The sequence below is a fragment of the Cherax quadricarinatus genome, chromosome 22 (genome assembly GCF_038502225.1).
Source record: "Cherax quadricarinatus isolate ZL_2023a chromosome 22, ASM3850222v1, whole genome shotgun sequence".
Lineage (NCBI taxonomy): Eukaryota > Metazoa > Arthropoda > Malacostraca > Decapoda > Parastacidae > Cherax > Cherax quadricarinatus.
The window spans coordinates 34,477,192-34,549,280 of NC_091313.1; the positions used below are offsets into that span (position 1 = coordinate 34,477,192).

A 72,089-nucleotide genomic window follows, 5' to 3' on the forward strand; every position below is an offset into this window, starting at 1 on the left:
CTTCTTCATATCACGTGCAAAGCTCTTTCCAAGATACCCATTATCACCATAAAGTTATTGGGAAGAGATTTTGAAGGCTCTCTCACTCAAAAATCGATTAGCCTTGAAGGTGTCTGCCAATTTTGGTGCCTCCAGAACTGAAGTCAAAGGGAGATTCTCCAGTAAAACCCTCTCCTCCCGACCAACCGAATCGGGGAAATTAACTAAAGTAATTACACCTTAATTCCTTAAGGTGTACCTCGTAGCCTCCAACAGGTGTAGCTGGTAGTCATATTTCATAGTCTGAGGTAAGCAAGTGTAATCTGACAACATAAATGGCATTTAGATATTTTTAAGGTGAATGGAAGTTTTATACTAAGGTAGTGTTTTTCAGAAAAGATGAAGATAAGCTTTACTGGGATAAATATAAAACAAATGCATGTTTTCCAGTCTTTTATTAACATGGTAAGTATTTATGTATAGTTTCAGGAATACAATGTTGACATTTCGAGGATACAATGGTAACAATTTAAGAATATAATGGTAACAATTCAAAAATACAATGGTAACATTTTAAGAATACAATGGCAACATCTCAAGAATACAATGGTAACAATTCAAGAATACAATGGTAATAATTCAAGAATACAATGATAGCATTAGAAGAATACATATTAATCACTTATGCACACTGGTGACATTTCAAGAATGTATGTTATAGCAAACAGAAAAAGTAAACAAATGATGCAAGATGCAAACAACTTTCCCCGATGCAGTTCAACTCCCCCTGTGATAGTTTACCATTTGATAACGTACTCGATGACATACACAACACATCATAGTTCAATCTTCTGCATCTTGGGGTAAAATCAGGGCGTTTGTATCCTGTGGAACTACTGGTATCTAACAGGTACCTTTTGTTAGGTAAGACACATATGCAACAGTTAGGTATCTTTATTATGAAACGTTTCGCCTACACAGTAGGCTTCTTCAGTCAAGTACAGAAAAGTTGATAGAAGCAGAAGACTGAAGAAGCCTACTGTGTAGGCGAAACGTTTCATAATAAAGATACCTAACTGTTGCATATGTGTCTTACCTAACAACCTGTCGGTATTTTATACCATTCAGGTACCTTTTATCATCAAAGCCAAGCACCTTTTTAGTCTTAAATATGAATATTTCCCCTTCACATTACTAATCGATTTACACTAGTTTCCTTATCTGGATTACACAAATCATTCTTATAGGCATTATGAGTTAACTAAGGCATGTAATGGGATGGGATTTCTTTTGCTCTACTGGTATTTTCTGTCTCACCGTCCAGTTTTACATATATTTTTGCCTTCATAACAATTATCTCACTAATATTATAAAGTGTCATTCCAGATTTTGATAATCCTAACTCTCCTTTCCTGCAATTATCATGCAATAGATGATCTAGGTGCTAATTAGAAAAATCTATGTATTACAACAATGGTTCCCACTTTAAGTCAGTGTGAAAATTCCTTCATTTTATGCTTGATATGTAAGAATCTGAGTGCACAACAAACCAGCATCATCCTCATAGTGAGGCTTTGACACATTATACCCAAAGTAATACAATTTATTTTTGGCAGTCCCGAGAAATAGGAAACCAAGATAAACAGACTCGTTATTCAATAATTTTGGTGTGGTAAATGAACAAATTACTCTGTCTTAACCCATATGTGTAATGGACCTTCGGCACTTTAGGGAAAGCCTTTCCGTTTTCCAAATATCTGTATGTGTCACCATACCTTGCAATATTGAGTAGCAATTTACCATAAATGTCATTATTATTCAACTTAAAAGCTATGGTGTTTCCATCTCAAGCAAGACTGACCAGTAGATGTGTGTGTTTAGCCTGCTAGTGTGAATCTGACTTCAGTCAGTGAGGTAAACATAACATCAACTCAGCTGGAGTTGATGTATGCTCGTTGATTGACGTATAAACCTGAGAGTTCTGATAAATAATTTTGAAAACCGACAAGTTGTCGGTTTTCGAAACCATTTATGACATCTGTCAGACACTGCAACATTACGGGATCTTGATACGAGGAATTTTTCAATGTTTGTTCAACCTATGGACGATGACCTACTTATACTAGTGGATGGTCCCACTGTGACTCATGAAATCGTAATGACACGATTGCAAACAAACCATACCACGGGCGGGATTTGAACCAGCGGTCAGAGTCTCAAAACTCCATCCCGTCGCGTTAGCCACTGGACCAGCTAGCCACAATAAGATTCATCCAACTAGTTATATTTCTACACCATAGGAAGGTTAGCACAGGCACCACTGTGACCACAAATGCAAGTTTTTACAGACGAATCTCTAGCTAGCGTGGCCGTGACGAACTCTAGCTCAAGTCCCTTCACTGCCGTCAACATGACTGTGATCCCGCCTCCTCCTGCTTCTACTCACCTGACTACGGTATATAAGCCACTTCTCCGACCATATGTTGTGTATGGGCAGACGTCCTGAGGTGATGTTGCGAGGTAATGTAGGCAGACGTCTGGGTGATGTAGCGAGCTGACGTCAGGAAGAATGGGCAGACGTCCTGGGTGATTTCGCGAGGTGACGTTGGCAACATGTTGACGTCAGGCAATGGTGACGTCAGGGATGACGTCAGGCAACAGACAACACGTGGCTTGGACATCTGGCTTTATCAGGGATGGACAACACGTGGCTTTGGGCATCATGACATGATTATCCACTGACCTGGTAAATCATGTGGCTTGTTGATCCACACAGCTTGGAGATCCACAAGGCTCGGAGATCCACGTGGCTTGCTCATCCACACGGCCTCGAGTGACTTCAGGCGCTCAGATATACAGCTCTGACCAGGAATTCTTCACACGGAATTTACAGAGAAACAGTAAAGAGAGAGAATGGCATTGAGCAGTGGTGGTGGAGTGGGTGGTAGCGTGGCATATGGTGAGGATATGAGGTGAGGATATGTGGTGTACTTGCATCCAGTATGCGAAAACACCACATAACACACCTCTGACTCGCTGAAAAAGCCATGCTCAGTTGAAACAGCAGCAGCATCCTGCGGGTGATGACTGAGAACAGCGTGGGATGCCGGAGTCGAAGGTGACGCCATAAAGATTTCTCGAGGAAATTCAGCGAGATGGAGCCTGCATCCTCTCTGTACCTGTGTCTGGATGCTGAGAGTGGCAGACACGACATCAGGATGCTGCGAGTCGATGAAATAGTCAACATCTTCATACTTCCTTCCTTCCTCAGAGCAAACAGCACTGCTGCAAACAGCACTGCTGCAAACAACACTGCTGCAAACACCGCTGTCACCGATATTACAAGATATGCAACATAACACAGGAACAGCATCTCAGAACACAGAACAGCATCCCTCCACACAGAACAGCATCCCAGAACACAAAACAGCATCCCAGAACACAAAACAGCATCCCAGAACACAGAACAGCATCCCAAAACACAGAAACACCATCCTGGAACACAGAAGAGCATCCCAGAACACAGGAATAACCTCCTAGAACATAGGAACAGCTTCCCAGAACACAGAACATCATCACAAAACACAGGAACAGCATCACGGAACACAGGAACAGCATCCAAGAAGAGAGAAATAGCATCCCAGAACACAAGAACAGCATACCAAATCTCAGAAACAGCATCCCTTATCACAGGAATAGCATTCCAGAACACAGAACAGCATCCCAGAACACAGAACAGTATCCCATATTACAGGAACGGCATCCCAGAACACAGGAACAGCATCCCAGAACACAGATCAGCATCCCAAACCAGAGAAACAGCATGCCAGAACACAGGAACAGCATGCCAGAACACAGGAACAGCATGATAGACCACTGGAACAGTATCCCGGGAGATGTTACATGTCCCAAGGTCATGGCTGAATCTGCACGTGAAGTCAGGATGATTTTCACTTTCTCTACATAGATAATATTTACTTATTCCCAATTAGCTCTTAAGTTACATAAAATTAGAAATTTTGAACGAGAAAGAAAATGCCTACTAGACATCAGTTTTTGAGAAATATTTGTGAAGGCGAAGAATGTTAAAAACAAATTACTGAAATACTGTTTGGCATCAGTTGACTAGTCATACGATCATTGTTATGAGTGAGTGTAGTGGTTGTGGCCAGTGTATTGAGTGTTCCACACCAACACAGTGTATTAGTACCTCCAGTGTACTGAGTGTTCCACACCAACACAGTGTATTAGTACCTCCAGTGTACTGAGTGTTCCACACCAACACAGTGTATTAGTACCTCCAGTGTACTGAGTGTTCCACACCAACACAGTGTATTAGTACCTCCAGTGTACTGAGTGTTCCACACCAACACAGTGTATTAGTACCTCCAGTGTACTGAGTGTTTCACACCAACACAGTGTATTAGTACCTCCAGTGTACTGAGTGTTCCACACTAACACAGTGTATTAGTACCTCCAGTGTACTGTGTTCCACACCAACACAGTGTATTAGTACCTCCAGTGTATTGAGTGTTCCACACCAACACAGTGTATTAGTACCTCCAGTGTACTGAGTGTTCCACACCAACACAGTGTATTAGTACCTCCAGTGTACTGTGTTCCACACCAACACAGTGTATTAGTACCTCCAGTGTATTGAGTGTTCCACACCAACACAGTGTATTAGTACCTCCACTGTACTGTGTTCCACACCAACACAGTGTATTAGTACCTCCAGTGTACTGAGTGTTCCACACCAACACAGTGTATTAGTACCTCCAGTGTACTGAGTGTTCCACACCAACACAGTGTATTAGTACCTCCAGTGTACTGTGTGTTCCACACCAACACAGTGTATTAGTACCTCCAGTGTACTGAGTGTTCCACACCAACACAGTGTATTAGTACCTCCAGTGTACTGTGTTCCACACCAACACAGTGTATTAGTACCTCCAGTGTACTGAGTGTTCCACACCAACACAGTGTATTAGTACCTCCAGTGTACTGAGTGTTCCACACCAACACAGTGTATTAGTACCTCCAGTGTACTGAGTGTTCCACACCAACACAGTGTATTAGTACCTCCAGTGTACTGAGTGTTCCACACCAACACAGTGTATTAGTACCTCCAGTGTACTGAGTGTTCCACACCAACACAGTGTATTAGTACCTCCAGTGTACTGAGTGTTCCACACCAACACAGTGTATTAGTACCTCCAGTGTACTGAGTGTTCCACACCAACACAGTATATTAGTACCTCCAGTGTACTGAGTGTTCCACACCAACACAGTGTATTAGTACCTCCAGTGTACTGAGTGTTCCACACCAACACAGTGTATTAGTACCTCCAGTGTACTGAGTGTTCCACACCAACACAGTGTATTAGTACCTCCAGTGTACTGAGTGTTCCACACCAACACAGTGTATTAGTACCTCCAGTGTACTGAGTGTTCCACACCAACACAGTGTATTAGTACCTCCAGTGTACTGAGTGTTCCACACCAACACAGTGTATTAGTACCTCCAGTGTACTGAGTGTTTCTCTCAAATACGGTGAGGAATAATACTGCACCACTGTTACACTTTCTGAGTGTTTGCGTCACTGCTTGAGTGTTTGTAAAAAGAGTGAATTTAAAGTTGTCGTTATATATATATATATATATATATATATATATATATATATATATATATATATATATATATATATATATATATATATATATGTCGTGCCGAATATGTAAAACTGGTCAATTAGCAAGAACTCGTTTAAAATTAAGTCCTTTCTAAAATTTTCTCTTATACGTTTAAAGATATATTTTTTTCATTAATGATAATGTAAAAATTTATAATTTTGCACCAAAAGAATCTTAGAAAACTTACCTAACCTTATAATAACAAGAATAATTTATTTTAGCCTAACCTAACTAAATATACTTTAGATTTATTTACAATAATTTAATACTAAACAAACACAATGAAATATATTTTTCTCGTTAGGTTCAGAATGATTTTGGCGAAATTATTGCATACACAAATTTTCACTTGTCCTATATGGCAAGATGAACGTTGCTATTTAAGCCAAGATCGCAAGTTCTGCCTATTCGGCACGACATATATGCATATATATATATATATATATATATATATATATATATATATATATATATATATATATATATATATATATATATATATATATATATATAAATATATTCAAGATAGTAGGTTGGTAGACAGCAACCGCCCAGGGAGGTACTACCGTCCTACCAAGTGACTGTAAAACGAAAACCTGTAATTGTTTTACATGATGGTAGGATTGCTGGTGTCCTTTTTTCTGTCTCATAAACATGCAAGATTTCAGGTACGTCTTGCTACTTCTACTTACATTTAGGTCACACTGCACGTACAAGTACAAGCATATACATACACACCCCTCTGGGTTTTCTTCTGTTTCTTTCTAGTTCTTATTCTTGTTTATTTCCTCTTATCTCCATGGGGAAGTGGAACAGAATTCTTCCTCCGTAAGCCATGCGTGTTGTAAGAGGAGACTAAGGTGCCGGGAGCAAGGGGCTAGTAACCCCTTCTCTTGTATAAATTACTAAATTTAAAAAGAGAAACTTTCGTTTTTCATTTTGGGCCACCCTGCCTTGGTGGGATACGGCCGGTTTGTTAATATATATATATATATATATATATATATATATATATATATATATATATATATATATATATATATATATATATATATATATATTTTTATTTATTTATTTTATTATCACACTGGCTGATTCCCACCAAGGCAGGGTGGCCCGAAAAAGAAAAACTTTCACCATCATTCACTCCATCACTGTCTTGCCAGAAGGGTGCTTTACACTACAGTTTTTAAACTGCAACATTAACACCCCTCCTTCAGAGTGCAGGCACTGTACTTCCCATCTCCAGGACTCAAGTCCGGCCTGCCGGTTTCCCTGAACCCCTTCATAAATGTTACTTTGCTCACACTCCAACAGCACGTCAAGTATTAAAAACCATTTGTCTCCATTCACTCCTATCAAACACGCTCATGCATACCTGCTGGAAGTCCAAGCCCCTCGCACACAAAACCTCCTTTACCCCCTCTCTCCAACCTTTCCTAGGCCGACCCCTACCCCGCCTTCCTTCTACTACAGACTGATACACTCTTGAAGTCATTCTGTTTCGCTCCATTCTCTCTACATGTCCGAACCACCTCAACAACCCTTCCTCAGCCCTCTGGACAACAGATTTGGTAATCCCGCACCTCCTCCTAACTTCCAAACTACGAATTCTCTGCATTATATTCACACCACACATTGCCCTCAGACATGACATCTCCACTGCCTCCAGCCTTCTCCTCACTGCAACATTCATCACCCATGCTTCACACCCATATAAGAGCGTTGGTAAAACTATACTCTCATACATTCCCCTCTTTGCCTCCAAGGACAAAGTTCTTTGTCTCCACAGACTCCTAAGTGCACCACTCACTCTTTTTCCCTCATCAATTCTATGATTCACCTCATCTTTCATAGACCCATCCGCTGACACGTCCACTCCCAAATATCTGAATACATTCACCTCCATACTCTCTCCCTCCAATCTGATATTCAATCTTTCATCACCTAATCTTTTTGTTATCCTCATAACCTTACTCTTTCCAGTATTCACCTTTAATTTTCTTCTTTTGCACACCCTACCAAATTCATCCACCAATCTCTGCAACTTCTCTTCAGAATCTCCCAAGAGCACAGTGTCATCAGCAAAGAGCAGCTGTGACAACTCCCACTTTGTGTGTGATTCTTTATCTTTTAACTCCACGCCTCTTGTCAAGACCCTCGCATTTACTTCTCTTACAACCCCATCTATAAATATATTAAACAACCACGGTGACATCACACATCCTTGTCTAAGGCCTACTTTTACTGGGAAATAATTTCCCTCTTTCCTACATACTCTAACTTGAGCCTCACTATATCCTCGTAAAAACTCTTCGCTGCTTTCAGTAACCTACCTCCTACACTATATACTTGCAACATCTGCCACATTGCCCCCCTATCCACCCTGTCATACGCCTTTTCCAAATCCATAAATGCCACAAAGACCTCTTTAGCCTTATCTAAATACTGTTCACTTATATGTTTCACTGTAAATACCTTGTCCACACACCCCCTACCTTTCCTAAAGCCTCCTTGTTCATCTGCTATCCTATTCTCCGTCTTACTCTTAATTCTTTCAATTATAACTCTACCATACACTTTACCAGGTATACTCAGCAGACTTATCCCCCTATAATTTTTGCACTCTCTTTTATCCCCTTTGCCTTTATACAAAGGAACTATGCATGCTCTCTGCCAATCCCTAGGTACCTTACCCTCTTCCATACATTTATTAAATAATTGCACCAACCACTCCAAAACTATATCCCCACCTGCTTTTAACATTTCTATCTTTATCCCATCAATCCCGGCTGCCTTACCCCCTTTCATTTTACCTACTGCCTCACGAACTTCCCCCACACTCACAACTGGCTCTTCCTCACTCCTACAAGATGTTATTCCTCCTTGCCCTATACACGAAATCACAGCTTCCCTATCTTCATCAACATTTAACAATTCCTCAAAATATTCCCTCCATCTTCCCAATACCTCTAACTCTCCATTTAATAACTCTCCTCTCCTATTTTTAACTGACAAATCCATTTGTTCTCTAGGCTTTCTTAACTTGTTAATCTCACTCCAAAACTTTTTCTTATTTTCAACAAAATTTGTTGATAACATCTCACCCACTCTCTCATTTGCTCTCTTTTTACATTGCTTCACCACTCTCTTAACCTCTCTCTTTTTCTCCATATACTCTTCCCTCCTTGCATCACTTCTACTTTGTAAAAACTTCTCATATGCTAACTTTTTCTCCCTTACTACTCTCTTTACATCATCATTCCACCAATCGCTCCTCTTCCCTCCCGCACCCACTTTCCTGTAACCACAAACTTCTGCTGAACACTCTAACACTACATTTTTAAACCTACCCCATACCTCTTCGACCCCATTGCCTATGCTCTCATTAGCCCATCTATCCTCCAATAGCTGTTTATATCTTACCCTAACTGCCTCCTCTTTTAGTTTATAAACCTTCACCTCTCTCTTCCCTGATGCTTCTATTCTCCTTGTATCCCATCTACCTTTTACTCTCAGTGTAGCTACAACTAGAAAGTGATCTGATACATCTGTGGCCCCTCTATAAACATGTACATCCTGAAGTCTACTCAACAGTCTTCTATCTACCAATACATAATCCAACAAACTACTGTCATTTCGCCCTACATCATATCTTGTATACTTATTTATCCTCTTTTTCTTAAAATATGTATTACCTATAACTAAACCCCTTTCTATACAAAGTTCAATCAAAGGGCTCCCATTATCATTTACACCTGGCACCCCAAACTTACCTACCACACCCTCTCTAAAAGTTTCTCCTACTTTAGCATTCAGGTCCCCTACCACAATTAATCTCTCACTTGGTTCAAAGGCTCCTATACATTCACTTAACATCTCCCAAAATCTCTCTCTCTCCTCTGCATTCCTCTCTTCTCCAGGTGCATACACGCTTATTATGACCCACTTCTCGCATCCAACCTTTACTTTAATCCACATAATTCTTGAATTTACACATTCATATTCTCTTTTCTCCTTCCATAACTGATCATTTAACATTACTGCTACCCCTTCCTTTGCTCTTACTCTCTCAGATACTCCAGATTTAATCCCATTTATTTCCCCCCACTGAAACTCTCCTACCCCCTTCAGCTTTGTTTCGCTTAGGGCCAGGACATCCAACTTCTTTTCATTCATAACATCAGCAATCATCTGTTTCTTGTCATCCGCACTACATATATATATATATATATATATATATATATATATATATATATATATATATATATATATATATATATATATATATATATATATATATATATATATATATATATTATATATATATATATATATATATATATATATATATATATATATATATATATATATATATATATATATATCATATCATAAATATTCGCGCAGAGGCAACCATGATGCTTCAACCAAACCAGGTTAGTTTTAGGGTCTCTCAAGGAAGTGAAGCAGCGGTTCATGCAACAAGGGCGTATATCAACAACCTGCCTGAGGACAATGCAGTGGTAAAATTAGACTTGAAGAATGCATTTAATCTCCTGGAAAGAGATGTGGTATTAGCAGCGGTGGAAGAACATTTCCCTGGTCTCTTCCCTTTTGTTTCTGCTGGATATTGCAAGGAATCAATGCTCTTGTTTGGAGAGTATGAAATCACATCATCAGAGGGTGTCCAGCAAGGGAATCCTCTTGCACCATTTCTCTTCTGTATAGCAGTTAGGGAAATCACAGTCAGACTGACCAGTGAGCTAAACATCTGGTTCCTGGATGATGGCACACTAGCAGGTACAAAGGAGTCCCTCCTACATGACCTTACACAGGTAATGACACGGGGACAGGAAATGGGTCTCATCCTGAATCCGTCCAACTGTGAAATCATTTCAGTCAGTCAGCAAGTGATAAATGCAGTGAGATCAAAACTACCAGGAGCAGCAGTCATTGCCCCCACAAACAGTGTCTTGCTAGGAGCACCTCTGGGAAGCAATGCCATTGACATAATTCTCAGGAAGAAATTGGAAGAGTTAAGGAGAATTGAACAACGAATAGGCAATCTGGACACCTACGATGCCTTGTACCTTCTCACAAAGTGCTTGAGTCTGCCCAGGTTGACATATTTCCTAAGATGTGCACCTTCATATGATAACCCTATACTGCACGAATATGACAGTATTCTGAGGCAGATTTTTACTCTAGAAGACGGGCAGTGGAACCAGGCTACACTTCAAGTCAGACTAGGAGGTACTGGTGTTCGCAAGTCATCACAGATTGCGCTACCTGCTTTTCTGTCCTCATGAGTGGCATCCAGAGGGCTTGTAGCAGCAATTCTCCCTGAACATCTTAGGGACAAGATTGGAGTCCAGGACCAAAAGTTCATTGACGGAGCCATGATCTGGGATAATCTGACGGGCTCTGAACCCAGACCTGCTCTCCCCAACAACTACAAACAGTCGCACTGGGATGGTCCAATAGTGGAAAATATAGCCTCAACAATTCTTCAGAGTGTATCAGGGAAGGATAGAGCCCACCTCCTGGCAGTGAGAGCTCCTCATGCAGGGGACTTTCTGTTGGCTGTTCCCAACTCCAGCCTTGGCACACTCCTCGACCCACAGACCATCCGCATTGGTGTTGCCTTTCGCCTTGCTGCCCCTATTCTCGCCGAACACAGCTGTATTTGTGGCAGTGAAGCAGCAAACCGATTCGGGTACCATGGTATTGTGTGCCGTAAATCCGAGGGAAAGATCCCAAGACATGAGGAGGTTAATAACATTATCAAGAGGAGGCTCACAACAGCCGGATGCCCAGCAGTAAGGGAGCCACCCCAACTATGCAGAACTGATGGCAGCCAGAAGCATCCAGATGGTATCACACTTCAAGCCTGGACAGACGGTAAGCAGGTGGTGTGGGACTTCACAAGTGCATTTACCCTGGCTGATACCTATCTCCAATACACCAGGGAGGAAGGAGGGGCAGCTGCCAGCTTCAGGGAGTCCCAAAAGTCTAGAAAATATAGAGAACTTGCCCATCATTATATGTTTGTTCCCATAGGCTCAGAGACCCTTGGCTCATGGGGAAAGAGTACATCTAAGTTCCTTAAGGAGCTACGCAGAAGACTTATCAGGGTAACTAGGGATCCCAGGGCAGCTAGTTTTCTGTTCTAGCGACTCAGCACTGCTGTTTAGAGGGGTAATGCCTGCTGTATTTTGCGCGCGCGCCCCAGTTCTGAAGAGCTGGATGAGATTTTCGCATTATAATCAGTGACAATCATGTAACAATATGTACTAGACATGTATCTCTCACATATCATGTACTGTATATGCAATCTTTATATCAACAATGTATCTCTTAAACCTTTTGTACCATATTATGTAATAAAATATACCTTTGGTAAAAAAGAATGAAAAGATGGGGTGGTAGGGGAAGTGGAATATTCAAACTGCTTCAGGAAGAAATCCAAATATTCTTCCTTGAAGCCTTTTTATCCACTTCTCCGAGGCTGTGGGTCCCACAATTTACACCAGAGGTGAACCCCATCCTTTATTGAATAATATATATATATATATATATATATATATATATATATATATATATATATATATATATATATATATATATATATATATAATATATATATATATATATATATATATATATATATATATATATATATATATAAATAACAATGCTGCACTAGCCAAGGACTCGAACCCATGCTGCTTTGGCCTGCCTCATGGTGGGCGAAAACACATGACGCCCTAATCCACTGGACCATACGATCCTTAAGAGTAGCGCATTCAGCGGAACTGGATGTTGTACTCGCTACCCAAGGACACACGATGGTATGGATGACTCCAGGCTAATTTCATTCTAGTCCCTTGTCCTTGGGTAGCGAGTACAACATCCAGTTCCGCAGGATGCGCTACTCTTAAGGATCGTATGGTCCAGTGGATTAGGGCGTCATGTGTTTTCGCCCACCATGAGACAGGCCAAAGCAGCATGAGTTCAAGTCCTTGGCTAGTGCAATGTTGTTATTGATCAATACCACTCGTTCGTGGTCACAATAATATATATATATATATATATATATATATATATATATATATATATATATATATATATATTCAACAAACCGGCCGTATCCCACCAAGGCGGGGTGGCCCAAAAACAAAAACGAAAGTTTCTCTTTTTAATTTTAGTAATTTATACAGGAGAAGGGGTTACTAGCCCCTTGCTCCCGGCATTTTAGTCGCCTCTTACAACACGCATGGCTTACGGATTAAGAATTCTGTTCCACTTTCCCATGGAGGTAAGAGGAAATAAACAAGAACAAGAACTAGTAAGAAAATAGAAGAAAACCCAGAGGGGTGTGTATATATATGCTTGTACATGCATGTGTAAGTAGAAATAGCAAGACGTACCTGAAATCTTGCATGTTTATGAGACAGAAAAAAGACACCAACAATCCTACCATCATGTAAAACAATTACAGGTTTTTGTTTTACACACACTTGGCAGGACGGTAGTACCTCCCTGGGCGGTTGCTGTCTACCAACCTACTACCTATATATATATATATATATATATATATATATATATATATATATATATATATATATATATATATATATATATATATATATATATATATATATATATATATATATATATATATATATGCAAAACAACCACTCTGAAAGAAAGAGAAATTCCAGAGTGGTTATTTTGCATATTTTGAAATCACCTGTTTACTGTGATCTTATTGCATATATATATATATATATATATATATATATATATATATATATATATATATATATATATATATATATAACTTTAACTTGACTTAAGAAATCGTAATGACACGATTGCAAATAAACCATACCCCCGGCCGGGATTGAACCCGCGGTCATAGAGTCTCAAAACTCCAGCCCGTCGCGCTAACCACTAGACCAGCTAGCCACAATAAGATTCATCCAACTAGGTATATTTCTACACCATAGGAAGGTTAGCACAGGCACCTCTGTGACCACAAATGCAAGTTTTTACAGACGAATCTCCAGCTAGCGTGGCCGTGACGAACTCTAGCTCAAGTCCCTTAAGTCATGTTGACGGCAGTGAAGGGACTTGAGCTAGAGTTCGTCACGGCCACGCTAGCTGGAGATTCGTCTGTAAAAACTTGCATTTGTCGTCACAGAGGTGCCTGTGCTAACCTTCCTATGGTGTAGAAATATACCTAGTTGGATGAATCTTATTGTGGCTAGCTGGTCTAGTGGTTAGCGCGACGGGCTGGAGTTTTGAGACTCTATGACCGCGGGTTCAATCCCGGCCGGGGGTATGGTTTATTTGCATTCGTGTCATTACGATTTCTTAAGTCATGTTGACGGCAGTGAAGGGACTTGAGCTAGAGTTCGTCACGGCCACGCTAGCTGGAGATTCGTCTGTAAAAACTTGCATTTGTGGTCACAGAGGTGCCTGTGCTAACCTTCCTATGGTGTAGAAATATACCTAGTTGGATGAATCTTATTGTGGCTAGCTGGTCTAGTGGTTAGCGCGACGGGCTGGAGTTTTGAGACTCTATGACCGCGGGTTCAATCCCGGCCTGGGGTATGGTTTATTTGCAATCGTGTCATTACGATTTCTTAAGTCATGTTGACGGCAGTGAAGGGACTTGAGCTAGAGTTCGTCACGGCCACGCTAGCTGGAGATTCGTCTGTAAAAACTTGCATTTGTGGTCACAGAGGTGCCTGTGCTAACCTTCCTATGGTGTAGAAATATACCTAGTTGGATGAATCTTATTGTGGCTAGCTGGTCTAGTGGTTAGCGCGACGGGCTGGAGTTTTGAGACTCTATGACCGCGGGTTCAATCCCGGCCTGGGGTATGGTTTATTTGCAATCGTGTCATTACGATTTCTTAAGTCATGTTGACGGCAGTGAAGGGACTTGAGCTAGAGTTCGTCACGGCCACGCTAGCTGGAGATTCGTCTGTAAAAACTTGCATTTGTGGTCACAGAGGTGCCTGTGCTAACCTTCCTATGGTGTAGAAATATACCTAGTTGGATGAATCTTATTGTGGCTAGCTGGTCTAGTGGTTAGCGCGACGGGCTGGAGTTTTGAGACTCTATGACCGCGGGTTCAATCCCGGCCGGGGGTATGGTTTATATAACTTTAGTTGAATCAATGTTGCATTCTTCAGCCCCTGACTTGATCAGTGTTGCAGTCTTCTACACCTGAGCGATCAATGCTACATTCTTCTACACCTGAAGTGATCATTCTTGCATTTCTCAGTAAATGCGATAATCAGTATTACATCAGTCAATTCCTGGAGTGATCAGTGTTGCCTCCATCAACACGTTAGGTGATTAGTTTTGCATATTTCAACAGGAGTGGTCAATATTACGTGTTACAGTACCTAGAGTGATCAATGTTGCATCAGTCAAAGCCTAAAATGATCAGTGTTGCATTTTATACTATCTGGAATGATCATTGTTTTAGTACCAGTAGTGATCAATATTGCATCCTTAAGCATCTGGAGGGATCGATGTGTTCTTAAATTATTTGAGTAATTAATGTGACATCCTTCCAGTGGCCCTAAAGAGATCAATGTTATTCACTATAGTACTGAGAATGATAATTTTTACAGTGCCGAGGGTATATTCTGCGTAAACTTATAACAACGTCAAGTGGTAAATGTACAGTTGTAGAGAAATGTTTGTTGGCACAACGTTTCGCCCCAGGGGTGGGCTATATCGAGAACAATTAAAGAATTACTGAGTATTTTGTATATCAGTTGTGGATGATCAGGTGTTGGTATACTAAGGACTTGCACTGCTAGGGCGTTACTGGCGCATGTTAGATTTCTTGTGTCACGATAAAGTCGTATGGGCGTCACAAAATAACCATCAAACAATTTTGTTTTAATTTGATATTGTTTTTTCAATGTAGATTACTCCCAACATCTACGTTTAAAGTTATTGTTTTCTTAAAACTAACCTGAGTGTTTTCTACGACGTGATGTGGGAGTCAGAGTTGAACATAAATATTGTTCACTATTTTTCAGATGCTGAACTTGAACCTCGTTGTCTAATCTAGAGATGTTGAATATAAGCCTTGTTCTTTATTCTTTTAATGTTGAACGTTAACCTTGTTGTGTAATCTACGGATTTTGAACATATGCCTTGTTGTCTGTTCTTCAGATGTTGAATTAAAGCCTTGTTGGCCAGTCGACAGTTGTCGAACCCTGGGTATGGTAGCACACTTGTAGTCTTCCTCGCCGTGGATATGGTAGCAGACTTGTAATCTCTCACCCTGGGTGCGGTAGCACACTTGTACTCTCCCTCACACGTGTCCGTGGCTTCGGTAGTATACTAGTAGTCCATACCCCCGGCCGGGATTGAACCCGCGGTCATAGAGTCTCAAAACTCCAGCCCGTCGCGCTAACCACTAGACCAGCTAGCCACAATAAGATTCATCCAACTAGGTATATTTCTACACCATAGGAAAGTTAGCACAGGCACCTCTGTGACCACAAATGCAAGTTTTTACAGACGAATCTCCAGCTAGCGTGGCCGTGACGAACTCTAGCTCAAGTCCCTTCACTGCCTTCATCGTGTCATTACGATTTCTTAAGTCAAGTTATACTAGTAGTCTCTGACACTCTTGGGATTGTAGTAAATTCTCTCAGTAGCCCCTCTGGCTACTGAGAGAATTTACTATTGCTAGGTGTCATGTCTTAACACAGAGGTGGATGCAACAGTCAGTATTTCCTATGAAATGTGTTGAATCGTTTCATTTTTTGTTCTGTTATCTGCCTTATCTCAACACGGAACTTTGTCCCATTGTTTTTCTTCCTAGTCTGGTTCACGCTGTACACATCACGCACTTTACTCTTGGAAAATCTCATATCGTCAACAATCGTCATATTAAAGAAACAAAGTACATTCAGTATATACGAGGTACAAGGCACATTCACTATCTACGAGGTACAAGGCACATTCACTATCTACGAGGTACAAGGCACATTCACTATCTACGAGGTACAAGGCACATTCACTATCTACGAGGTACAAGGCACATTCACTATCTACAAGGTACAAGGCACATTCACTATCTACGAGGTACAAGGCACATTCACTATCTACAAGGTACAAGGCACATTCACTATCTACGAGGTACAAGGCACATTCACTATCTACGAGGTACAAGGCACATTCACTATCTACGAGGTACAAGGCACATTCACTATCTACGAGGTACAAGGCACATTCACTATCTACGAGGTACAAGGCACATTCACTATCTACGAGGTACAAGGCACATTCACAATCTATAAAGTACAAGGCACATTCACTATCTATGAAGTACAAGGCACATTCACTATCTACGAGGTACAAGGCACATTCACTGTCTACAAGGTACAAGGCACATTCATTATCTACAAGGTACAAGGCACATTCACTATCTACAAGGTACAAGGCACATTCACTATCTACAAGGTACAAGGCACAATCACTATCTACAAGGTACAAGGCACATTCACTATCTACAAGGTACAAGGCACATTCACTATCTACAAGGTACAAGGCACATTCACTATCTACGAGGTACAAGGCACATTCACTATTTACAAGGTACAATGCACATTCACTATCTACGATGTACAAGGCACATTCACTATCTACAAGGTACAAGGCACATTCACTATCTACAAGGTACAAGGCACAATCACTACAAGGTACAAGGCACATTCACTATCTACAAGGTACAAGGCACATTCACTATCTACAAGGTACAAGGCACATTCACTATCTACGAGGTACAAGGCACATTCACTATCTACGAGGTACAAGGCACATTCATTATCTACGAGGTACAAGGAACATTCACTATCTACAAGGTACAAGGCACATTCACTATCTACAAGGTACAAGGCACATTCACTATCTACGAGGTACAAGGCACATTCACTATCTACAAGGTACAAGGCACATTCACTATCTACGAGGTACAAGGCACATTCACTATCTACGAGGTACAAGGAACATTCACTATCTACAAGGTACAAGGCACATTCACTATCTACAAGGTACAAGGCACATTCACTATCTACGAGGTATAAGGCACATTCACTATCTACAAGGTACAAGGCACATTCACTATCTACGAGGTACAAGGCACATTCACTATCTACGAGGTACAAGGCACATTCACTATCTACGAGGTACAAGGCACATTCACAATCTATAAAGTACAAGGCACATTCACTATCTATGAAGTACAAGGCACATTCACTATCTACGAGGTACAAGGCACATTCACTATCTACAAGGTACAAGGCACATTCATTATCTACAAGGTACAAGGCACATTCACTATCTACAAGGTACAAGGCACATTCATTATCTACAAGGTACAAGGCACAATCACTATCTACAAGGTACAAGGCACATTCACTATCTACAAGGTACAAGGCATATTCACTATCTACAAGGTACAAGGCACATTCACTATCTACGAGGTACAAGGCGCATTCACTATCTACAAGGTACAATGCACATTCACTATCTACGATGTACAAGGCACATTCACTATCTACAAGGTACAAGGCACATTCACTATCTACAAGGTACAAGGCACAATCACTATCTACAAGGTACAAGGCACATTCACTATCTACAAGGTACAAGGCACATTCACTATCTACAAGGTACAAGGCACATTCACTATCTACGAGGTACAAGGCACATTCACTATCTACAAGGTACAATGCACATTCACTATCTACGATGTACAAGGCACATTCACTATCTACAAGATACATGGCACATTCACTATCTCAAAGGTACAAGGCACATTCACTATCTACGAGGTACAAGGCACATTCACTATCTACGAGGTACAAGGCACATTCACTATCTACGAGGTACAAGGCACATTCACTATCTACAAGGTACAAGGCACATTCACTATCTACGAGGTACAAGGCACATTCACTATCTACGAGGTACAAGGCACATTCACTATCTACGAGGTACAAGGTACATTCACTATCTACGAGGTACAAGGCACATTCACTATCTACAAGGTACAAGGCACATTCACTATCTACAAGGTACAAGGCACATTCACTATCTACGAGGTACAAGGCACATTCACTATCTACAAGGTACAAGGCACATTCACTATCTACGAGGTACAAGGCACATTCACTATCTACAAGGTACAAGGCACATTCACTATCTACGAGGTACAAAGCACATTCACTATCTACGAGGTACAAGGCGCATTCACTATCTACAAGGTACAAGGCACATTCACTATCTACGAGGTACAAGGCACATTCACTATCTACGAGGTACAAGGCACATTCACTATCTACGAGGTACAAGGCACATTCACTATCTACGAGGTACAAGGCACATTCACTATCTACAAGGTACAAGGCACATTCACTATCTACGAGGTACAAGGCACATTCACTATCTACGAGGTACAAGGCACATTCACTATCTACGAGGTACAGGGCACATTCACTATCTACAAGGTACAAGGCACATTCACTATCTACGAGGTACAAGGCACATTCACTATCTACGAGGTACAAGGCACATTCACTATCTACGAGGTACAAGGCACATTCACTATCTACGAGGTACAAGGCACATTCACTATCTACGAGGTACAAGGCACATTAACTATCTACGAGGTACAAGGCACATTCACTATCTACAAGGTACAAGGCACATTCACTATGTACGAGGTACAAGGCACATTCACTATCTACAAGGTACAAGGCACATTCACTATCTACAAGGTACAAGGCACATTCACTATCTACGAGGTACAAGGCACATTCACTATCTACGAGGTACAAGGCACATTCACTATCTACAAGGTACAAGGCACATTCACTATCTACAAGGTACAAGGCACATTCACTATCTACGAGGTACAAGGCACATTCACTGTCTACGAGGTACAAGGCACATTCACTATCTACGAGGTACAAGGCACATTCACTATCTACGAGGTACAAGGCACATTCACTATCTACGAGGTACAAGGCACATTCACTATCTACGAGGTACAAGGCACATTCACTATCTACGAGGTACAAGGCACATTCACTATCTACGAGGTACAAGGCACATTCACTATCTACAAGGTACAAGGCACATTCACTATCTACAAGGTACAAGGCACATTCACTATCTACGAGGTACAAGGCACATTCACTATCTACGAGGTACAAGGCACATTCACTATCTACGAGGTACAAGGCACATTCACAATCTATAAAGTACAAGGCACATTCACTATCTATGAAGTACAAGGCACATTCACTATCTACAAGGTACAAGGCACATTCATTATCTACGAGGTACAAGGCACATTCACAATCTATAAAGTACAAGGCACATTCACTATCTACGAGGTACAAGGCACATTCACTATCTACAAGTTACAAGGCACATTCACTATCTACAAGGTACAAGGCACATTCATTATCTACAAGGTACAAGGCACATTCACTATCTACAAGGTGCAAGGCACATTCACTATCTACAAGGTACAAGGCACATTCACAATCTACAAGGTACAAGGCACATTCACTATCTACAAGCCTCACGAAATCGTAATGACACGATTGCAAACAAACCATACCACGGGTGGGGTTTGACACTCCCTGACGGCGGGTTCAAACCCCACCCGTGGTATGGTTTACTATCTACGAGGTACAAGGTACATTCATTATCTTTGACACTATCTTAGCGCTGCTCGAAATTCAAGCATTATCTGTGGTAAGATACTTGACCAGAGAAGTTAGTTGTTACCGACCAGGCCTCACCACGAGGACACAATCACGAGGATTGGCCGGACCTCACCACGAGGACACAGTCACGAGGATTGGCCGGATCTCACCACAAGGACACAGTCTCGAGGGCTCGCGAGACCTCAACACGAGGACACAGTCTCAAGGGTTACCCAGACTTCACCGCGAGGACACAGTCTCGAGGGCTGGCGAGACCTCACCACGAGGACACAGTCTCGAGGGCTGGCGAAACCTCACCACGAGGACACGGTCTCGAGGGTTGGCCAGACTTCACCACGAGGACACAGTCTCGAGGATTGGACACAGATACACTCCCAGTAGAATTACCAACTTTTGTTTACGTAAATGAGTTAAGAATATAAGAATAAAATAATCCTCATAAACCATACCCCCGGCCGGGATTGAACCCGCGGTCATAGAGTCTCAAAACTCCAGCCCGTCGCGTTAGCCACTAGACCAGCTAGCCACAATAAGATTCATCCAACTAGGTATATTTCTACACCATAGGAAGGTTAGCACAGGCACCTCTGTGACCACAAATGCAAGTTTTTACAGACGAATCTCCAGCTAGCATGGCCGTGACGAACTCTAGCTCAAGTCCCTTCACTGCCGTCAACATGACTTAAGAAATCGTAATGACACGATTGCAAATAAACCATACCCCCGGCCGGGATTGAACCCGCGGTCATAGAGTCTCAAAACTCCAGCCCGTCGCGTTAGCCACTAGACCAGCTAGCCACAATAAGATTCATCCAACTAGGTATAGAGTTCGTCACGGCCATGCTAGCTGGAGATTCGTCTGTAAAAACTTGCATTTGTGGTCACAGTGGTGCCTGTGCTAACCTTCCTATGGTGTAGAAATATACCTAGTTGGATGAATCTTATTGTGGCTAGCTGGTCTAGTGGCTAACACGACGGGCTGGAGTTTTGAGACTCTATGACCGCGGGTTCAATCCCGGCCGGGGGTATGGTTTATTTGCAATCGTGTCATTACGATTTCTTAAGTCATAATCCTCATGAACGGTAACCAACTAAAGTTAGAAAGTCGTTTTCTCTGTCTCACAACCGACGATCCTCACTCATGTGTTCCTCTAACTTGTTATAAATCTACGAAGGGAATTTGCTTCAATGGTGATATTTGGTAATTTGTTTCACCTGTCAGCAAATATAATGATGATCAAGTACACTGTTACAATGGCACACACACACACACACACACACACACACACACACACACACACACACACACACACACACACACACACACACACACACACACACACACACACACAAGCACATACACACACACACACACACACACGGGTTCCAAACAGGTGCTGCATACTCCAGTATGGGCCTGACATACACGGTGTACAGTGTCTTGAATGATTCCGATACCTTAGTAAGGAATCATTCAAGACACTGTACACCGTGTATGTCAGGCCCATACTGGAGTATGCAGCACCTGTTTGGAACCCGCACTTGATAAAGCACGTCAAGAACCTAGAGAAAGTACAAAGGTTTGCGACAAGGTTAGTTCCAGAGCTAAGGGGAATGTCCTATGAAGAAAGATTAAGGGAAATCGGCCTGACGACACTGGAGGACAGGAGGGTCAGGGGAGACATGATAACGACATATAAAATACTGCGTGGAATAGACAAGGTGGACAAAGACAGGATGTTCCAGGGAGGGGACACAGAAACAAGAGGCCACAATTGGAAGTTGAAGACACAAATGAGTCAGAGAGATAGTAGGAAGTATTTCTTCAGTCATAGAGTTGTAAGGCAGTGGAATAGCCTAGAAAATGACGTAGTGGAGGCAGGAACCATACACAGTTTTAAGACGAGGTTTGATAAAGCTCATTGAGCGGGGAGAGGGAGGGCCCAGTAGCAACCGGTGAAGAGGCGGGGCCAGGAGCTAGGACTCGACCCCTGCAACCACAAATAGGTGAGTACAAATAGGTGAGTACACACACACACACACACACACACACACACACACACACACACACACACACACACACACACACACACACAAACACACACACACACACACACACACACACACACACACACACACACACACACACACACACACACACACACACACACACACACACACACACACACAAGCACACACACACACACACACACGCACACACACACACAGACAGAACAAAATCAGAACGACAGCAGCTGAGGGAGAGGACAAAAAAGCGAAAGGAGCTAGGAAAAGAGACAAGGAGGGAATCAGCAGAAGTCAGTCAGAGCAGGACAGAACAGCAAGGGCAAGCACACACACAACTACTCTCAGAACCATGCAACCTATCACACCATCCCAACACACACTACAATCCATACCCACAGCCTCCACCCAACACCGAGCTATAGAATCCCACAGTATGCCACCAGGTCTCCCACCCTCACAGGCCCCCCAAACCACAGTGTTGGAAAGGAAACTGAAGGTATGGTACACAAACGCTGATGGAATAACAAATAAGTGGGAGGAGTGGCACGAAAGAGTCAAAGAAGCATCACCGGACATCATAGCTCTCACAGAAACCAAGCTTACAGGTATGATAACAGATGCCATCTTTCCAACGGGATACCAAATCCTGAGGAAAGACAGAGGGAACAGGGGGGGGTGGAGGAGTGGCATTGCTGATCAAAAATCGCTGGAATTTTGATGAGCTGGAGAGAGGAGATAGCGGAGAAGAAAGTGATTACATAGTGGGAACACTTCACTCTGGAGGTCCCAAGGTGGTAATAGCAGTGATGTATAACCCACCACAGAACAGCAGGAGGCCAAGGCAAGAGTACGACGAGAGCAATAGAGCGATGGTTGACACACTGGCTAGAGTGGCCAGAAGAGCTCATGCATGCAGGGCAAAGCTCCTGATCATGGGTGACTTTAACCACAAGGAGATCGATTGGGAGAACTTGGACCCACATGGGGGCCAAGATACATGGAGGGCTAAGATGATGGAGGTGGTACTGGAGAACTTCATGTACCAACACGTAAGGGACACTACAAGAGAGAGAGGAGAGGATGAACCAGCAAGGCTGGACTTAGTATTCACCTTCAGTAGTGCAGATATCTAGGACATCACATATGAAAGACCCCTTGGGGCCAGTGACCATGTGGTTTTAAGCTTCGAATACACAGTAGAGCTACAAGTGGAGGGAGAAGCAGGAAGGCCAGGACGAATGAAGCCAAACTACAAGAAAGGGGACTACACAGGAATGAGGAACTACCTGAACGGGGTTCAGTGGGACAGAGAACTGGCAGGGAAGCCAGTTAATGAGATGATGGAATATGTAGCAACAAAATGCAAGGAGGCTGAGGAGAGGTTTGTACCCAAGGGTAACAGGAGTAATGAAAAAGCCAGGATGAGCCCATGGTTTACCCAAAGGTGCAGGGAGGCAAAAACCAAGTGTGCTAGGGAATGGAAGAAATATAGAAGGCAAAGGACCCAGGAGAATAAGGAGAACAGTCGTAGAGCCAGAAACGAATATGCACAGATAAGAAGGGAGGCCCAAAGACAATATGAAAATGACATAGCAGCGAAAGCCAAATCTGACCCGAAACTGTTGTACAGCCACATCAAGAGGAAAACAACAGTCAAGGACCAGGTAATCAGGCTAAGGAAGGAAGGAGGAGAGACAACAGGAAATGACCGTGAAGTATGTGAAGAACTCAACAAGAGATTCATAGAAGTGTTCACAGAGGAGACAGAAGGGACTCCAGAAAGACGGAGAGGTGGGGCACACCACCAAGTGCTGGACACAGTGCACACAACCGAGGAAGAAGTGAAGAGGCTTCTGAGTGAGCTAGATACCTCAAAGGCAATGGGGCCAGATAACATCTCCCCATGGGTATTGAGAGAGGGAGCAGAGGCGCTATGTGTACCCCTAACAACAATATTCAATACATCTATCGAAACAGGGAGATTGCCTGAGGCATGGAAGACAGCAAATGTAGTCCCAATCTTTAAAAAAGGAGACAGACATGAAGCATTAAACTACAGACCAGTGTCACTGACATGTATAGTATGCAAAATCATGGAGAAGATTATCAGGAGAAGAGTGGTGGAACACCTAGAAAGGAATGATCTCATCAACAGCAGCCAGCATGGTTTCAGGGACGGGAAATCCTGTGTCACAAACCTACTGGAGTTCTATGACATGGTGACAGCAGTAAGACAAGAGAGAGAGGGGTGGGTGGATTGCATTTTCTTGGACTGCAAGAAGGCGTTTGACACAGTTCCACACAAGAGATTGGTGCAAAAACTGGAGGACCAAGCAGGGATAACAGGGAAGGCACTACAATGGATCAGGGAATACTTGTCAGGAAGACAGCAGCGAGTCATGGTACGTGGCGAGGTGTCAGAGTGGGCACCTGTGACCGGCGGGGTCCCGCAGGGGTCAGTCCTAGGACCAGTGCTGTTTCTGGTATTTGTGAACGACATGACGGAAGGAATAGACTCTGAGGTGTCCCTGTTTGCAGATGACGTGAAGTTGATGAGAAGAATACACTCGATCGAAGACCAGGCAGAACTACAAAGGGATCTGGACAGGCTGCAGACCTGGTCCAGCAATTGGCTCCTGGAGTTCAATCCCACCAAGTGCAAAGTCATGAAGATTGGGGAAGGGCAAAGAAGGCCGCAGACGGAGTACAGTCTAGGGGGTCAGAGACTACAAACCTCACTCAAGGAAAAAGATCTTGGGGTGAGTATAACACCAGGCACATCTCCTGAAGCGCACATCAACCAAATAACTGCTGCAGCATATGGGCGCCTAGCAAACCTCAGAACAGCATTCCGACATCTTAATAAGGAATCGTTCAGGACCCTGTACACCGTATACGTTAGGCCCATATTGGAGTATGCGGCACCAGTTTGGAACCCACACCTAGCCAAGCACGTAAAGAAACTAGAGAAAGTGCAAAGGTTTGCAACAAGATTAGTCCCAGAGCTAAGAGGTATGTCCTACGAGGAGAGGTTAAGGGAAATCAACCTGACGACACTGGAGGACAGGAGAGATAGGGGGGACATGATAACGACATACAAAATACTGAGAGGAATTGACAAGGTGGACAAAGACAGGATGTTCCAGAGATTGGACACAGTAACAAGGGGACACAGTTGGAAGCTGAAGACACAGATGAATCACAGGGATGTTAGGAAGTATTTCTTCAGCCACAGAGTAGTCAGTAAGTGGAATAGTTTGGGAAGCGATGTAGTGGAGGCAGGATCCATACATAGCTTTAAGCAGAGGTATGATAAAGCTCACGGCTCAGGGAGAGTGACCTAGTAGCGATCAGTGAAGAGGCGGGGCCAGGAGCTCGGACTCGACCCCCGCAACCTCAACTAGGTGAGCAACTAGGTGAGTACACACACACGCACATGCACACACACTCAGGTCGAGTCATAGCCAGGAGCTATGACTTGACCCCTGCATAGTGAAATTCTACACACACACACACACACACACACACACACACACACACACACATATATATATATATATATATATATATATATATATATATATATATATATATATATATATATATATATGAGAATGCAGAGAATTCGTAGTTTGGAAGTTAGGAGGAGGTGCGGGATTACCAAAACTGTTGTCCAGAGGGCTGAGGAAGGGTTGTTGAGGTGGTTCGGACATGTAGAGAGAATGGAGCGAAACAGAATGACTTCAAGAGTGTATCAGTCTGTAGTGGAAGGAAGGCCGGGTAGGGGTCGGCCTAGGAAAGGTTGGAGGGAGGGGGTAAAGGAGGTTTTGTGTGCGAGGGGCTTGGACTTCCAGCAGGCGTGCGTGAGCGTGTTTGATAGGAGTGAATGGAGACGAATGGTTTTTAATACTTGACGTGCTGTTGGAGTGTGAGCAAAGTAACATTTATGAGGGGGTTCAGGGAAACCGGCAGGCCGGACTTGAGTCCTGGAGATGGGAAGTACAGTGCCTGCACTCTGAAGGAGGGGTGTTAATGTTGCAGTTTAAAAACTGTAGTGTAAAGCACCCTTCTGGCAAGACAGTGATGGAGTGAATGATGGTGAAAGTTTTTCTTTTTCGGGCCACCCAGCCTTGGTGGGAATCGGCCAGTGTGATAATAAAAAAAATATATGTACGTATGTATATATATATATATATATATATATATATATATATCTATATATATATATATATATATATATATATTTATATATATATATCTATATATATATATATATGTATATATATTTATATATATATATTTATATATATGTGTATATATTTATATGTATATATATATATATATATATATATATATATATATATATATATATAATGTATATATATATTATATATATATATATATATATATATATATATATATATATATATATATATATATATATTTTATATATATATATATATATATATATATATATATATATATATATATATATATATATATATATATATATATATATATATATATATATATATATTTACCAGTTTGACCGTAATAAACTTTATCGTCAAACTGGTAAAAGTCTCGAACTAAGATTAAAACAACATAAATATAGCATTAGAACTGGACAAGATTCCAATGCTCTATTTATTCATGTTAGAGATTTTAACCATCCAATTGATTTTCAAAAAGTTGAGAAAATAGTATCAAGCAAGTCCATGGTCGACAGGAATATAATTGAATCTTGTTTCATAAAAAGCAGTTTTGACAATAATATGAATATTTCCTTTGGTTTATATAAATTAGATCCACTTATAATTAATAGAATTTTGGAAGAATTTAATAATACACTGGACAAATAACTTTTAAATTTTCTTGGGTAGAATAGTTTGTGGGTGAGTTGTGCAAAGGACCTATCCAAGTTGGGTCGGCGCGCGTCAGGTGTTTAACCGTTGAGGGATCTGATAGTGAGGTGTTGGCCAGACCCCTTATATAGCTTCCTTGGATGCTTTACTTTCATAGTTCCTTGATAATGTGAGTAGTCACGAAAGCGCTTGGAATTTCTCTATTTTTTCAGAGTGGTTGTTTTGCATATTCCGAAATCACCTGTTTACTGTGATCTTATTGCATATATATATATATATATATATATATATATATATATATATATATATATATATATATATATATATATATATATATATATATATATATATATATATATATATATATATATATATATATATATATATATATATACATATATATATATATATATATATATATATATATATATATATATATATATATATATACATATATATATATATATATATATATATATATATATATATATATATATATATATATATATATATATATATATATATATTTATATATATATATATATATATGGTCAGATCACTGACAGTGATAAGGATATGTGTGAAATCCTCAATACCTACTTCCTCTCAGTTTTCACCCAGGAGAATACTAGCGATATTCCAGAAATAATATATTATGTAGAACAGGACGATAATAAACTATGCACGATTGTGGTAACTAGTGACATGGTCCTCAGACAAATAGGGAAACTAAAACCTAACAAATCCCCAGGTCCTGATGAACTGTTTGCAAGGGTGTTAAAGGAATGTAAAGAGGAACTTAGCATACCTTTGGCTAATCTTTTTAACATATCACTACAAACTGGCATAGTGCCTGATAAGTGGAAAATGACAAATGTAATACCTATTTACAAGGCAGGTGACAAGTCCTTAGCTTCGAACTATAGACCAATAAACCTTACCTCCATAGTGGGAAAATTTATGGAATCAATAATTGCTGAAGCAATTCGTAGCCGTCTTGATAGATACATATTGATTAATGAATCTCTACACGGTTTTACAAAGGAGGCTCCTGTCTTACTAATTTACTAACTTTTTTCACTAAGGTGTTTGAGGAGATAGATCATGGTAATGAATATGATATTGTGTATATGGACTTCAGTAAGGCTTTCGATAGAGTTCCACACCAGAGACTATTGAGGAAACCTATGGCACACGGAATAGGAGGAGAATTTTTTCCTGGGTGGAGGCATGGCTGACAAATAGGCAGCAGAGAGTTTGCGTAAATGAGGAGAAATCAGAATGGGAGCATGTCAAAAGCGGTGTTTCTCAGGTGTCAGTGTTGGGCCCCCTGTTGTTCATAATTTACATAAACGACATAGATGAGGGAATAAATAGCGACATAAGCAAATTTGCTGATGACACCAAAATAGGCCGTCCAATTCATTCTAATGAGGACACTAGAGCACTCCAGGATGATTTAAATAGTGATGCAATGGTCGGAGAAGTGGCAGATGCAGTTTAATATTGACAAATACAAAGTTCTAAATGTTGGACAGTAAATAACCATGCCACATATAAACTAAGTAGTGTAGATCTTAATACTACTGATATGCGAAAAGGATTTAGGAGTTCTTGTTAGCAGTAATCTAAAGCCAAGACAACAGTGCATTAGTGTTCGCAATAAAGCTAACAGAATCTTGGCTTCATATCTAGAAGTATAAATAATAGAAGTCCTCAGATTGTTCTTCAACTCTATATATCCTTGGTTAGGCCTCATTTAGACTATGCTGCTCAGTTCTGGTCACCGTATTACAGAATGGATGTAAATGCTCTGGAAAACGTACAGAGGAGGATGACAAAGATCCCATGTATCAGAAATCTTCCCTATGAGGACAGACTGAGGCCCTGAATCTGCACTCTCTCGAAAGGCGTATAATTAGGGGGGATATGATCGAGGTGTATAAATGGAAAACAGGAATAAATAAAGGGGATGTAAATAGCGTGCTGAAAATTTCCAGCGAAGACAGGACTCGCAGCAATGGTTTCAAGTTGGAAAAATTCAGATTCAGAAAGGATATAGGAAAGCACTGGTTTGGTAATAGAGTTGTGGATGAGTGGAACAAACTCCAGAGTACAGTTATTCAGGCTAAAACGTTGTGTAGTTTTAAAAATAGGTTAGATAAATGCATGAGTGGGAGTGGGTGGGTGTGAGTTGGACCTGACTAGCTTGTGCTGCTGGGTCTGGTGAAGTGCTCCTTCCTTGAGTGGAGCTGACCAGACTGGGTGGGTCATTGGGCTAATTCGGGGGAGGTCATTGGGCTAATCCGGGGGGAGACATGGACCTTCTCCACATGGGTCAGTAGGCCTGTTGCAGTGTTCCTTCTTTCTTATTTACATCCCCTTTATTTATTCCTGTTTTCCATTTATACAAGTCGGTATTTAATCAATAACAACATAGCGACTAGCCGGGGGAATGAACCCTTGTTGTTTTAGCCCGCCTCATGGTGAGCGAAAATTCCAAGACGTTCTAACCCACGGGACCATACAATCCTACAAGAATCACGCACCCAGCAGAGTTAGGTATTGTAGCGTGATCCGAGGGCATACGCAGTGTTGTTATTGATTAAATACCACTCGTTCGTGGCTACAATACAATATATACTGCTTGTAGAGGCTAGTACACCAAACGGGAAGTTGAATGATATTAGTTCGGAGGCACTCACGCCGTTATATGTCCTCGGATCACGGTACAACACCTAGCTCTGCTGGGTGCGTGATTCTTGTAGGATTGTGTAGTCCCGTGGATTAGAGTGTCTTGGAATTTTCGCTCACCATGAGGCAGGCTAGTCGCAGTGTTATTATTTCAAATTAATCAGAAGGGATGCTTCTCTAAATGCAGTTTCTAGACACTTCCCTTCCCTTTATCCCTTCATTGAATCTTATCATAGTGTGACCTCTAAACTATTGTTTGGGGACCATGAAATTGACTGTGAGGGTGTGCAACAGGTGGACCCTCTCGGCCCCTTTCTCTTCTGTCTGCTCATTAAGGAATTCACAGAAGAACTCTCCAGTGAGCTCAATATCTGGTTCTTGGATGATGGTACTCTAGCTGGCACCAAAGAATCTCTCCTAGAAGACATCAGAAAAATTAAAGACATGGGAGAGAGTCTGAGCCTATCTTTAAAGCACACCAAACATGAAATAGTTTCTATCAATCGACAGATGATCTGGAATATCAGTGCTGTTTTACCAGGAGCACGAGCCATTGATCCAGCCACCAGCACTCTCCTTGGTGCTCCTCTTGGGCCCAATGCCATCGATCTGATCCTAGAAAAAATCATCTTAGCTTTCAGGACGATGGAAGGCAGGATGAAAGATATCGATACACATGATGCCTTCTACCTACTCACCAGGTGCTTGTCAATCCCAAAAATTACCTACTTCCTGAGATGCTCCCCAGCCTTCAGCAGTCCAAAACTCAAGGAATATGACTCTCTCTTTAGGACCATGCTAGAGAGTACTCGTACTGAATCTTTCCCTCGAAGATGGACAGTGGTTGCAATCCTCACTTTCAGTCAGGCTTGGGGGCCTGGGAGTACGCAAATCCTCACAGAGCGCCCTACCGACTTTCCTATCCTCTTCCATAGCATCAAATGAGTTAGTAAAGCAAATTCTTCCAGACAACCTCCGTGACTCAGCAGGAATGCAGGACCCTAGCTATGCCAGTGCCATCACTGAATGGGAGACTTTCTGCTCCAGCACCGAAACCTAGTGCAGCACTGGCCTACAAACCGTCAAGTTGGGATAGCCCCATCGCTGAAAAGGTGCTTACAAACATGCTTAGGGCTGTAACATCGAACAGGGAGACTGCCTGTCTCCAAGCTGTGAGTGCACATCACTCTGGGGACTTCCTCCAAACAGCTCCCATTTCGCCAATGGGAACGCGCCTCAACCCTGCTACCCTCCATATTGCAGTGGCTCAGCGCCTTGCTTCTCCAGTTCACACAGAATATACGTGTATTTGCGGCGATGTATAAGCAGACCAGTATGGTCTACATGTTCTTAGCTCTTCCAAAACCAAGGGCTGGCATGCAAGACACAATGAAGTCAATGACATCATAAAGAGAACCCTTGGTGCAACTGGATGCTCAGCCGAGAGGGAGCCCCGATCACTAGCAGCCAATAATACCCACAACCCAGCAAACCGTCTCTATGGGATCACCATCTATCCTTGGAAGAGTGGTAAGCTCTTAGCATGGGACTATACCTGTGTGTCCACACTGGCTGACACCTATATCCACCACAGTGTGGGGCGACAAGGAGGAGTACAAGATCAGCAAGTACAGGGACATAAGCCAACAGTATTAATTTGTCCCAGTGGGATCAGAGACCTTGGGATCATGGAGAAAACATGCCACACGTTCCTTAAAGAATTGCGTTCCAGACTCATCGACACCACCAGGGACCCAAGGGCAGCCACTTTCATGTTCCAGTGCCTCAGCATGGCAATCCAGAGGGGAAATGCTTGCTGCATACTTTACTCGCGTCCGGCTTCGGAGGAGCTGGAGGAAATTCATAATCTCTGATATATTGTACCTATGTATTCATGTTTGTGTTTTCTGTCATTGTATTGTGTCTATTAATAAAATTTACCATAGAATATAAAATATAGGGGGTGGTAGGAGAAGAAAATATTCAAACAGCTCCGGGTTATCCCTGAGGTACTTTTAATGTCTTCTCTGAGGATGAGGGTCCCCAGTCCAGCTATAGAGGTGGTATGTACGTATATATATATATATATATATATATATATATATATATATATATATATATATATATATATATATATATATATATATATATATATATCATTATTTCTTTACTTGTATTTTGAATTTTGCTTGAATATTTAAACGAATGTTCACGAACACATGTAACTAAAACAAGTTACCTAGTATCAATTTGATTTGTAATGTGTACAGATGAATCTGGGGATTCTTTGTGCGTTGTTGATGGCTGCTGTGGCGAGTGCTGAGGGCACGTTGTCTCCTCCTGAGAAGTCCTATAAGATCCTTATGCTTTTCCCAGTGGGATCCAGGAGCCACAAAAACATCTTCATGGCACTGGCTGAGGCACTGGCACAGCGTGGACACAAGGTAACTCCTCACTCAGTTAATTCTTGACAGCAATCACCTCATATTCATTGCTAACTTCTAAGATAAATGTTTTTAATTCTTATTGGTATTATTATTATTATTATTATTATTATTATTATTATTATTATTATTATTATTATTATTATTATTATTATTATTATTATTATTATTATTATTATTATTATCATCATCATTATTTATTTATATTTTAAATATGTTTAACAAAAAAAATTATAAATGAGAATCGCTATCAGTATGGAGTTGTAAATATTTTTTTCTCCCAGCTGATGAGTTGTTTTGATTTGTTACAACTGTGACCCAATGCTATATGACCCTAGTGGGTTTAGCGCTTGATTTTGATTATAATAATACAACTGTGAAGTAATCTTAAGGTCTTCCTCTCTTTACAAGTGATCATTATGTTAACCAGCGAGCCACATCCTCTCCGCAGATAGTGATGCTGTCCAATCACCCGAAGACATCCAAACATGCCAACATTCACGAGGTCACACACGGCCTTCCACACATGAGTCAGGACAATGTAAACATGTTCGACTACCGCAAGGATCGTAGTGGCCCATTTAAGCACTTAAAGGTTGCTCTGCCAGCCATTGCTAGAGACTTGTACAAAGTTCCCGTCGTGAAGGAGATCTATGAGAGAAGGAAAGAATTTGATCTCATAGTGATAAACCATATGTTTAATGAGGTTAGTACTCTTAACTTAGATGAATGTGCTGTGTGAGTGGTCCGAGTCTTGTAGCTAAGTTGTACAACTGCAACTATTTTTAAAGAAGGATGACCATTGGTCACCATTCACTTTCTCAGTATCACTTCAATCAGTAAACAGATATTACCGAAATCGCTTATACATAGCAGGTTGTTTACTCTGTTTTCGATTCCTTTTGATCAGCTCCACAGGTCAGTAATTACTAAGATTACTGATTGGCTAAAACCCTAAAGAATGTTATTTATTGAGTGTTGAGCAAAAGTTGTTCATCGTGGTACCACTCGAGTGGTAAGATTATTTATACAATTATATATAACGAAACGGAAAACTGAGGTTTAAATGTTAAAAAATTGAATAATTTCAGAGCACGAAGTGGTTGGTCCAAACATGTTGTCAACCTGTCGAGTGTTGAACTGACTCGCCATGCTCACCCGGAGTTCGCTGTCAACCTGTCGAGTGTTGAACTGACTCGCCATGCTCACCCGGAGTTCGCTGTCAACCTGTCGAGTGTTGAACTGACTCGCCATGCTAATCCGGAGTTCGCTGTCAAACTGTCGAGTGTTGAACTGACTCGCCATGCTAACCCGGAGTTCGCTGTCAACCTGTCGAGTGTTGAACTGACTCGCCATGCTCACCCGGAGTTCGCTGTCAACCTGTCGAGTGTTGAACTGACTCGCCATGCTAATCCGGAGTTCGCTGTCAAACTGTCGAGTGTTGAACTGACTCGCCATGCTAACCGGAGTTCGCTGTCAACCTGTCGAGTGTTGAACTGACTCGCCATGCTCACCCGGAGTTCGCTGTCAACCTGTCGAGTGTTGAACTGACTCGCCATGCTAATCCGGAGTTCGCTGTCAAACTGTCGAGTGTTGAACTGACTCGCCATGCTAACCCGGAGTTCGCTGTCAACCTGTCGAGTGTTGAACTGACTCGCCATGCTAACCCGGAGTTCGCTGTCAACCTGTCGAGTGTTGAACTGTCTCGCCATGCTCACCCGGAGTTCGCTGTCAACCTGTCGAGTGTTGAACTGACTCGCCATGCTCACCCGGAGTTCGTTGTCAACCTGTCGAGTGTTGAACTGACTCGCCATGCTCACCCGGAGTTCGCTGTCAACCTGTCGAGTGTTGAACTGACTCGCCATGCTCACCCGGAGTTCGCTGTCAACCTGTCGAGTGTTGAACTGACTCGCCATGCTAACCCGGAGTTCGCTGTCAACCTGTCGAGTGTTGAACTGACTCGCCATGCTCACCCGGAGTTCGTTGTCACCCTGTCGAGTGTTGAACTGACTCGCCATGCTAACCCGGAGTTCGCTGTCAACCTGTCGAGTGTTGAACTGACTCGCCATGCTCACCCGGAGTTCGCTGTCAACCTGTCGAGTGTTGAACTGACTCGCCATGCTCACCCGGAGTTCGCTGTCAACCTGTCGAGTGTTGAACTGACTCGCCATGCTAACCCGGAGTTCGCTGTCAACCTGTCGAGTGTTGAACTGACTCGCCATGCTAACCCGGAGTTCGCTGTCAACCTGTCGAGTGTTGAACTGACTCGCCATGCTCACCCGGAGTTCGCTGTCACCCTGTCGAGTGTTGAACTGACTAGCCATGCTAACCCGGAGTTCGCTGTCAACCTGTCGAGTGTTGAACTGACTCGCCATGCTAACCCGGAGTTCGCTGTCAACCTGTCGAGTGTTGAACTGACTCGCCATGCTCACCCGGAGTTCGCTGTCACCCTGTCGAGTGTTGAACTGACTCGCCATGCTAACCCGGAGTTCGCTGTCAACCTGTCGAGTGTTGAACTGACTCGCCATGCTAACCCGGAGTTCGCTGTCAACCTGTCGAGTGTTGAACTGACTCGCCATGCTAACCCGGAGTTCGTTGTCACCCTGTCGAGTGTTGAACTGACTCGCCATGCTCACCCGGAGTTCGTTGTCACCCTGTCGAGTGTTGAACTGACTCGCCATGCTAACCCGGAGTTCGCTGTCAACCTGTCGAGTGTTGAACTGACTCGCCATGCTCACCCGGAGTTCGCTGTCAACCTGTCGAGTGTTGAACTGACTCGCCATGCTCACCCGGAGTTCGCTGTCAACCTGTCGAGTGTTGAACTGACTCGCCATGCTAACCCGGAGTTCGCTGTCAACCTGTCGAGTGTTGAACTGACTCGCCATGCTAACCCGGAGTTCGCTGTCAACCTGTCGAGTGTTGAACTGACTCGCCATGCTCACCCGGAGTTCGCTGTCACCCTGTCGAGTGTTGAACTGACTCGCCATGCTAACCCGGAGTTCGCTGTCAACCTGTCGAGTGTTGAACTGACTCGCCATGCTAACCCGGAGTTCGTTGTCACCCTGTCGAGTGTTGAACTGACTCGCCATGCTCACCCGGAGTTCGCTGTCACCCTGTCGAGTGTTGAACTGACTCGCCATGCTAACCCGGAGTTCGCTGTCAACCTGTCGAGTGTTGAACTGACTCGCCATGCTAACCCGGAGTTCGCTGTCACCCTGTCGAGTGTTGAACTGACTCGCCATGCTAACCCGGAGTTCGCTGTCAACCTGTCGAGTGTTGAACTGACTCGCCATGCTCACCCGGAGTTCGCTGTCAACCTGTCGAGTGTTGAACTGACTCGCCATGCTCACCCGGAGTTCGCTGTCAACCTGTCGAGTGTTGAACTGACTCGCCATGCTAACCCGGAGTTCGCTGTCAACCTGTCGAGTGTTGAACTGACTCGCCATGCTAACCCGGAGTTCGCTGTCAACCTGTCGAGTGTTGAACTGACTCGCCATGCTCACCCGGAGTTCGCTGTCACCCTGTCGAGTGTTGAACTGACTCGCCATGCTAACCCGGAGTTCGCTGTCAACCTGTCGAGTGTTGAACTGACTCGCCATGCTAACCCGGAGTTCGTTGTCACCCTGTCGAGTGTTGAACTGACTCGCCATGCTCACCCGGAGTTCGCTGTCAACCTGTCGAGTGTTGAACTGACTCGCCATGCTCACCCGAAGTTCGTTGTCACCCTGTCGAGTGTTGAACTGACTCGCCATGCTAACCCGGAGTTCGCTGTCAACCTGTCGAGTGTTGAACTGACTCGCCATGCTCACCCGGAGTTCGCTGTCAACCTGCCGAGTGTTGAACTGACTCGCCATGCTCACCCGGAGTTCGGTGTCAACCTGCCGAGTGTTGAACTGACTCGCCATGCTAACCCGGAGTTCGCTGTCAACCTGTCGAGTGTTGAACTGACTCGCCATGCTAACCCGGAGTTCGCTGTCAACCTGTCGAGTGTTGAACTGACTCGCCATGCTCACCCGGAGTTCGGTGTCAACCTGTTGAGTGTTGAACTGACTCGCCATGCTCACCCTGAGTTCGCTGTCAACCTGTCGAGTGTTGAACTGACTCGCCATGCTCACCCTGAGTTCGCTGTCAACCTGTCGAGTGTTGAACTGACTCGCGACCGGCGTAGAATCCTCCTGCTTATTAGTTGGGACATTTAATTATGTTAACAATGCCAAATCTTTTCATCAGTCTGGAAAAACAAGGGGATCTATTCCCTGAAACGCTGAATATTTGAAAAGGCAAGATATATGGAGCTTCGCTCACACCTGTGGAACCGAATTGTCCTCAAAGATTTGTTAAGTCATATTATGATTTAAAGAAAGGTCCTAACTTCACTTAACCAAGCAGACAACGTAAATACGATAGTAATTATGGAGAGGGTAGATTATGACGGAAAAATGAACATTATAAGACAGGGATACTTACGTTCTTAATAAGAACCCATTGGACCAGGTTAATGTTTGTATGATAAACAACTTTGAACTTTACCAAGAGGTAATGACGTCGACGACCCTTCCTTATATGTAAGGTTTGATTAAAACCCACAAGCCAGGTTTTCTATGGAGATCTTTTATTAACACTGTAGGATCAGTAACATACAGCTTGTCAATATGGTTGTTAAAAATATTAACTACATTGCATGGGAACATTTCTGAAGCTCACATAAAAAAAAACAGTGTTGATCTCCTTGACAAATTGCTACTTAAATATATTTAATATTAAATCTAAGATATATATATTTTATTCGTTAAGATCAGATCGATTTCCATGATTTATGGCAAAAACAAAGTTTGATTCGTCTTATTTAGCAAAGAGAACGCCTACCAAATAGGTAAAATTGGACGATTACGCTTATTAGGCACGATATATATATATATATATATATATATATATATATATATATATATATATATATATATATATATATATATATATATCATGGTGAGCGAAAATTCACGACGCTCTAACTCACTGGACCATACAGTCCTACAAGAATCACGCACCCAGCAGAGCTAGGCGTTGTACCAGCCTCCCCAAGCAGTATATATTTTCACTTGACTTATTCGGCAAGAGGAGCGTTGCAATTTAAGCCAAAATCACTAATTTTACCTATTCGGCACGGCATATATATATATACACTCACGCTTCTCTATGTATAAGTATGGGTTAGAACAAAGCGCAATCACACTGTGTGTGTGTGTGTGTGTGTGTGTGTGTGTGTGTGTGTGTGTGTGTGTGTGTGTGTGTGTATGTGTGTGTGTATGTGTGTATGTGTGCGTGTGTGTACTCACCTAATTGTAATCACCTAATTGTGGTTGCAGGGGTCGAGACTCAGCTCCTGGCCCCCGCCTCTTCACTGATCGCTTCTAGGTCCTCTCTGCTCCCTGAGCTTTGTCATACCTCGCCTTAAAGCTATGTATGGTTCTTGCCTCCACTACGTCACTTGCTAGGCTATTCCACTTCCTGACGACCCTATGACTGAAAAAATACTTCCTAACATCCCTGTGACTCGTCTGAGTCTTCAGCTTCCAATTGTGGCCCCTTGTTCCTGTGTCCCCTCTCTGGAACATCCTGTCACTGTCCACCTTATGAATTCCACGCAGTATCTTGTATGTCGTTAACATGTCTTCCATGACCCTTCTGTCCTCCAGTGTCGTCAGTCCGATTTCCCTCAACCTTTCATTGTAGGACATACCCCTGAGCTCCGGACCTAGCCTTGTTGCAAACCTTTGTACTTTCTCTAACTTCTTGACGTGCTTGACCATGTGTGGGCTTCAAACTGGTGCTGCATACTCCAGTATGGGCCTGACGTACACAGTGTGGAGCGGTTATCTGGTTGATGTGTGCCTCCGGAGACGTGCTCTGTGTTATGGTCACCCCAAGAGTGAGGTTTGCAGTCTTTGTCCACCTAGCCTATATACTGTCTGCGGTCTTCTTTGCCCTTCCCCAATCTTCAGGACTTTGCATTAGACAGGGTTGAATTCGAGAAGCCAGTTTCTGGACCACGTGTCCAGTCTGTCCAGGTCTCTTTGTAGTCCTGCCTGATCCTCATCCGATTTAATTGTTCTCATCAGCTTCACATCATCTGCGAGCAGGGACACTTCAGAGTCTATCCCTTCCATCATGTCATTCACATATATCAAAAATAGCACTGGTCCTAGAACTGACCCCTGTGGGACCCCGCTCGTCACAGGCGCCCACTGTGATACCTCTTCACGTACCATGACTCGTTGTTGCCTCCCTGTCAGGTGTTCTCTGATCCATTGCAGTGCCCTCCCTGTTATACACGCCTGCTCCTCCAGCTTCTGCACTAATCTCTTGTAAGGAGCTGTGTCGAAGGCCTTCCTGCAGTCCAGAAAAAATGCAATCCACCTACCCCTCTCTCTCGTGTCTTACTTCTGTTACCTTGTCATAAAACACCAGAAGGTTTGTGACACAGGATTTGCCTTCCATGAATCCATTCAGGTTGTAATTTATAATCCTGTTCGGTTCGGTTCCAGGTGCTCCACCACTCTCCTCCTGATAATCTTCTCCATGACTTTGTATACTATACACGTCAGAGACACAGGTCTGTAGTTTAGTACTTCGTTTCTGTCTCCTTTCTTAAAAATGGGGACTACATTTGCCGTCTTCCATATCTCAGGTAGTTGCCCAGTTTCTAGGGATATATTGAAGATTGTGGTTAGTGGCACGCACAGTGTCTCTGCTCCTTCTCTAAGGACCCTCGGGGAGATATTGTCCGGTCCCATCGCCTTTGAGGTATCAAGGTCACTTAGCAGCTTCTGCACCTCTTCCTCCGTTGTTCGTATGTCATCCAACACCTGTTGGTATATTCCCTGTTGATGTTCCCCTCTGTGCTGCCTTTCCAGAGCCCTTCAAATTTTTATTGTAAATACTGTGTGTGTGTGTGTGTGTGTGTGTGTGTGTGTGTGTGTGTGTGTGTGTGTGTGTGTGTGTGTGTGTGTGTGTATGTCATTTATCACTTTGAGGATATATAGATTGTTACATATTTTCATGACTCACGAAGTCGTAATAATATTATTACAAACAAACCAGGGAACGGGTGGGGTTTGAACGTATGGCCTGGAGTTTCAACGAGTCACTTACCCTGGGTTCAAATCCCACTCGTTCTGTGGTTTATTATTACAAACTCTGTCAAAGGCTAAATATTTCAAGATTATTGTAATTGCTCTTATAAAAAAAATCCACCGACCAATTCTTTTTAAATCATTTACCTTCAGCCCAACGTAGCTCGTCTTGACTGCCAGAACTCACTCTTCCACAGGTTGCGTATCCTTTCCTGCATGAAGTTCCTTTCATCACACTGGCTACTCCAGGGATGGACCCGCGACAGAGTGCCATCCTGGGCAACGTTCTTAACCCTGCTTACGTCCCTATGCATTTCGACTTCCCAAAACCCATGAGCGTATGGCATCGCCTCCTCAACTTCTTAGATCATAGTGTGATGTCGTTTTACTGGCGGAAATGGGCGATCGTCCCACTCATACAGAAGGAGGTGAGAAGTAAGCTGTCACAGGAACATCTCAAAGTTGAAGAGGGTGAAGTACCTCACCAAACATTGGTTTCAATAATTTTGTTGTATATTGTTAAAAATAATTTGCGGCATGTAATATGTGACTTTATGTTACTTATACAACGTAAGTTTGTTGTATGAGTGTTGAAGGTACGTGCAGTAATGTTTGTGGCAACCCTCAGATCTCAGCTCAGTTCCCGAAGCTGCCGCCGTTATTGCAGCTGGAGAGAAACTTGAGCCTAACACTACTCAACACCCACTTCTCTATTAGTATGCCGCTGCCTCTTCTGCCCTCTCAGGTGGAAGTGGGCTCCATGCACTGTCGCCCCGGCAACCCCTTGCCTCAGGTCAATTGTTTTGCTTCAAGTGCTTCCCATATACTGTCTTCTTCATATGATATATCATTCAGGGACCTTATTTAAAAAACATAATCTGTACATGTGCAAAAATTAACATAGTATACTACTTTTGCCAGGAGCTGGAAACATGGATCACGGGCGCAGGATCATCTGGCGTCATATACTTCACTCTGGGTTCTATGACTCGCAGCACATCAATGCCAGTTCAGTATCGAGACTTGTTCATCAAGGCCTTCCGCAGGCTGCCTCAACGAGTCATATGGAAGTACGAGGGAGAGTTGGAGGACATTCCTGACAACGTGATGATCAGCAAGTGGCTTCCCCAACAAGACATTCTTGGTAAGTTCTAGTGTGTATAGCAGCGTCGGTTATAGCCTAGACTAGTATGTATAGTAGCCTCAGTTATAGCGTGGACATATTCTATCTTTTCAGTATTTGTTGTATTGCATGTAGTATGAATAATTATTATCTGTGCGAGACAAACCACGCTGGGATGGAAATCTTTAAATCAAGATCTTTCACAGGTCTCCGTGCGTCATCAGGAACTATGTTATGTTGCAAGAACAGCAACAGGTAGATGAGGGGTAAGTTTTCTCATAGGAAGGTAACTTGTTGACGCTAGCGTCAACACGCTGGACTTAGTTTACTCATTATTCAACACTATCACGTTTTCTGGTGGTTTACATATATTGTAATTGATCTACGATCTTCTCCCCGTTTAACAATTTCTGTGAAATATTATTTTTCTCTGGCGTTTCCTCCTCTGTCTGATATGCTCTACTTAGCTCCAGTTTATTTACTTTGTACAGAAAATGCAATAACGACGTTTTTCTTAACACATCGGCCACCTTCCATCGAAAAAGGGGAATCACTTTAACCATCTTTTATTCAATCCCTGTCTTGCCAGAAGCGTGCTGGTATCACACTTGAGAAGATCTTCTGAACTTCTGTATCCCGACATCTCCTTCAGTGTATAGGAACTGTATTTTGCACCTCCAGGCCTCATGTACGACTAAATGTTTTCCTGAAATCTCTTCATAAATGTTACCTTGCTCACCCTCAAACAACACGTCAGATCATTAAACTCACTTGTCGCCTTGCAATCCTGTCTAACAATCTCACACAAGCCTATTAGATGTCTAAGCCTCTAACACTCAAAGCGTCCTTTACCCCCTCCCACTAACTCATACTAGGACACTCCTTGTCTTTATTTCTCTCCATCCGAAATTAATTGAGCTCATAGTATTCCTGCTTTGTTTATTCCTTTCTAAATGCCTAAACCCTTCAACATCCCCTAACCAGCACCTTGAACTCCACACCTTCTAATATAATGGCTTCAAATTCTCTGCAAAATATTCACACCACACTTTGTTCTCAGACACATTATCTCCACTGCTTCCAGCCTCCTCCTCGCTTTAACCTTTAAAACCCACGCTTTACACCCATATAAAAGCGTTGGTTCGTCTATCTTCTGGTACATTCCGATTTTTGCCTCCAATGACGAAGTTCTTTCTTTCCATATATGGATTAATCCATCAGCCACCGTTTTCCACTTTTCAAATATATGGTTTACCTCATCTTTCATATCTAATTTCTCCTTGTGGAAAGATCTTGATGTTCCTAGTATCAGTGATGGGATTATTGAAATTAACACTATGTTTAGTTTGTGAAAACTTGCAGTCCTAATACATTTTAAAACCTACACGAAGTGGATCATTGTGGACAGCCAAATAATTTCACTCTTCCTGGAAGCTGTGTTCATTTAATGTCACATATCTGAGAGCCTTTTCCATGAAGCTTATTACTAGTAATCCCTTCCTTAAATCACTTCCAAAGTTACTGCTCAAAACAGTTCCTGGGACAATACTTATCCCTACTATCTTACATCCCAGATTTATACGTCCTGGTCGTCATCCTAGCCCTCTCCACCTTGATGTATCCAAACTACCACATTAACCTCTCCTAAGCCATCTGCATTATACAGTTGTTGATTCCACATCACTTCTTAATTTAAGTATGCCTCGGGCAAGACAGGAGTGGAATGAATAATGATGAAAGTGTTTCTTCCTCTTCGGGTCACCATACCTCGGTGGAAAACGGCTGATTTTTTAATAAAATAATATAGGAATAAACGGAAGAATATATAAACAATATGATGTCATACCCGATGTATCGTTGACTCTGACCTACACTTCTCACATCCAAGTTTGACTGAAATATTGCTTTCTCTCAATTTCTGCAAATTGTTGCCTTTCCCACACTCCAAAGTGCGCGAAAACGTAAAAAAAGAAAATTTGTCTTTCTTCACTCTGATCAACGTTTTCATTCACTGATGATTGCTCAACACCTTGTAACTGAAAACTTCCTTCGCACCCTCTAACTCTTGCTGGAACAATCCGTCTTTTTTTTTTCTCCCCATCTCTCCCAGATTTATCCACTCTCTTGGTTATCCACTTTTACTCTAGCATTCCTTAATCACCAAACTATATTCAGATCTCCTTCGCAGCTCTCTTGATTTATACCAAGCACTCTGGTTGTTCCTCACCATGCAACTAACACTGGTTGTTCCCTACCATGCAACTAACACTGGTTGTTCCTCACCATGCAACTAACACTGGTTGTTCCTCACCATGCAACTAACACTGGTTGTTCCTCACCATGCAACTAACACTGGTTGTTCCCCACCATGCAACTAACACTGGTTGTTCCTCACCATGCAACTAACACTGGTTGTTCCTCACCATGCAACTAACACTGGTTGTTCCTCACCATGCAACTAACACTGGTTGTTCCCCACCATGCAACTAACACTGGTTGTTCCTCACCATGCAACTAACACTGGTTATTCCTCACCATGCAACTAACACTGGTTGTTCCTCACCATGCAACTAACACTGATTGTTCCCCACCATACAACTAACACTGGTTGTTCCCAACCATGCAACTAACACTGGTTGTTCCTCACCATGCAATTAACACTGGTTGTTCCCAACCATGCAATTAACACTGGTTGTTCCCAACCACGCAACTAACACTGGTTGTTCCTCACCATGCAACTGACACTGGTTGTTCCTCACCATGCAACTAACACTGGTTGTTCCTCACCATGCAACTAACACTGGTTGTTCGTCACCATGCAACTAACACTGGTTGTTAATCACCATGCAACTAACACTGGTTGTTCCTCACCATGCAACTAACACTGGTTGTTCCTCACCAAGCAACTGATGCTGGTTGTTTCTCACCATGCAACTAACACTGGTTGTTCCCCACCATGCAACTAACACTGGTTGTTCCCCACCATGCAACTAACACTGGTTGTTCCTCACCATGCAACTAACACTGGTTGTTCCTCACCATGCAACTAACACTGGTTGTTCCTCACCATGCAACTAACACTGGTTGTTCCTCACCATGCAACTAACATTGGTTGTTCCTCACCATGCAACTAACACTGGTTGTTCCTCACCATGCAACTAACATTGGTTGTTCCTCACCATGCAACTAACATTGGTTGTTCCTCACCATGCAACTAACATTGGTTGTTCCCCACCATGCAACTAACATTGGTTGTTCCTCACCATGCAACTAACATTGGTTGTTCCTCACCATGCAACTAACACTGGTTGTTCCTCACCATGCAACTAACACTGGTTGTTCCTCACCATGCAACTAACATTGGTTGTTCGTCACCATGCAACTAACATTGGTTGTTCCTCACCATGCAACTAACACTGGTTGTTCCTCACCATGCAACTGACACTGGTTGTTCCTCACCATGCAACTAGCACTGGTTTTTCCTCACCATGCAACTAACACTGGTTGTTCCCCACCATGCAACTAACACTGGTTGTTCCCCACCATGCAACTAGCACCGGTTGTTCCTCACCATGCAACTAACACTGGTTGTTCCTCACCATGCAACTGATACTGGTTGTTCCTCACCATGCAACTAGCACTGGTTGTTCCTCACCATGCAACTAACACTGGTTGTTCCCCACCATGCAACTAGCACTGGTTGTTCCTCACCATGCAACTAACACTGGTTGTTCCTCACCATGCAACTGATACTGGTTGTTCCTCACCATGCAACTAACACTGGTTGTTCCCCACCATGCAACTAGCACTGGTTGTTCCTCACCATGCAACTAACACTGGTTGTTCCTCACCATGCAACTGATACTGGTTGTTCCTCACCATGCAACTAACACTGGTTGTTCCCCACCATGCAACTAACACTGGTTGTTCCCCACCATGCAACTAACACTGGTTGTTCCTCACCATGCAACTAACACTGGTTGTTCCTCACCATGCAACTAACACTGGTTGTTCCTCACCACGCAACTAACACTGGTTGTTCGTCACCATGCAACTAACACTGGTTGTTCGTCACCATGCAACTAACACTGGTTGTTCCTCACCATGCAACTAACACTGGTTGTTCGTCACCATGCAACTAACACTGGTTGTTCGTCACCATGCAACTGACACTAGTTGTTCCTCACCATGCAACTAACACTGGTTGTTCCTCACCATGCAACTAACACTTGTTGTTCCTCACCATACAACTAACACTGGTTGTTCCTCACCATGCAACTAACACTGGTTGTTCCTCACCATGCAACTAACACTTGTTGTTCCTCACCATACAACTAACACTGGTTGTTCCTCACCATGCAACTAACACTGGTTGTTCCCCGCCATGCAACTAACACTGGTTGTTCCTCACCATGCAACTAACACTGGTTGTTCCTCACCATGCAACAAACTCTGGTTGTCCCCCACCATACAATTAGCACTAACACTGTGTATTCCATGATCTGCTAACTGTGTTTTCCGCAGCTCACGACAACGTGAAGTTATTCATCACGCACGGTGGTATTGTCAGCATGCAAGAGTCCTTATACCACGCTACACCTCTTCTCGTTCTGCCCATCTCCGCCGACCAACCCAAGAACGGCATGTTTGTCAGGAACTCAGGACTGGGAGACACTTTAATTTGGGAGGAACTGACTGAGGATGTTATCGTCAACACTCTCACCAAGATTATCAGTGACCCTAAGTATGTGTGTGTGTGTGTGTGTGTGTGTGTGTGTGTGTGTGTGTGTGTGTGTGTGTGTGTGTGTGTGTGTGTGTGTGTGTGTGTGTATGTGTGTGGCAGTGTGTGTGTACTCACCTCTTTGTGGTTGCAGGAGTTGATTCATAGTTAATGGCCCCGCCTCTTCACTGGTCGCTACTAGGTCTTCTCTCTCTCCCTGCTTAATGAGCTTTATCATTCCTCGTCTTAAAACTATGTATGGTTCCTCCCTCCACTACGTCATCTGCCAGACTATTCCACTTCCTAATGTCCCTTTGACTCATCTGAGTCTTCAATTTCCAATTGTGACCCCTTGTCTCTGTGTCTCATCTCCGGAGCATCATGTCATTGTCCACCTTGTCAACTCCTCGCAGCATTTTGAATGTTGTTATCATGTCTCCCCTGATCCTCCTGTCCTTCAGTGTCGTCAGGCCGATTTCCCATAACCTTTCTTCGTAGGACATTCCCCTTAGCTCTGGGTCTAGCCTTGTTGCAAACCTTTGCACTTTCTCTAATTTCTTGACGTGTTTGACCAGGTGTGGGTTCCAAACTGGTGCTGCATACTCCAGTATGGGCCTGACGTACACGGTGTACAGAGTCTTGAACGATTCCTCCCTGAGATATCGGAACACTATTCTCAGGTTTGCCAGGCGCCCGTATGCTGTAGCAGTTATCTGGTTGATGTGTTCCTCAGGAGATGGTGTGTGTGTGTGTGTGTGTGTATGTTTGTGTGTGTGTGTTCTCACCTAATTGCACTCACCTAATTGTGGTTGCAGGGGTCGAGACTCAGCTCCTGGCCCCGCCTCTTCACTGATCGCTAATAGGGCCTCTCTCTCTCTCTCTGCTTCCTGAGCTTTGTCATATCTGGTCTTAAAGCTATGTATGGTTCCTGCCTCCACTACGTCACTTGCTAGGCTATTCTACTTCCTGACGACTCTATGACTGAAGAAATACTTCCTAACGTCCCTGTGACTCGTCTGAGTCTTCAGCTTCCAATTGTGACCCCTTGTTTCTGTGTCCCCTCTCTGGAACATCCTGTCTCTTTCTACCCTATCTATTCCACGCAGTATCTTGTATGTCGCTATCATGTCTCCCCTGACCCTTCTGTCCTCCAGTGTCGTCAGGCCGATTTCCCTCAGCCTTCCATCGTAGGACATTCCCGTGAGCTCTGGGACTAGCCTTGTTGCAAACCTTTGTACTTTCTCTAACTTCTTGACGTCCTTGACCAGGTGTGGGTTCCAAACTGGTGCTGCATACTGCAAACTGGTGTGTACTCACCTAATTGTACTCACCTAATTGTGGTTGCAGGGGTCGAGACTCAGCTCCTGGCCCCGCCTCTTCACTGATCGCTACTGGATCCTCTCTCTCTCTGCTTCCTGAGCTTTGTCATACCTCTTCTTAAAACTATGTATGGTTCCTGCCTCCACTACTTCACTTGCTAGGCTATTCCACTTGCTGACAACTCTATGACTGAAGAAATACTTCCTAACGTCCCTGTGACTCGTCTGAGTCTTCAGCTTCCAGTTGTGACCCCTTGTCCCTGTGTCCCCTCTCTGGAACATCCTATCTCTGTCCACCTTGTCTATTCCCCGCAGTATCTTGTATGTCGTTATCATGTCTCCCCTGACCCTTCTGTCCTCCAGTGTCGTCAGTCCGATTTCCCTTAACCTTTCCTCGTACGACATTCCCTTGAGCTCTGGGACTAGCCTTGTTGCAAACCTTTGTACTTTCTCTAACTTCTTGACGTGCTTGACCAGGTGTGGGTTCCAGACTGGTGCTGCATACTCCAGTATGGGCCTAACATACACAGTGTACAGTGTCTTGAACGATTCCTTATTGAGGTATCGGAACGCTATTCTCAGGTTTGCCAGGCGCCCGTATGCTGCAGCGGTTATTTGGTTGATGTGTGCCTCCGGTGATGTACTCGGTGTTATGGTCACCCCAAGGTCTTTCTCCCTGAGTGAGGTCTGTAGTCTTTGTCCACCTAGCCTATATTCTGTCTGCGGTCTTCTTTGCCCCTCCCCAATCTTCATGACTTTGCATTTGGCTGGATTGAATTCGAGGAGCCAGTTACTGGACCACATGTCCAGCCTCTCCAGGTCTCTTTGCAGTCCTGCCTCATCCTCGTCCGATTTAATTCTTCTCATCAACTTCACGTCATCTGCGAACAGGGACACTTCAGAGTCTATTCCTTCCATCATGTCGTTCACATATATCAAAAATAGCACTGGTCCTAGAACTGACCCCTGTGGGACCCCGCTCGTAACAGGCGCCCACTGTGATACCTCTTCACGTACCATGACTCGTTGCTGCCTCCCTGTCAGGTATTCCCTTATCCATTGCAGTGCCCTTCCTTTTATGTGTGCCTGATCCTCCAGCTTCTGCACTAATCTCTTGTGGGGAACTGTGTCAAAGGCCTTCCTGCAGTCTAGGAAAACGCAATCTACCCAACCCTCTCTCTCGTGTCTTACTTCTGTTACCTTGTCATAAAACTCCAGGAGGTTTGTGATACAAGATTTGCCTTCCATGAACCCATGCTGGTTTTCATTTATAATCTTGTTCCTTTCCAGGTGTTCGACCACTCTCCTCCTGATAATCTTCTCCATGACTTTGCACACAATACATGTCAGAGACACAGGTCTGTAGTTTAGTGCCTCGTTTCTGTTTCCTTTCTTAAATATGGGGACTACATTAGCTGTCTTCCATTTCTCAGGTAGTTGCCCAGTTTCAAGGGATGTGTTGAAGATTGTGGTTAGAGGCATACACAGCATCTCTGCTCCTTCTCTAAGGACCCATGGGGAGATGTTGTCCGGTCCCATCGCCTTTGAGGTGTCAAGGTCACTTAAGAGCTTCTTCACCTCCTCCTCAGTTGTTCGTATGTCATCCAACACTTGTTGGTATATTCCCTCTTGATGTTCCCTTCTGTGCTGTCTTCCCACAGCCCTTCCTGTCTCTACTGTAAAAACTTCCTTAAATCTCCTGTTCAGCTCCTCACATACCTCCTGATCATTTCTTGTGAGTTCTCCACCTTCTGTCCTTAATCTGATCACCTGGTCTTTGACTGTTGTCTTCCTCCTGATGTGGCTATACAACAGTTTCGGGTCAGTCTTGATTCTCGATGCTATGTCATTTTCATACTGTCGCTGGGCCTCCCTCCTTACCTGTGCGTACTCATTCCTGGCTCTGCGACTGATCTCCCTATTTTCGTGTGTTCTCTGCCTTCTGTACTTTTTCCATTCTCTATTGCACTTTGTTTTTGCCTCCTTACACCGTCGGGTAAACCAGGGGCTTGTTCTGGTCTTCCCGTTGTTACTGTTGCCCTTGGGAATGAACCTTTCCACTGCCTCCTTGCATTTTGTTGCTACATATTCCATCATTTCATTTACTGGCTTTCCTGCCAGTTCTCTGTCCCACTGGACCTCCCGCATGAAGTTCTTCAACCCTATGTAGTCCCCTCTTTTATAGTCAGGCTTTTCCCATTCTACTCCTGTTATTCTCTCCACTTGCAGCTCTACTATGTATTCAAAGCACAGAACCACGTGGTCGCTAGCTCCTAGGGGACTCTCATACTTGATATCCTCAATGTCTGAGCTGCCCAGGGTGAACACAAGGTCCAATCTTGCTGGTTCATCCTCCCCTCTCACTCTGGTAGTGTCCTTAACATGTTGGTGCATGAGGTTTTCCAGCACCACGTCCAACATCCTGGCTCTCCATGTTTCGGGACCCCCATGTGGCTCCAGGTTTTCCCAGTCAATCTCCCTGTGGTTGAAATCCCCCATAACCAGCAACTTTGCTCTGCTGGAGTGAGCTCTTCTTGCCACCTCAGCAAGTGTGTCCACCATTGCTCTGTTGCTCTCTTCATATTCCTCTCTTGGCCTCCTGCAGTTCTGTGGTGGATTATACATCACTGCAATGACCACTTTGTGTTCCCCAGACTGAAGTGTACCTGCTATGTAGTCTCTTTCTCCTGTCTCATCTATTCCTTCCATTTTCTCGAATTTCCATCTGTTTTTTACGAGCAGAGCAACCCCACCTCCCCCCCTACCCCTTCTATCTTTCCTCATGATCTGGTATCCTGGTGGGAAGATTGCATCTGTTATTGTCTCCATGAGTTTTGTTTCTGTAACTGCTATGATGTCTGGGGACTTCTCATTGATTCTTTCTTGCCATTCCTCATGTTTATTCGTTAATCCATCTGCATTTGTGTACCAAACCTTCAACTTCTGTTCTAATACTGTAACTGTGGTGCGGGGGGGGTGGAAACAGAGGGATCGGTGTGTGATGGTTGGTTTGGAATGTTCAGTTGCCTTGGGGGTGTCGTGGCTGGAGTCCTTCTGCAGGTGTTTCTGGGGGGTGCGCTTGTCCTTCCATTTGATCCTGGGTTATTCTGCTCTCCTTTTTCATTTCCTCCCATTTCTCCTTTCGTTTTTGAACTCTCTCTTTCATTGTCTTCCTTTCGTCCTGTGTTCTGTCTCGGTCGAGGTACACACTCCGGAACTCCTGCTTGCCTCTCAGCCGTGCTTTCTCCTGCAGGATCATGTGTGTGTGTGTGTGTGTGTGTGTGTGTGTGTGTGTGTGTGTGTGTGTGTGTGTGTGTGTGTGTGTGTACTCACCTAATTGTACTCACCTAATTGTGATTGCAGGGGTCGAGACTCAGCTCCTGGCCCCGCCTCTTCACTGATTGCTACTAGGTCCTCTCTCTCTCTGCTTCCTGAGCTTTACCATACCTCTTCTTAAAGCTATGTATGGTTCCTGCCTCCACTACTTCACTTTCTAGGCTATTCCACTTGCTGACAACTCTATGACTGAAGAAATACTTCCTAACGTCCCTGTGACTCATCTGAGTCTTCAGCTTCCAGTTGTGACCCCTTGTTCCTGTGTCCCCTCTCTGGAACATCCTATCTCTGTCCACCTTGTCTATTCCCCGCAGTATCTTGTATGTTGTTATTATGTCTCCCCTGACCCTTCTGTCCTCCAGTGTCGTCAGTCCGATTTCCCTCAACCTTTCCTCGTACGACATTCCCCTGAGCTCTGGGACTAGCCTTGTTGCAAACCTTTGTACTTTCTCTAACTTCTTGACGTGCTTGACCAGGTGTGGGTTCCAGACTGGTGCTGCATACTCCAGTATGGGCCTAACATACACAGTGTACAGTGTCTTGAACGATTCCTTATTAAGGTATCGGAACGCTATTCTCAGGTTTGCCAGGCGCCCGTATGCTGCAGCAGTTATTTGGTCGATGTGTGCCTCCGGTGACGTGCTCGGTGTTATGGTCACCCCGAGGTCTTTCTCCCTGAGTGAGATCTGTAATCTTTGTCCATCTAGCCTATACTCTGTCTGCGGTCTTCTTTGCCCCTCCCCAATCTTCATGACTTTGCATTTGGCAGGATTGAATTCGAGAAGCCACATGTCCAGCCTGTCCAGGTCTCTTTGCAGTCCTGCCTTATCCTCATCCGATTTAATTCTTCTCATCAACTTCACATCATCTGCGAAGAGGGACACTTCAGAGTCTATTCCTTCCATCATGTCGTTCGCATATATCAAAAATAGCACTGGGACCCCGCTCGTCACAGGCGCCCACTGTGATACCTCTTCACGTACCATGACTCGTTGTTGCCTCCCTGTCAGGTATTCCCTGATCCATTGCAGTGCCCTCCCTGTTACATGCGCCTGATCCTCCAGCTTCTGCACTAATCTCTTGTTGGGAACTGTGTCAAAGGCCTTCCTGCAGTCTAGGAAAACGCAATCAACCCACCGATTCATAGGTCCTGGCCCCGCCTCTTCACTGGTCGCTACCAGGTCCACTCCCTGCTCCATGAGCTTAATCATACCTCTTCTTATAGCTATGTATGGATCCTGCCTCCACTCTTCAGACTGTTCCACTTCCTGACAACTCTGTGACTGAAAAAAAATACCTCCTAACATCCATCAGACTCATCTGAGTCTTCAGCTTCGAATTGTAACCCGTTGTCGCTGTGTCCCATCTCCGAAACATCCTGTTCCTATCCACCTTGTCAATTTCTCTCAATATTTTATATGTCGTTATCATATCCCCCTTATCCTTCCTGTCCTCCAGTGTCGTCAGCTCGATTTCCCTTAACCTCTCCTAGTACGACATTTGCTGTATTTTGGGAACTAGTATTGCCGTAAACCTTTGCACTTACTCTAATTACTTGACATGCTTGACCAACTGTGGGTTTCAAACTGTTGCTTCAAACTCCATTATGGACGTGACGTACACGGTGTACAGTCTTGAATGATTCTTTAGTGAGGTGTCGAAACGCTATTCTTAGGTTTGCCAGACAGCCACATACATCTAGACACTCTTACCTCCTCCCAAGAACTCGACACTCCTTTCACCAACACAGACATTAAAACTCTCCTCAGACACCTTCCTCCAAAGGCTCCTGGTGCCTCTGGCCTAAACCATATTATCCTGAAACACCTTCCTGACTCTATCATTACTGCCTACACAAACCTCCTCAATGCCTCCCTTGCCTCTGGATACTTCCCTTCCCTCTTCAAAGCTGCTACTGCTATCCTCCTTCCTAAACCCAATAAAGACCACTCTGACCCTAGAAACTATCGCCCTATCAGCCTCCTCGAAACTTTAGGAAAACTCTTTGAAAAACTCATTAATCATCGCCTTCGCAGATACCTGGAACATAATTCTCTACTTTCAGATGGCCAGTTTGGCTTCAGAACACACAGATTCACACAGGATGCCATTAACATCATTCTCAACTACATCCACATAAACACAAAACAAAGAAACAGGACAGCCCTGGTTGCAAAAGACGTTGAAAAAGCTTTTGACACTGTGTGGCACGAGGGGCTCAAGTACAAACTCTGCACTAACTTCAACCTGCCTCTCAATACTCGTAAACTCCTCTGCAACTTCCTAGACGGCCGTACCATGAGAATCAAATTCCAAGGCTGTTACTCTGACTACTTCACACTAAATGCTGGAGTACCCCAGGGATCTGTCCTTTCCCCTACCCTCTACATTTTATACACTAACGACATTCCAACACCTGTATACCACAACTCCATCACACTAGCCTATGCAGACGACATTACACAACTTATCACTCATGCCAATATAGATACACTCACACACAAAACACAAAATGAGGTTGACAGGATAGCCATCTGGGAACAAAAATGGAGGATCAAAACCAATGCAGCAAAATCCAGCATTACGTATTTTAACTACAGGAAACGTGATCCTCCATTACCTGTCGAACTCAGAACAGCTGACACCCGCACTTACTTCCCTATCACGCAATCTGTCACTGTCCTTGGCGTTAATCTTGACTACCTTCTTCGTTTACACGGACACATTCACTCAAGGCATGCAATAGCTAGTAAGGCCCTTGCGGGCCTCTACAAGCTGAAACATGCCTCTCAACGCACCAAACTGCACCTCTACAAATCCCTAATACGTCCTCTGATAACTTACTCTCCTCTAGCCCTCTCTCTTGCAGCAAAAACAAACTTACTTAAACTGCAGCGTGTCCAGAACAAGGCGCTGCGCTGGGTGCTTGATGTCAGATGGGAGGACTTCGCCACAAGGGAGTCTCTCCATGCCCAGTTAGACGTCCCTGCGCTGAATCTGTACTGGAAGAGGCTCAGTGACAGACAGATAGACAAACTTGAGACACGACATGACTACTGGACCTCTCTCCTTGACGAAGACATTCGACATTCGCAGACCCACAAACCAACACAACCTTTTCTACTCCTTGCATGATCCTGCTCCTAACCCTACTTACAAATAACCTTGGATCCGCTGACAGGTACCTTCTAAGACAGGTACCATTCTCTGACCCACGTTCGCCTTATCTTTTTTGGGTTAAGACATGACTCAGTTCTGCACTCCTCTCTAGCTCTAAACGTCGCAAGTCCCTTACTCCCAGCTCACCCCACCGGAGTCCCAACAGAAGAACCGGAATTTCTCTTTTCAATATCTGTCCCACGATCGCCTTTGCTGCTGGGTTAAGCCCTGGCTCTATTTCTACGACTAAGAACACTCCTCTCCAGCACTATTCTTCGTCTGTCCCGTCTTCCCCGCTCATCCCATTTGGGATCTTACCTGAACTTTCGTTCGTTCGTTCATATGCTGCAGCAGTTACTTGGTTGATGCGCACCTCATGAGATGTGCTAGATATTATGCTCACCCCAAGAACCTTTTTCTTGAGTGAGGTATGTAGTCGTTGACCCCGTAGACTGTACTCTATGTGGGGTCTTGTTTGCCCTTCCCCCATCTTCATAACTATGTATTTGGTGGGATTAAACTACAGGAACCAGTTACTGGACCAGGCTTGCAAGCTGTCCAGATCCCTTTGTAGTCCCTCCAGATCCTCATCCGACTGGATTATTCTCCTCATTAGCTTCATATCGTCTGCAAACAGGGATACCTCTGAATCCATCCCTTCCGTCATGTTTTTACATATTCCAGAAACAGCACCGGAATGACCCCTGTGGAACCCCGCTCGTCACCGGCGCCCACTCTGACACCTCGTCACGTACCATGATTCGTTGTTGCTTTCCGATTTGGTATTATCTGATCATTTCCTGTTATACCTGCCTGGTCCTCCAGCTTTTGCACTAATCTCTCGTGAGAAACTGTGTCAAAATCCTTCTTACAGTCCAAGAAAATGTTATCTACCAACCCTTGTCTCTCTTGTCTTAGTTACGTCGCCTTGTCGTATAACTCGAGTGAGTGAGTGTGTGTGTGTGTGTGTGTGTGTGTGTGTGTGTGTGTGTGTGTGTGTGTTATTCCTACTCATTAGAATAATATTATCATCAGTGATTGAAGTGTTCATCATTATTTTTTAACACACAGGACGTCTTACACATGTGATGGAATTTTCCACCAACTCTTTACCCCTGATAACACGACGGGGAGGGGGGGGGGAAGGTGAAGAACCAGACACATCCCCATTAAGGGGTAAAGGGAGTAAGTAACCAGAGTATCCCCCTCTGTCTCTTTACCTTTGCTCATGGGGAACCTAATGTAATATTACAGTTCTTAAGATATGTGTCCTTCAAGGCTCAATTTAGATTTGATCCTGTCTCACAAGGCTATGATTTTTATTTAATCAATGTCTGACAGTCCCAGTAGCTTAGAACACTGTCAGTGTTCAAACCATTTGCCATATATTGCAACCTTCTGTCCAGTGCCTAGCCTCGTGGAATTTTCAAATGGGTGACACTCCACGATTAATTAAAGGAGGTTTAGTGTGCGAGAGGCTTGGACTTCCAGCAAGCATGCGTGAGCGTGTTATGCAACAATAGTATGCAATACCGACAAGATGAAAATTTAGACACAAGTGCAACATCTGGGTGTCTTTAATTTAAACATTTCGCCATCCAGTGGTTTTATCAACGCAGCTTCTAGAACATAATTTGAAGACAGTAGAACTATATACAAATTAAGGCCCCACTTCGAGGGACCTTAATTAACGACACTGCTATTATCAGCAAATTAACCGATCGCTGTATAGAGCCCAGAAGACCCGAGTAAGCGATTAGTGGATCCTAAATTTGCAACGGATTCACAAGAGCATGGCACAAACGTGACTTCTTGTTAGCGTGCACTGTGACTCACCCTAAGACAGTATGGGAGCTCACCGCTGTCAGTCACTACACCTGTACAGGCATAGTGAGTGACACTGGTAACCATAAGGTCACGTGACTAGCACACTTGGTGACGTCTCCACCATCCCAGTGCCCTGGGTAGTCAGCCTCTGTGCAAAGGAAGTAAGTGTCGATACAGACACCTGACAGAGGTACCACTGATATAGTTTGCCTCTCTTAATTAGGGAAACCCCACCTGTGAGAAATTCGGAACTGCTAGAGTTTACGGTGAGTTTGACTGTGTGATTAATTAATCTCAAGTCACCAGGTTTTATTCTTTATAGATGCCCAAGTCACCTTAATACCTCCTCTTCAACCCTGTGAATTATTCTTTAGGTAACTCCTCAACTACTCTTAATATCTATGCTCAGAATTCTCTGCATTATAAGTATACCACACATCTCCCTCCAACAAGACATCGCTGCCTCCTCATCCTCGATAAAATATTCAAAACCTATCTTTCATACCTTTATAACAATGTTGGTACCACTACTCTCTAGAACGATTATCTTTTTTTCCATCCATGGATAAAGTTCTCTGTCTTCAGGCGGGGTAGAGGTCGGCCAAGGAAAGGCTGGAGGGAGGGGATAAAGGAGGTTTTGTGTGCAAGAGGCTTGGACTTTCAGCAAGCATGCGTGAGCGTGTTATACAACAATGGCATGCAATACCAACAAGATGAAAATTTAGACACATACACATGTGCAACATCTGGGTATCTTTAGTGTAGACGTTTCGCCATTCAGTGGTTTTATCAGTACAGCTTCTAGAACATAATTTGAAGACAGTAGAACTATATACAAATGAGGTAATCAGTCCCTCAGTCTTGGAGTTGGTTTGCGCAGCACCTCGGCTAGTCACAGTGTTGTTATTGATATATATATATATATATATATATATATATATATATATAAGTGAACAGTATTTAGATAAGGCTAAAGAGGTCTTTGTGGCATTTATGGATTTGGAAAAGGCGTATGACAGGGTGGATAGGGGGGCAATGTGGCAGATGTTGCAAGTGTATGGTGTAGGAGGTAGGTTACTGAAAGCAGTGAAGAGTTTTTACGAGGATAGTGAGGCTCAAGTTAGAGTATGTAGAAAAGAGGGAAATTTTTTCCCAGTAAAAGTAGGCCTTAGACAAGGATGTGTGATGTCACCATGGTTGTTTAATATATTTATAGATGGGGTTGTAAGAGAAGTAAATGCGAGGGTCTTGGCAAGAGGCGTGGAGTTAAAAGATAAAGAATCACACACAGGGTGGGAGTTGTCACAGCTGCTCTTTGCTGATGACACTGTGCTCTTGGGAGATTCTGAAGAGAAGCTGCAGAGATTGGTGGATGAATTTGGTAGGGTGTGCAAAAGAAGAAAATTAAAGGTGAATACAGGAAAGAGTAAGCTTATGAGGATAACAAAAAGATTAGGTGATGAAAGATTGAATATCAGATTGGAGGGAGAGAGTATGGAGGAGGTGAACGTATTCAGATATTTGGGAGTGGACGTGTCAGCGGATGGGTCTATGAAAGATGAGGTGAATCATAGAATTGATGAGGGAAAAAGAGTGAGTGGTGCACTTAGGAGTCTGTGGAGACAGAGAACTTTGTCCTTGGAGGCAAAGAGGGGAATGTATGAGAGTATAGTTTTACCAACGCTCTTATATGGGTATGAAGCATGGGTGATGAATGTTGCAGCGAGGAGAAGGCTGGAGGCAGTGGAGATGTCATGTCTGAGGGCAATGTGTGGTGTGAATATAATGCAGAGAATTCGTAGTTTGAAAGTTAGGAGGAGGTGCGGGATTACCAAAACTGTTGTCCAGAGGGCTGAGGAAGGGTTGTTGAGGTGGTTCGGACATGTAGAGAGAATGGAGCGAAACAGAATAACTTCAAGAGTGTATCAGTCTGTAGTGGAAGGAAGGCGGGGTAGGGGTCGGCCTAGGAAGGGTTGGAGGGAGGGGGTAAAGGAGGTTTTGTGTGCGAGGGGCTTGGACTTCCAGCAGGCATGCGTGAGCGTGTTTGATAGGAGTGAATGGAGACAAATGGTTTTTAATACTTGACGTGCTGTTGGAGTGTGAGCAAAGTAACATTTATGAAGGGATTCAGGGAAACCGGCAGGCCGGACTTGAGTCCTGGAGATGGGAAGTACAGTGCCTGCACTCTGAAGGAGGGGTGTTAATGTTGCAGTTTAAAAACTGTAGTGTAAAGCACCCTTCTGGCAAGACAGTGATGGAGTGAATGATGGTGAAAGTTTTTCTTTTTCGGGCCACCCTGCCTTGGTGGGAATCGGCCAGTGTGATAATAAAAAAAAAATAATATATATATATATATATATATATATATATATATATATATATATGCAGGATACGCCACGGGGGGGGGTGGAAATCTATAGCTCAAGTACTTTCACACTTCTCAGTGCGTCATCAGTTGCTGTGCAATGTTGCAAGGTAGCAACCAAAGCAGGGAGAGAGGTCTCAGAGTAGCGTAGGTGTCACCGGCCACGGTTACCCTTAGGATAACCGTGGTTGCTCCCTTGCAACACTGCACAGCAACTGATAACGCACTGAGAAGTGTGAAAGTACTTGAGCAATAGATTTCTACCCCCCTGTCCTTCGTGGCTTGTCTTGCATAGTTAAGATCGCCTGTCTGCGATTAAGATAGATAGATAGATAGATAGCTTAAAATGCCCTGTATGAAACTGAACACATTTAGTACAAAACTTGTTAATGATTTATTTTCTTCTGGCACTTCACTTATCACAAGCAGATACAAAGAGAAAGCTACGAGGATGTCGGTGGGTGTCAGGGATCAAGTAACACCGCCCAGGGAGTTGGCAGTGTTCTGGACGGAGTATGTCATTCGTCACCGTGGAGCCACCCAGCTCAGGTCTCCGGCTGCTCAACTCTCCTGGGTGGAGTTCCTCATGCTGGATCTCCTCTTCCTATTTCACATCACTTTCTTCATTCTTTTCTACTTCCTGCGTCGCATCTTCAGAGTGGTTAATGTTAAAATCTTCCGTAGAGACGGCAAGTCAAAGAAGAAGAACGATTAGACTGTCTTCTTTGTATCTAAAAATATTAAGAATGTTTTTCTAGTATCTAAATGAGTTAAAAATGCATAAGTCTGTATAGCCCTTGTGGCTTAGCGCTTCTTTTTGATTATATTAATAATAATAATAGTTTTCGTATAACTACTGGAAATAGCTTACTAGTATCTAGAAGTTAGAATCTTCCAAAGGCTTCATTAAAGCTAGACGAACTGAGATTGACTTCTTAGTAGCTGGAAGAATTAGAATTTTTTTATAGGATTAGAAACAACATTCTATTAACTAGCTGATGAAAGAATTCAAAGAAGCATAAACTGTAAATATTTGGAATTTATATCAAAAACATTTGTAAACCTTCAGAAATATTAGGATGGCCATTGCCGATGATTTTATGTACAATTAAAGATAGGATGTCAGAAAATATAGAATTGGTGATTAAAAACTTTTTATTAGTTAATAACAGTCTTCAGATATATGTACTAATAAAGGTTAAACCAATGAGTTTATTTCTTTGAGTAATAAACTGCGTTCTGTCTCCATTTAATATTTCCCATGTTTAGTGATGAGTTAAACTCTTAAGACACTTGATCATTATATTGAGGAGAAAACCCAGATGATTTACCATATGTGTTGCGCTACAGCTGAAGGCGGGTCATTATATGGCCGAAACCCGCGTTAGGTAACTCTTCTCCTATTTACTGATCAATCTTACCTCTGATAAACCAATATTAACACAGGAAATACTGATATCCAAGTAGGGAACTTACGAACTGGTTCATGTCACTGATACTCCTCCCACGATTTTCTTCTTTCAATGTAACAGCGTAAGACCTTTCAATGGTTAATGCAAAGATTAACCTGACTGCATATACCCATCAACCACACCACCTGTACCATCAACCACACCACCTGTACCATCAACCACACCACCTGTCCCATCAACCACACCACCTGTCCCATCAACCACACCACCTGTCCCATCAACCACACCACCTGTACCATCAACCACACCACCTGTACCATCAACCACACCACCTGTCCCATCAACCACACCACCTGTCCCATCAACCACACCACCTGTCCCATCAACCACATCACCTGTACCATCAACCACACCACCTGTACCATCAACCACACCACCTGTCCCATCAACCACACCACCTGTGCCATCAACCACACCACCTGTACCATCAACCACACCACCTGTACCATCAACCACACCAGCTGTACCATCAACCACACCACCTGTGCCATCAACCACACCACCTGTACCATCAACCACACCACCTGTACCATCAACCACACCACCTGTACCATCAACCACACCACCTGTACCATCAACCACACCACCTGTACCATCAACCACACCACCTGTACCATCAACCACACCACCTGTCCCATCAACCACACCACCTGTACCATCAACCACACCACCTGTACCATCAACCACACCACCTGTACCATCAACCACACCACCTGTCCCATCAACCACATCACTTGTACCATCAACCACACCACCTTTACTATCAACCACACCACCTGTACAATCAACTACACCACCTGTACCATCAACCACACCAACTGTACCATCAACCACACCACCTCTACCATCAACCACACCACCTGTCCCATCACCACACCACCTATGCTATCAACCACAGCACTTGTACTATCACCACACCACCTGTACCATCAACCACACCACCTGTACCATCAACCACACCACCTGTCCCATCCCCACACCACTTCTATCATCAACCACACCACTTGTACCATCAGCCACACCATCTGTATCATCACCACACCACCTGTACTATCAGCCGCACCACCTGTATCATCACACCACCTGTCCCATCACCACACCACTTCTATCATCAACCACACCACTTGTACCATCAACCACACCATCTGTATCATCACCACACCACCTGTACTATCAGCCACACCACCTGTATCATCACCACACCACCTGTCCCATCATCACACAACCTGTACCATCAACCACACCACCTGCACCAACACCACACCACCTGTACCATCAACCACACCACCTGTACCATCAACCACAACACCTGTCCCATCACCACAACTACCGCCACCATCTTTACGACAATTACCACTACCACCAAAATAGTGTTTCGATCACTGCACGGTCAGGGAGAGGATTCTCAACCAACCCGGCCTCTTGTACCTTGCTTAATGCATGTAAGAAACATAGGAGTACCTCAATACCCAAAAGGAGAGAAGCTGCTCTTCAACTCACTTAAAAGAATTAAGAGCTATAGCTCAACCCTTGCAGGAGGGTGAGTATCTTCAAGAGGCTCTGAATGTTCAGCATAATGCACCCAAGAAGCCTATTATTTTAGGCTTGACAATTTCGAAAAACCCAGAAACTGTAGATCAACTCCCTTAAGAGGTACAGGAGGTATAAATCAGTGCTGATAAGAGGCTCGGGAGCTGGATCTCAACCGAGTTAAACACCTGAAATTCAAGAGAAAACTGCTAGAAAAAACAACTGAGTAGTTTTCCAAAGAATTTCTTATTTTTATTTTTTCATTGCTTGTGTTGGATTAAAAAATGTAATTTGCGAAATATCGCTAACAAAACCCAACAAAAATATATTTCTTTAGATAAGACCCCCTCAAGGAAGGTTCCTTGATGTTGGTGAGGGGCTCTTGATTTAGGGAATTGGATCTGTGCTCCAGTTCCCCAAATTAAGCCTGAATGCCTTCCACATCTCCCCCAGGCGCTGTATAATCATCCGGGTTTAGCGCTTCCTCCTTTATTATAATTTAGATAAGACACTCAAGTGTAGAAGGTTTGAAGCCAAGACAGTGATGTGTTCTCAAGGCATCTTATAAAAACATCTAAATTTGTTTAATAAAATATACAAATTGGCAGTTACACATATAAAAACTATTTAACAAATCTATAAATGAAAAGGAAAATTAATATAGCGATATAAATGAAAGCGTTTTATATATTAAATCATATATTGAGAAGTGATGTGTTTAACGCTTAAAAGTATATTGGAATGTTCTGTTTAACGCTTAAAAGTGTATTGGAATGTTCTGTTTAACGCTTAAAAGTATATTGGAATGTTCTGTTTAACGCTTAAAAGTATATTGGAATGTTCTGTTTAACGCTTAAAAGTGTATTGGAATGTTCTGTTTAACGCTTAAAGGTGTATTGGAATGTTCTGTTTAACGCTTAAAAGTATATTGGAATGTTCTGTTTAACGCTTAAAAGTATATTGGAATGTTCTGTTTAACGCTTAAAAGTATATTGGAATGTTCTGTTTAACGCTTAAAAGTATATTGGAATGTTCTGTTTAACGCTTAAAAGTATATTGGAATGTTCTGTTTAACGCTTAAAAGTGTATTGGAATGTTCTGTTTAACGCTTAAAAGTATATTGGAATGTTCTGTTTAACGCTTAAAAGTATATTGGAATGTTCTGTTTAACGCTTAAAAGTATATTGGAATGTTCTGTTTAACGCTTAAAAGTGTATTGGAATGTTCTGTTTAACGCTTAAAAGTGTATTGGAATGTTCTGTTTAACGCTTAAAAGTATATTGGAATGTTCTGTTTAACGCTTAAAAGTATATTGGAATGTTCTGTTTAACGCTTAAAAGTGTATTGGAATGTTCTGTTTAACGCTTAAAAGTATATTGGAATGTTCTGTTTAACGCTTAAAAGTGTATTGGAATGTTCTGTTTAACGCTTAAAAGTGTATTGGAATGTTCTGTTTAACGCTTAAAAGTGTATTGGAATGTTCTGTTTAACGCTTAAAAGTGTATTGGAATGTTCTGTTTAACGCTTAAAAGTGTATTGGAATGTTCTGTTTAACGCTTAAAAGTGTATTGGAATGTTCTGTTTAACGCTTAAAAGTGTATTGGAATGTTCTGTTTAACGCTTAAAAGTGTATTGGAATGTTCTGTTTAACGCTTAAAAGTGTATTGGAATGTTCTGTTTAACGCTTAAAAGTGTATTGGAATGTTCTGTTTAACGCTTAAAAGTGTATTGGAATGTTCTGTTTAACGCTTAAAAGTGTATTGGAATGTTCTGTTTAACGCTTAAAAGTGTATTGGAATGTTCTCTTGAAGTATTTAAACATAAAGGAAATGAACAATCACAGTGCCAAGAGTTAGTTATAATTAATTCCAACACAAGGAGAAAATATGTGAACAATTTATGTTTTATTTTCTTGGTCACAAGGAGAGTAAATTATATACTATAAAATACTATAAACAATTTGTTTTATTTTCTTGGTCACAAGGAGAGTAAATTATATACTATAAAATACTATAAACAATTTGTTTTATTTTCTTGGTCACAAGGAGAGTAAATTATATACTATAAAACACTATAAACAATTTGTTTTATTTTCTTGGTCACAAGGAGAGTAAATTATATGATATAAAACACTATAAACAATTTGTTTTATTTTCTTGGTCACGAGGAGAGTAAATTATATACTATAAAACACTATAAACAACTTATGTTTTATTTTCTTGGTCACAAGGAGAGTAAATTATATACTATAAAACACTATAAACAATTTATGTTTTATTTTCTTGGTCACAAGAAGAATAAATTATATGCCATAAAACACTATAATAACAAAGAGAGACATTATTTACGACTTACACTGCACTAATACTCTTATACTTTCACGTGACATAATTGTTAAACTCGAGAAGTTATCTTTCACTCTTTAAAACTACCCCTCAAGGAAGGTTCCTTGATGTTGGTGAGGGGTTCTTGATTTAGGGAATTGGATCTGTGCTCCAGTTCCCCGAATTAAGCCTGAATGCCTTCCACATCCCCCCCCCCCCAGGCGCTGTATAATCCTCCGGGTTTAGCGCTTCCCCCTTGATTATAATAATAATAGTCTTAAAAACTACAACTGCCATGATGCGTTGCTTGGTACCTAATTAACGATGTAAACACTGGTCGGCAGATCCAGGCTCCTGGGTGCTTGGTACCTGCCAGAAAATCACTTTCATCACTTTCATCACTTTCTTTACCTTCAGCAACAAATCATACATTTCATACATTTCATACACTGTTGATGGAGTTAATTATAATCACAACTTCAAACAAAACTAATAAATATGCCTTAAATAAGCAGCAATCGGAGTAGTGACACACAACACACATCCTACTGTGTCACCGGTCGTCTTCAACAACTTCCTTCATCACGATGTGACTTCATCTGACGTTACATCACCACCCGTGCATAAATGTATTAATAACCTAATTATAACAGTGTGTTTATTATATTAACTTATAATGATTTACTAAGAAAATAATAGTTTACTTAAAAAAAATAAGTGTCGTTATGCAATAATTGACATAAACCCGTCGGGATCACACAGAGCCTGGAGGATTGGTATATAGTGAAGTTCTCCAAGGACGGGAAGCACAAGTCACATTCTTTAGATCAAGAGCCCTCACCAGCATCATGGAGCTTTCCTTGAAGGGAAAATTACTTAAACTCTGGCTAATAAATAATCGGTCATAATTATAACAGTAGAGGAGAAGTGACGCTGTCAGGGTACATGATCATAGGACTTGAAATGGAAGAATACGTGGTCAGTTAATCCTTCACCGTTCCTAAAGCCTGTACGGGCTTTAACTCAGGAGATACTTTGTAAACATTCACGGGTGCCCAGTCACACACGACGTTGCTTCTGGTCAAGAGGGTAACTCTGGTTCACCTCCCACCCTGGCCAGCTGGGTAAGAAAGATGCAAAACAGTATTCCCAGAGACTTGACAACGGATATTTTATGAATGAATTAACCCAAGACCAACACGTCTCACACCTGGAGGTAAGTTCATGAAAATTTCTCATATAGCTAAATAGTGACGTAAAACTGAAGGATCTCTGCGTTAATTGTCCAGGAAAAAAGTGAGGCCTTTGCTAGCATTAAAGACGTTAAAGAGGTAACCAGGTTATTTCCCGCTCGTGTAGTCATCATACATTGTACTTCAGTACGGGCAGTAGCAAAGCACATTTCTTGGACGCTCATTTGAACGACTTTCAAGAAAATCTGGAAGGTTTTTGTGAATTGTAAGGTGAAAGCTTTTTCCCAAGATATAAAGGAGATGGAGAGACTGTACCGAGGTAAATGGAATGTTAACATGATGGCCGACTTTTTCTGGATATGTGGTTGATAGTGAAGAAATATTGAAGTCAGTTTCTGACCATCGATTCACATACTGATTCACAATTTTAAGAGTTAGATCATTTTTCAACATATTCAGGGATATAATTTGAGTAATATTTAAATCATGTGTGGTGATAATGAAAGCAACAGTTGCATACTAGATTTTTAGTGCATAAACTTTCTAGATCATCAGCAACGTCCTCAAGCAAGAAGAGCCTTCAAAATCGGTGACAGCCACACAAGATGATAGTGATTTTGAGGTATGTTGTGACGTGAAAGATGATGACTCGCATCGTGATGTTGTCGACCAATATACATCTTGTGTCTGACTCAGGGAGACATAGAAGAAACTCTTCTGAAGAAAATGAATGATACTTGTAACATTCATTTTTTTAATTTTAATATTTGAAGTATAGTTTTTTGTCCTCCTTTCAAGAATTTTTACATTCTCTGTCATTTAGTTATAAGCTTCACTGTCCTTGTCTTATATTCCCTTCTTACTCTACTTTCCGTTGCCCGTGTAACAGGAATAGTTCTAATGTGTAATGAGAAACATCCACCCCAACCTTCAGGAAGACGTTACTAATGTGTAATGAGAAACATCCACCCCAGCCTTCAGGAAGACGTTACTAATGTGTAATGAGAAACATCCAACCCACCCTTCAGGAAGACGTCACTAATGTGTAATGAGAAACATCCACCCCAGCCTTCAGGAAGACGTCACTAATGTGTAATGAGAAACATCCACCCCAACCTTCAGGAAGACGTTACTAATGTGTAATGAGAAACATCCACCCCAGCCTTCAGGAAGACGTCACTAATGTGTAATGAGAAACATCCACCCCAACCTTCAGGAAGACGTTACTAATGTGTAATGAGAAACATCCACCCCAGCCTTCAGGAAGACGTCACTAATGTGTAATGAGAAACATCCACCCCAACCTTCAGGAAGACGTTACTAATGTGTAATGAGAAACATCCACCCCAGCCTTCAGGAAGACGTCACTAATGTGTAATGAGAAACATCCACCCCAGCCTTCAGGAAGACGTCACTAATGTGTAATGAGAAACATCCACCCCAACCTTCAGGAAGACGTCACTAATGTGTAATGAGAAACATCCACCCCAACCTTCAGGAAGACGTCACTAATGTGTAATGAGAAACATCCACCCCAACCTTCAGGAAGACGTCACTAATGTGTAATGAGAAACATCCACCCCAACCTTCAGGAAGACGTTACTAATGTGTAATGAGAAACATCCACCCCAACCTTCAGGAAGACGTCACTAATGTGTAATGAGAAACATCCACCCCAACCTTCAGGAAGACGTCACTAATGTGTAATGAGAAACACCCACCCCAGCCTTCAGGAAGACGTCACTAATGTGTAATGAGAAACATCCACCCCAACCTTCAGGAAGACGTCACTAATGTGTAATGAGAAACATCCACCCCAACCTTCAGGAAGACGTCACTAATGTGTAATGAGAAACATCCACCCCAACCTTCAGGAAGACGTTACTAATGTGTAATGAGAAACATCCACCCCAGCCTTCAGGAAGACGTCACTCGGAAACTCATGACAGACTTACAACTACTTGAGGAACTGGAACACGAGTCTCCAGCTTCTATGTTGAACCCCTTACCAGCATTTTATGCAAATATTCACTTTGGATTTAGTGGAACAAGTTGTCTACCATACAAACTCTTATGAACACCAAAGGAACGTGGAGACGACATTCAGTACTGGCTCGTCTGAGATGATCTCCTTCACTGGAATCACCATTTTTATGAAAATTACTCAACCAGCAATAAATGGACTTCTGGACTACGTAAACTAGTTTTCCTCACGTTGCAGATATAATGATAACCAAAATATCCGGGCAAATTCAATGCCATTTGCACTTCAGTGACAACAATTAGAGTTGAGAATAAATTCCTCAAACTCCAGTCTGTAATAGACTTCCTAAGAAAACAGTTCAAGAAAGTTCCAAACACTCATTTTCAGTCGATCGATGTCTTGATGCTGGAAGCTTGAGGTACACATCAAGACCAAGCCAGTCAAATTAGCTATTTATGCATCGGCTAATTTTCGTACCAGCAGAAGAGAGTACACTAAACAGAAACACAATTCACCTTAACAAATCACCAAGGTAATGACTAAAGCCAAAGTGAAAAGACGATTACTGAGCAACTATTCGTCTGTCTGGTGAAGTCTTGTTCGGTATAATATCACTACCAAGAAGGCAGATTTCCTGTCTTCATGCCATCATAGCTTGCCATTATTACACGACCGTCATTAACGAAAGTGACATGTCCACCCACCTCTATAACACTGAATTTACCATCTCTAAACCAGCACTGGTTTATGTTTATGAACCGCTCATTTCCAGGTGTCCCACAGTAATTCTCCTGATTATCCTCTCCAAAACTACGCATGATATTTACTCTAAAGAACAAAATGGCACAATACCGTGACACGAACAATACCGGCACATAATAAATGTTTCAAGTCGGACCGAAACGTCATCATAAATTCCTCTCTCCTACGTTTTGTTTAGTTTAGTTTAATATGTTTATTATGCACCCCATACCCATCCTGTGGGCGGTAGTCAAAAGATTACAGAGGTACATAATTGGTCCAGGGACTGGACTCCAAAGTTTTGATAGCTGAGCAAGTTACAGAGGTAATGAATTCACAATTTACAAAGGTAATGAACTCATAAATTACAAAGGTAATGAACTCCAGGTAGGTCTAGTCACAATCATGACAAGTTACAAAGGTATTTACAGATTACAGAGGTACGTAATGGGTCCAAGGACTGGGCCCCAAAGTTTTGATGGCTGAACTAGGTACTCTCCTACATGCGATTCATTTGTTGACGTTTACACTAGCCTGAAGAATAACAATATCTGTCTGTCTCGTTTCTTAATTACTGGAGCTATATCTTCTCTCTTCCACACCTCTGGCAGGTGTAGTGAATTTAATAACTTGTTTAATATTACGAACACTTAACACCAGTGCTCCAGCCTCCTCTCTCACAGCCACGGAAATAATAATCTACGTCCAGTGACTTGGAGAAAACCAGCATTATCAGAAATTTCCTCACCTCATCTCCGGTTATGTACATTATGTCGAACACTTGCTGGAGCTCTATTACTCTTTGACTTTATGGTAATATGTGTGTGTGTGTGTGTGTGTGTGTGTGTATGAGATTTCACACAATAGAGAAAAATCATTACACAACGACATTGTTTGAACATAATCCTCTACCTTCACATTTTTTCCCTATAACCTAAACTTTCCTCGAAATATTTCCTTCCGATTATTGTTCAATTTTAAATTGTTTTAATAAATAAAAACCGAATGTTCTCCACTAGAGGCACATACTTCCCCATGATGCACTGACACTATCCATTACTGAGGTTGACGCAGCGAGCGCAGAGCTGCTGACCTGGACTGCGCTCAGGACCTTACAATAATGGCACATTAACTTACAAGTTATGACCACACTGGTCACCGTAGTGGCCGTAATGTGTCATGGAAACATACGTGTTCTGCTCCTTCAGTTAATTATTAGATATACATCAATGACCAATGACCATTTAAATTTATATTCGAAGAAAAAGTATTATTACAATAATAATTCTAAAATGATGGTTCTCTGTAGGGCTTTATGTAATATTCACTCTTATCAATTGTACTTATAAGAGTGTATAAAAATGGAAGCCAAACTATCCTAAATTCAGCCTAAAAAGACTACACTTTACTTAGTGAATTAAAGCGATCTAAACATTGCTGGTAATTAGCGAGTGTAATAATAAGAGCAAGAACACTGTTCATGTGTCATAAGTCAGTCACTGATAATGTTCATAAGTTTATTCTCGGAGAATTACAAAAAAAAAAAAAATACAACTTAACCAAAGCGTCCTATAATAAGCTCCTCTGAAAGTGAAACATATTGGAAGCAAATAATAGATTAGGAAGACAGTTAACCGGTGGTAAGGGACAGAAAAATATTATTTTAATTTCAAAGAAATAATGTTTCAAAAATTAAGTCACAGTATTAATTAATGGGAACATGTGTGAACTCTCTCTCTCTCTCTCTCTCTCTCTCTCTCTCTCTCTCTCTCTCTCTCTCTCTCTCTCTTTCTCATAGCACATCAGCTGTCTTCCACCAAGATAGGTGAGGCATACAAAGAGTATGTTACAATTTATTCAGCGTATGTCACACTCCCATATAGGCTGCCTCTCAACCAGCTAAGGGTTTAACGATCAAAAGGGTGCCCGTCGTTAAATCAGTACCTTGGTACATTGACGAATCACAGACAAGCTCGCCAAAGCCGAAGCAACGTAATTCACTTGCAGGAAGCTTTTGGCAGACTTGCCTACCTGCTGGTTGAGTACGATGCACTCTATCTGTCTTCTGCTTTTGTCATCTGTCACCATCGTGTACTCTTATTATTATTCCATCTGTATATAGTGTACATAATTGTATAGAGTAGGTGAAGGCAAAATCTACATTATAGTCTATTGCTGAGTTTGTTTGTTCTAATTCCCATTATGACCATGTCTCACAGGCCATTTATTACCTGTGTTTGTAATAATAGGGTGACCAAAAAAAAGAAACAAAATTTCACCATCACTCCAACGCTGTCTTTCCAGAGGTGCACAGATATTACAGTTCAAAACTGCAAATATCCCCAGTCCAGTACATATTGCTACGTGTCTGTCAAAAAAATATCAACATATCATCCAGCTTCTCTTCGCATGGGCCAAGGGTCTCTGAGCCTATGCAAACAAACATATAATAATAGGAAAGTTCACCACATTTTTTAGACTTTTGGGACTCCCTGAAGCTATCAGCTGCCCCTCCTTTGTCCCTGGTGTACTGGAGATAAGTATCAGCCAGTGTGGCTGTACATGTGTAGTCCTATACCACCTGCTTCTCGTCTGTCCAGGCTTGAAGGATGATTCCATCTGGATGCATTTGGTTGCCAGTAGATCTGCATAGTTTTGGTGGCTTCCTTATTACTGGGCATCCGGCTTTTGCCAGGTTCTTCTTGACAATGTTATTAACATCTCCCTGCCTTGCAGTCTTTTCCCTTGGATCTCCGGAAAACGAGATCATTTACCCGAATCAGTATGCTGCTTCACTGCTGCAGATGCATCTATGTTGGGCGAGACTAGGGGCTGCAAGGCGAAGGGTAACACCAATGTGGATTATCTGTTGGTGGAGGCGTGTGCCAAGGAGATGCGGACGGCCAAAAGGAAATCACTCGCATGAGGAGCTCTCACAGCCAGTGTGTGTGTTTTCCTTTGTGAGTACATGTACATTATTTGCAAAATATAATAGCTTTTAGTACACTAGAGTTGTTTGTCTCATGGTGCACACACTGAGAACTTTCTGTAATCCATATTATAATAGGGATAAAACACATGACATGTAGCCTCTTGTAGTAGATAGATTTTAACTCTCATTAAGCTGCATAATAAATAAATCTCATTAAGCTGCCAAATATATTACATAATAAATAAATGGTTTATTTTTCCATTAAAAATCTAAAATCAAGATTTTAAAAGTTATGAATATCGAAAACATCACATGAAAAAAGAAGAAAGATCCAAAAAAAAAAAAAGAAATAATATACATAAAACAATGTAAAACGAACAATGTAAAAATTTTAATAATTTAAATAAAACAACAAAAGCAACAGAATTTTACAGTAATTATAATATATGTAGGATGCAAGAATGATGTTAGAATTACCGACAATATGTTAGGTAAAAGGACATAAGTGTAACTAATACGACATTATATTGTGGAAAAATTTTGCTTGATTAAGCTCCTGGAGAGCGAAACGTTGCCACAATAAATTATCACATTAGTTGCACTTGTGTCCTGTTACCTACTTACTTACTTACCTAACATGTATGTAAGATGTTCCTGTGTAAGATTAAAGATAAAATGAAGTAAGATGCAAGTTGTCTTGATGTATATACAGTGTAATGTCTGAGACACTAGCAGTGAACTACACTCAGTGTGATGTATGGGACACTAACAGTGAACTACACTCAGTGTGATGTATGTGACACTAACAGTGAACTACACTCAGTGTGATGTCTGAGACACTAACAGTGAACTACACTCAGTGTGATGTATGTGACACTAACAGTGAACTACACTCAGTGTGATGTATGTGACACTAACAGTGAACTACACTCAGTGTGATGTCTGAGACACTAGCAGTGAACTACACTCAGTGTGATGTATGGGACACTAACAGTGAACTACACTCAGTGTGATGTCTGAGACACTAGCAGTGAACTACACTCAGTGTGATGTATGGGACACTAACAGTGAACTACACTCAGTGTAATGTCTGAGACACTAACAGTGAACTACACTCAGTGTAATGTCTGAGACACTAACAGTGAACTACACTCAGTGTAATGTATGTGACACTAACAGTGAACTACACTCAGTGTGATGTCTGAGACACTAGCAGTGAACTACACTCAGTGTGATGTATGGGACACTAACAGTGAACTACACTCAGTGTGATGTCTGAGACACTAACAGTGAACTACACTCAGTGTGATGTCTGAGACACTAGCAGTGAACTACACTCAGTGTGATGTCTGAGACACTAACAGTGAACTACACTCAGTGTGATGTCTGAGACACTAGCAGTGAACTACACTCAGTGTGATGTATGGGACACTAACAGTGAACTACACTCAGTGTAATGTCTGAGACACTAACAGTGAACTACACTCAGTGTAATGTCTGAGACACTAACAGTGAACTACACTCAGTGTGATGTATGTGACACTAACAGTGAACTACACTCAGTGTGATGTATGGGACACTAACAGTGAACTACACTCAGTGTGATGTATGAGACACTAGCAGTGAACTACACTCAGTGTGATGTATGTGACACTAACAGTGAACTACACTCAGTGTGATGTCTGAGACACTAGCAGTGAACTACACTCAGTGTGATGTATGGGACACTAACAGTGAACTACACTCAGTGTGATGTATGAGACACTAGCAGTGAACTACACTCAGTGTGATGTATGGGACACTAACAGTGAACTACACTCAGTGTGATGTCTGAGACACTAGGAGTGAACTACACTCAGTGTGATGTATGGGACGCTAACAGTGAACTACACTCAGTGTAATGTATGAGACACTAGCAGTGAACTACACTCAGTGTGATGTCTGAGACACTAGCAGTGAACTACACTCAGTGTGATGTATGGGACACTAACAGTGAACTACACTCAGTGTGATGTCTGAGACACTAGGAGTGAACTACACTCAGTGTGATGTATGGGACGCTAACAGTGAACTACACTCAGTGTAATGTATGAGACACTAGCAGTGAACTACACTCAGTGTAATGTATGAGACACTAGCAGTGAACTACACTCAGTGTGATGTATGAGACACTAACAGTGAACTACACTCAGTGTGATGTATGGGACACTAACAGTGAACTACACTCAGTGTAATGTATGAGACACTAGCAGTGAACTACACTCAGTGTAATGTATGAGACACTAACAGTGAACTACACTCAGTGTGATGTCTGAGACACTAACAGTGAACTACACTCAGTGTAATGTATGAGACACTAACAGTGAACTACACTCAGTGTGATGTCTGAGACACTAACAGTGAACTATACTCAGTGTAATGTATGAGACAATAACAGTGAACTAC

The 72,089-nt window shown here is 42.6% G+C and overlaps 1 protein-coding gene across 2 annotated transcripts; it reads left to right on the plus strand.

Annotated features, from left to right (window-relative positions):
• The first annotated feature begins 5,361 nt into the window (after window positions 1-5,361).
• On the plus strand, window positions 5,362-58,678 carry LOC128689808 (UDP-glycosyltransferase UGT5). 2 transcript variants are annotated; one of them, XM_053778296.2, is made up of 8 exons: window positions 5,362-5,533; window positions 32,316-32,489; window positions 32,941-33,195; window positions 39,817-40,047; window positions 40,248-40,412; window positions 40,541-40,763; window positions 45,267-45,486; window positions 57,898-58,678. In XM_053778296.2, exons 2-8 carry the CDS (start codon window positions 32,316-32,318, stop codon window positions 58,181-58,183), a joined length of 1,554 nt encoding a protein of 517 aa, XP_053634271.1. In that variant the 5' UTR covers window positions 5,362-5,533; the 3' UTR covers window positions 58,184-58,678. The 2 variants fall into 2 exon arrangements, with proteins under 2 accessions (XP_053634271.1, XP_053634272.1); XM_053778297.2 differs by having other exon boundaries at window positions 5,429-5,491.
• Window positions 58,679-72,089: the final 13,411 nt, after the last annotated feature.

Excerpts from the sequence above, each read along its gene's own strand:
- LOC128689808 (XM_053778296.2), top strand. The coding sequence starts at position 32,316 with ATGAATCTGGGGATTCTTTGTGCGTTGTTGATGGCTGCTGTGGCGAGT. Across the intron at positions 32,490-32,940 it reads TGGCACAGCGTGGACACAAG|ATAGTGATGCTGTCCAATCA; the intron begins GTAACTCCTCAC and ends TCCTCTCCGCAG. Across the intron at positions 40,413-40,540 it reads CCGGCAACCCCTTGCCTCAG|GAGCTGGAAACATGGATCAC; the intron begins GTCAATTGTTTT and ends TACTTTTGCCAG.